This window comes from Limanda limanda, chromosome 9 (assembly GCF_963576545.1).
Source record: "Limanda limanda chromosome 9, fLimLim1.1, whole genome shotgun sequence".
NCBI classification, from domain to species: Eukaryota; Metazoa; Chordata; class Actinopteri; order Pleuronectiformes; family Pleuronectidae; genus Limanda; species Limanda limanda.
In genome coordinates this window covers 14,931,739-14,989,030 of record NC_083644.1, presented here as the reverse complement: position 1 = coordinate 14,989,030, position 57,292 = coordinate 14,931,739, and the positions used below count along the sequence as shown (strand labels likewise).

The 57,292-nt window shown below is 42.7% G+C and overlaps 1 protein-coding gene across 1 annotated transcript; it reads left to right on the top strand.

Annotated features, from left to right (window-relative positions):
- The first annotated feature begins 14,415 nt into the window (after positions 1-14,415).
- Positions 14,416-52,918, top strand: arhgef18b (rho/rac guanine nucleotide exchange factor (GEF) 18b). The gene is made up of 30 exons (XM_061077615.1): positions 14,416-14,554; positions 15,215-15,813; positions 16,121-16,295; positions 17,585-17,711; positions 17,823-17,877; positions 19,115-19,189; positions 19,573-19,681; positions 20,185-20,350; positions 29,125-29,192; positions 29,736-29,781; positions 30,889-31,099; positions 31,712-31,818; positions 32,641-32,781; positions 33,162-33,412; positions 33,611-33,736; positions 34,421-34,538; positions 34,640-34,894; positions 35,102-35,178; positions 35,428-35,606; positions 35,827-35,900; positions 36,172-36,357; positions 36,563-36,709; positions 37,061-37,176; positions 38,045-38,113; positions 38,302-38,349; positions 38,500-38,781; positions 38,880-39,029; positions 46,584-46,932; positions 47,784-47,903; positions 48,360-52,918. The coding sequence occupies exons 2-30, from the start codon at positions 15,698-15,700 to the stop codon at positions 48,683-48,685; spliced, it is 4,269 nt and encodes a 1,422-aa protein (XP_060933598.1). The 5' UTR covers positions 14,416-14,554; positions 15,215-15,697; the 3' UTR covers positions 48,686-52,918.
- Positions 52,919-57,292: the final 4,374 nt, after the last annotated feature.

Here is a 57,292-nt window from a genome sequence, read left to right as displayed (position 1 = left end):
ATTTGGAAGCAGCTTCATTACAACAACAGGCGGAAAAAAATTACACGAAACAAAGAAAAACCAAAAAAGCTTTATGTGAAAGGGGAAAGAGGTCTTTGCAGGTTGACCTGCACCTGATGTGTGTTTGGGTCTGTTCTTGCTCTGGTCAGATCACGCTGGTTATCACACGTTGATTCTGTTCATGTCATCGCGCTCGTTGTCAGTCTTAACTGTCGGTGAGGTCAGAGATTGGTGTCGAGAGCTTGTCCCGGCCTAGTGATAGTACTGGACTATGTCAGCGTGACGGTGGAGGCTTCTCAGTGGTGTCTGCTTGTGGTCAGAGCAGGGTGGGAGTGGACACCTGCTCTCAGCAAAATGCAGGAAAAGTGGATGATCAAGTCCTTTTTTATTTGTCATTTGTTTTCCGGCCCTTAACATCCTCAGACGTTTCCTTCCACTCAACATCATTAGTGTTGGATGGAAGGTTTTATTAAATTCACCCCTCTTATTGTCGCTCTGTTAGATTTGCTCTGCACCGCATACCTCCTGCTTCCTGAGGCCTCCCATTGGCTGTGAAAATCGCTGCTCGAAAACCAGGCTGGTGGAAATTTCCACGTTTTCCACGTGGAGGGCTGAGAGAGAAACGTGGAAAGTTCTGAGTGTATTCAGAGTCCACAGCAGGTAGTGGAGAGAGTAGGGCAGCGTCTCTCTCTCTGTCTTTCAGTACGTCTGAGAGAGAGAGAGAGAGACGGAGTGTGAGTGATTGTTAATCCTATTATTCTCTCTGCTATCACATGCAGCTCGGCAGTCAGGACACAGTGTGCAGCAGCTATTTCACTCAGGTCTGACATTCCAGGATTTAGTTGGAACTGGTTGTTCCCAAGCACCCCCCCTGCCCATGTTATGCCTGCCTGCTGGCAAATCTGATATCATCACCTCACCCCATCAGTGCACACATGAAAGACTGCTTTCTTTTATATTTCTTCTTAATAATCAATTGCTAGTGATGCAGCGGAAAACAGATTTAGTTAAAAAGAGAAATGTGTCCCTCCTGCTGGGAATCAAAACATTCCCTTCAAATGTTCCCTCACACAGAGCTACAGTGAAGTCAGTGGTGCTCGGTGCCGACCTCTCGTTTTGTCTCTTTAGGATCGTAAGTTTCGTCCGGAGCCCGAAGGCCTCTTTAAACTGTAAACGCTCCTTTCTCCCTCTCTAACACTTCAGTAGATGACAACAGTCAGCAGACGAGTAGAGATGATTTCCTTTTTTATTTATTTTTATTCTTGAGGACACAGACCAGTGTGGTTGCCAATCTAGCCGGACAGCATTCAGCACTAATAGTATAGCCAAAGTGTTGGCAGCTTGCTGTCAACAGCTCGAACCCACAGAGTCGGACTCGGAAGGCGGAGACGCTGCCTCCACATTTTACCAGTGCCTTCTCAAACCCACAGCCACGTCCAGGCTAGTTCTGTGATCTCCTGTCAATCTTTCTCCTGACGACATAAGGCATAGAAACCAGAGCCGACTCTTACATGTGTATCGGTCGGCCTTTGGAAGAGGAATCAGAGTCTTTGGGGGCAGTTTTTCCGGTTATGCGGTTGAACGCTGAAGTTCACCGGTGAGTCAGCGGTGACACTGTGGATCGGCCTGAGTCTCGAAGCGCTCAGAGGTGACTGAGGTTGTGATTATTAATTAATAATTGATGAATTATTCTGAGAAGTTACAATCTTGGGCTTTTTTACTTTGTAAATAATCTGTGACATAGTTTGGAAAATAAAAGCAAAATTTAAAAAATAGGTAACTAAAAAATCTGATGCCCGTTGGTTGTGTGTACATGAGAGAAAAATGGTGGCGGTCAGCTCTGTCACACTTCCACACTACATAGTAATACCTGCTCTGATCTGAACAGTGAACTCTCTGGTTTGACATTTTCCTTTATATACACACTACTTCGAAACCTATTTGGAATTGATATGTAGTGTGGAAGTATAATGTGGCTCCCGACCCCACCTCGACCTAGGTTGCTTATCTTGTGGTGGTGTTCACACACATATGCAATTTTTAATTAAGATGGTGCCCATATCTTTGAAATACCAGATATTTATTTTATTATGATCATTGTCGATGTATAAGAAGAAACACAGTTAGCTTTTTAGTCGAGCATTTTTAACGTGTTTGCGCGTGGAGCGATGTAAAGCCCTAGTTTGTTATTGTACAGGAGGAGCAGCTGGTGGTGAGCAGCAGGAGTACTGGTTAGTTAGTTAGTTATCTAGTTAGTTAGTTAGTTAGTCAGTAAGTAATTGTTGTTGTCTTTGTGTTTGGCCAGAGTCTACCTCAGTGCATATGGATGAATCAGTCTAAAAGGAGCAAATCATCCCCGTCAGTCGCTCAATATCCCGTCATTTCAAATAATATCATGTTTATCGTACATTACAGACACTGCTGATGAATTCGTTTCCACTGTGGTGTTTATATTTCCTCCGACTCTTTAGTTTTCCCAGTTTTCATCTTCCTCTTGTGTCTGGGGGAAAATTCTCCGTGACTGTGGATATTGTTGGAAACACTGCCAGCCCCATTTTGTTTTAAATATTAAGATTGATTGTCTTATTTTATATTATTGGAACAAGCCTTTAAGAATTTTCTCTCATATTTGTATCCTCAGCATGTTACATGCGTTAGATCAGACATTTAATTGGCTCTATGGGCAGTGTTGATTATTCCTACAGTTCATAAAGAGGTTTCCCCCGGGCGCTGGAAGAAGCTACGTATCTCACATCCATCCTCTCGTCTCTTGTAGTAGCGGCTCTACTTGTTTCTGGGTATGTGACATTAGCATGAGCAAAGAGAAAAGAAGAAAGTCTTGTGATTCTCAGAGCCCGCTGTATCTGTGATCACCTCCATGCAGCCGACACTTAACAGGCTCAGCTCATGCTTTTTTTTTTTTTTTTTAAATCTCATCTTGTCTAAACCTGTTGTTCGGCAGAATGCCCTTCTCTTCCTACTCCTCTTCTTCTTCAGTCTGTCAATCTGTCTCTTTGTGGTCACTACAGTTAGGGTTCCGATCCCACGTCTCCTCCGGTCATCCTCAATTCATTCATTTGTTGATCTGCTTTTGTTTTGTATGTATATTTTTTCTACTGTGAATATCAAGAGATGACCTTTATTTTCTGTCAATGCCATGGATTGGGTCTGTTGTGGCTGATCAGGACACAGACACCTGGGCTGGTTCAAAGTTTTAAGGAGGAGGAACCACGTGTACCCTCCTCTCTCTGCAAAGAAGAAAAGATGGACTGGGACAATCCTGTGTGCCATACGAACTATAAACAGACATGAAATCTAGATTGTAACTTTTCGTCTCAGGGAGGCGGCCTGATGCTTTGTGGTTGGAGGATAAAGAGGGTGAGGAGGAGGAGGAGGAAGAGCTACCTACCTACCTTTTATCGACCCTGACTGAAGGGCAAGTTCTCAGCATCCTTGCAAAAAAAAAAAAGAGTAAAAAAGGAGATGATGAGCCCAACGACAAGTTTTCAACAACAAAAACCCAAACATCCTTTTCATGAATACAAATTCTCCCACTTGTTCAAAGACGATCAGGAATCCCCTGCTCTCTCTCTGACGTGACGTGGTTTGGACTGCCCTCTAGCGATTGGACGGGAGCGTTGCAGGTCAGGGGTGGCAAAGCAAACGGGGCCCCCGACCGATAGTGCCTTGCTCGGACTAATAGCCTGCCTGACCCCCCCCCCCCCTCCTCCCACCCAGTCCACAGCCCTCCTCCCCCGCCTCGTGAGCAGAACTGCCACTGACTGGTGTGTCTCCACCAATCACTGCAGAGGATCTTTCCACCTCCAAAACATGAAATGAAAATACACGAATTATGTTTTTAAGCGTCCTGTGTTCTTTAACGGAAAAAAACAACATTCTAACTGTAATTTGGGATTATTATGTGACTTTTTTTTTTTTTTACCCGAAAAAGAAATGTTGAACTTGTGTCTCTACTCTGCTAAGCTCTGGCTTGCTCTGTGCATGGAAAATGAATTATCTATACCAGCGGATAGCTTATTAATTTGATGTTTACTGATTTTCTTTTCTTTTGCTTCTCATCAGTCTGTTTTCATAATGATGCGCCAAAGCACATGCAAAAACCCTCGATTGGCAGCAAGTGACTGCCTTACAACTGGGGGTAGTTTCCATTTGTGATGCATTCACTTGTTCCAGGACATTTAAAAATGAAATGAACTGATTAATAAGCTCTTAACTGTAAATAGCAGCAGATCACCTTGGCTCCTGAAAAAAACGAAAGCACTTGATCTTAGGGAAGTTTAGGTTTGTTTTGTTGAACTCTGGCGCCCTAAAGAGCGGTTGGACAGAGCATGCTCGTACAGCAGCGCAGGGTGAGAACAAAGCATTGTATGTATTGTTTTGTTTTAAAGAAAAGAAAAAAGTATTACATTTTAGAGATGTTGATTTCTATTTTTTTTAGCCAAAGTAGGGAGGGCAAAAATACAATTACTTTTTCTGACTGTAAGCTTTTACTATTGTACATTATGAATTTAACATTGTTATCAATGTGTATATAACTTTTTTTCTAAATTTAAAAAGATAGATTTTCGTTTTTTGTTGTCGTTTTCGTTTTGTGTTCATGACACAACCCACTACACAGAAACGAGCAGAGTCAAGTCTGTGGTCGTTTTTTACCAGGAGCAGCACAACTCCAGTCTGAGGGCTTAACCCTGTGTAACAAGACACAAACAAAACGTGGCCTGAGATGTTTTCACAGCGACCCCTGCTCTTAATCCGATGCATGTTCTGAGTGTTGGCCTCAGAAGAGGTCACACATTTGAACCGCCCCTGCCCAGCCACAGTGACACGTCACCCGTAAAGCCTTTTTCTTGTGTCATAAACGCATCGCCTACCGCTGATGTTGTCGTATGGTAATTGTTTCTGACAAGAGATGTGTGTTTAGTTTGCAAATGTGTTTTTATTTTTTTTATTTGTGAAAAACTGGAAAAGACCACTGCATGTCCTTTTTGAAGCATGAGTGATAAAATCCTGAATAAGCTAAAAACAAAAAAAAAAAGGAAAAGGGAGCTCATGGTTCAACGACGACAAATTATAAAGTCGACTGTAGAGGTAGAGCTGGTAAAGGAGTAGTTTGACATTGTGGGGAAATGTGCGCTCATTTGCTTTTGAATGCAGAGTTTGATGACACGATCCATATCTCATGTCTAATGTGCTACACTTTAAAGCAACAGATTGTAGCCATGTAGCTTAGCATAAAGGCAAGAACAAACTCACAAACAAAATCCACCTCCCAAAACATCCATCCATCCTTTATCTCGATCACTTCTACTTTGAGGGCCGCGGAGGGGGCGGGGCCGATCCCAGCTGATACCGGGCGAGAGGCTCAACAAAAAAAACAGTTGTGTGAAAACGTCAATTTGTCATTTTATGTCAGATCATAGTCCAGCATGTGGCCCTTTTTCATTCATTTTTCCTTCAGAATAAACAAACGTAACCCTTTTTTTAAATTTGTGAACTTTTATATTATGTTTATCAGTGGACAGACTTGCTGTTTCCCTGTTTCCAGTCTTTATGCCAGGGGCGGGGCCAGGGGGCATCTGGCCCCAGCGGTAATCTGATTGGCCCCTGAAGTGCCCCTTTTTTTTAACTAGTCTCTAAATAACAATAGATAAGATGTTAAGAAAAGTTCACAATTGACCTCAACAAGGAACAATTAAAAAGGAAAAATTCAATTTCGTTTGGCTTTGCTCACAGCTATAGATCTGATAGTAAACAAGGACTTCTATGTGCACCTTACTGATTCAATCTGAATTGTGCATGGATGTCGGATGAATAATTGGCCCCTCTGTGTATATATTGTGGCCCCATTATGGCCCCTGATATAGAAAAATCCTAGATCCGCCACTGATTCCTGCTAAGCTAAGCTAGCCATCTGCTGGCTGCATCTTCTATTTAGAGGACGGACATGAGAGTAGCATCACTCTCTGCTTCCTGACAGTAAACAACCATCTTTCCCTGAAAGTCAAACTGCTCCTTGGAGGTGGCTGAGTGTAAATCGGCTGTAAATGAATTTAGTACTGTCAGTCAGGAGTGTGCCGATGAGCTCGTTCTGTTTGTGTTATTGATGAGGCAGACGGTGGCGTGCTGACTCTGATGGTTAGAAAACAAATCTTGAGGAGACGCAGCCTCTTCTTGACTCTTCGTCCCCCGTCAGTCCAGTGGTCTGCTCCAGTTTACACACCAGTACCTTCTCCTTGTCTCTATCCTGTTCCCTGTGCTGTGCGTCGTTTAAATCGGTGGAGTTGTGTCTGTGTTGTCCTCAGTTGAAGTCTTTTTTTCCACGGCTTTCTTTGTTTTGCTGCTGCTCCTCCTCCTCTGTGTGTCCGTCAAGTCTCTTTCTCTCCTCGGTGCACATAGGTGGTCCTCCCCCAGAATGCTGTGTGTAGTCTTGCAGGATACCTCTTTTATTAGTGTCATTTTTATTGCAGATGAAAATGCTGATGTATTAATTTTTTGGGATATGTCGTGTATACATTATGTTGAGACATCGGTGCGTATGCAGACAGGTGTATATGTGTGTATGTACAGTCCAAACTCCCCCCGAACCTGCAACAACCCACAGAGATCGCTTCATCCCTCACACTGGATCCAAATGTGCCATTATCTTTATGTATCACATATATCAACATATTCAACACACACACACACAAACATACACACAGAGATACACAGAAATACATGCATATTGTACAGGATCAAAAATGTGCCATGACTAAATGAACGCTTGACAATTTATTTTTTCTATGTTTTCAAAGGAGAGTCAAGTAGTGACATGTACAGAAAATGTTGCAATGATATGAAAATAAAAATCTTGCTGTGTGTAAATTATTCAACAATTAACTGTTTATATTAAAATTATGAATAAAATTATTGGAGAAAATGTGTTGTCTAGCACTTTTTTCATTATTTACTGAGGCTGGTAACCAGAAGTGACTAAAATACAGTTTTACGAGAGCTCAGGAAAAAAGCTTTCAAGTGGAAAGTATGGTAGGTTTTGATGTATTTTTGTTTAGTATTTCCATTTTTTGTCACTCTGCTTTGTTATATTGCACCCAACCACATCTATTTGACAGCTGTAGTTGGTTCCTGTTTATTTTACATACTGTACATACAGATGCAGCACAAGCACTGTTTATCGCACTGTGTCAGAAACCTCTCGAGCTTGTTTCCACACTCTCAGCCACAGACTCCTGAGTGTTGGCTGCTCGCAGTCACCTTGAGAGTAGTTTGTGGTTCTCCCTCATTTCCTTCTCCCGGTGGTCAGCCTGCTTCTCTTACATTATATACAACTGGTGTAAGGGTACAACCCCAGGGAAAGTTCGAGATAAATAAATAAACCTCTTATCTGGTCAGTTTCATCAGAACATATGTTGTATTTAACTTAAAGTAAACTGCAAAACCCATAGACAGCAGCAATAATGTCCAGCATCACACTTTGTAAATGGACTGTTATTAAATAGCACTTTTCCATTCTGATCAGTTTATTAGGAGAAACCATTACATTTGGGATCTGGACAGGTTAGTAGTCAATTTAGTCAATTTGATCAAAATCCAGGGGTTTTAAAAGGGTGATAAATATTTAATGTGGGACAATATCTTGCATAAACCTCAAGTCCATATGGGTTTTTAACACTAATATAATATATACAGAATTGTAATAATAATAATAATAATAATTATAACCTTTATTTATATAGCACCTTTCAGACAAAAGGTTATAAGGTGATTTACAGGTTAAACTATAAGAAACAATTCAAAGCATTTAAAGGTCACACAACATTAGAGCAAAAATTCCAAATAAACCTGTTACAGATGAGAAAATAGTAAAAACAAGATCAAATAAAACTTTATAAAATTATTAAAATAGTTTAAAATAGGATAAGGAGAGTGAGTCACATTCACACACATTAATCTGGGGCCTCTATACGCAGCAGCACGGCTTAGAATGCAGACTGGAGGAGCCAGGAATCGAACACTGACATTCTGGTTACAGTGGACAACCCTCTCTACCTCCCTATCCACAGCTGCCCACAATATTTCTATCGTGTCAGAGAAGATGATGCAGCTGTCCAATTTGCATATGCTGGCACTGGGAGGTTCTTTCTTACAAACTAAAGGCCATTATGGGGTTTTGAACCCACAACTTGCGTCATTAGCACCACACTCAAACATCTGAGTAACCCTCTTGCAAATCTATTTGTTTTCTCTCTCACCGACTGTGAACTGTGTCTCAGGAGAGAAAAAAAGCCTCATCCTCCATGTGAGCCAATCAGGTGCGTTTCTGAAACATACTGAAAAACACTTGCCTTGTTCCGCTCTGACCATGTTTCTCAGACCCCAGCAGACGAGAGTGAAGCTGCAAACATGCAGACGATGCAGAGAACAACACAACCACGCGGCTCAGACTAACCAGAGCTATGAGATAAGGCTACACCTGTGAGTGGGTTGCTTTAAGGTTTAACTTCTGCTCGGAATATAATGAAGTCCCACTGAGCAGTCAAGACAACCTGAAAGAGACTGTGGGGTCAAAGGTCAATGACCCTGTTCTCTCACTGTCCACTGACGACCTTGCTTGGGAACTACAGTTGCGTTTCCAGCGTGCATTAGTGCTGAGCCCGTGAGCGCCGGGGTTTCAGAGCGGCACTGATGTGTGAAAGTCACTCAGCGTCGCTTGGTTCCTTCAGCTGCGCAGTCGGAGAAAAAGAGGAAGCGGGGTTGAGATCCTGTGGCTGCTGCTGCTGCTGCTGCTGCTGCTGCTGCTGCTGCTGCTGCTGCTCGGCTCTCAGTGTGAGGACGAAGTCGACGTTCTCGCACAGCACTGTCAGACCGGAAGAGCTTCAACCAGCTCTTCTCCTCTGTGCGGTTTGATTCTGATGCTCAGATATAAAGGGAATCGAATGCAGCCACCTGTGACCTACCATCACAAGTAAGTAGAGTCAGAACTTTTCAACAAGCCCCTGCACACCGGGGACCTGTTTCTCTCTCTGCGTTTGCTCAGACACCGTGTGAAATGTGAGTCGCTCTCTCTGCCTTCTGAGATGTTTCCACTCTTCCTCTCCGTGCCAGTGTTTTTTCTTCCCCCTGTCTGTGGGAAAGTTCGGAGACTTTTCCACTTGATGTGCAGCGAGCTGAGCTTGACAGTCATCCGTGATCACACTGGTGCAAATTAAGGAGCACAATGGTTGCAGCAGCTCTCGGCCTCTGTGTGTAGTAGCTGGAGCAGTGAGAGACACGTCCTCTCCTGTGCACGGATCAACCAAATACTTAAAAAGACTTCATTTTGCTTTTTGGAGCGTTAACAGAAGAAGCGCTGGTGACTCAGAATAGGAAGAACAGCAGCATGTATCATTGCCCCTGCACTTGCACTGCTTGTACTTCTCTTTTTGGGTTTCCTTAAAGCAATGTCATCTTTAAAGTAAAGACTCTATCTGCAATCCAAATGCACAGAACTACTACTGTGAAGAGCATTTCTGCCTTAGGTTCAAGGTTCAATGTGTGAATAAGGAACCTCATCACAATGAGTCATGTAAGAGGCCGACTGCCGCAGGGATTAGTGACTTTTAGTCTACGAGCTCTGCATCCTGGTAGATTGTATCTACGGAAAATACAACAAACTGAATATACAGTGGGTGGCCTGGATCATCTGAGGCCTTCTTATTTATGAAAGTAGAGTTGGTTCAAAAACATTTGCGTGTGTTTTTAGTTGTTGTTCTTGAGGCTGAGGCGTAAAACTACGAATGAACCGCCTCATGTTGACTTGGAGAAACTTTACCAGCATGTCCAGAGAAAACCCCTTCATCTTTAATTCCTCCGTCTCATTCTACCTCTCCTCCCACTCTCACCGTTTTTTCCCCCCTTTCCTACTCTCTCTCTCTCTTTCTCTTTCTTTCTCTCCACTGGCGTCTTCAGGGAGGTAATCCCCAACCAGCAGCAGCTCCCTGACCCCAGCCTTGTACTCTCTCTCTATCTCGCTCTCTCTCTCTCTCCTTCTCCACTCTCCACTCTCCACTCTCCACTCTCCTCCCTCCCTCCCTCCATCCCACCCCCCCACCCTCGTCACCCAGCCTTCCTCTCCCTCGGTGTCGGAGCTCCAGTGTTGAGCCAGCTCCAGTTCCAGCTGGCCTCCCCACTGCGCTGCTCCTATGGCGGACTCCCCTCTCAACAACTCCTGGCCCTCCTTCTCCAAACTCTGGATGAAGCGATGGTCCTTTAAGAGAGGTACGAGAGAAAATCGGCTTTTATTTGGTTGAGGTTGGTTCCAGAGGCTGAGAGGAAAGAGCTGGATAGAGAGAGAAGCCGACGTCCAGAGGTTGTGGACAGGATGTGACCTGAGGATGTTGCAGCTGTGTCATATGTGTCTTTTGTCTCTGTTCATTTCATTTCACTCCGTCCTTTATGTGACATTTTGTTTACCATTCTGACATGGCTGGGGTTTGTGGTGAATGATGGCTGCAGTGTATCGAATGACAGTTTGCTGTAAAAGTTTAGTGAGTCATTTCTAGCCTGTGTGCGTTTTTTCAAGGTGTAAGAAAGGACAAATGTCACAATTTGAATATTCTCATTCTGTGTCTGTAGTGCTGCTGCTGTCACATATAAGGCATGAGTGGGGAGTTGCTTTAAGGTTTTTTGCAGCATTGGTTTGATTTTACAGTTAAGTAAACTCTTTGAAAAAAGCAGAGTGGAGCTTTCAACAGACCATTGATGCAACAGCTCCGTTTTTCTGTTCATCTTCCTCTCTCATCTCGCTCTATAACTCAGACTGTGAGTGACTGGCTCTCTGTTCCCGTGCTGTTAACATGGAGGAGGCGTCAGCTGTGTCTGTTGAGCCCGGCGCTTCACACGAGTGTGTGATCAAAGATGATATATGAGATGACAGCGGTTCTGATCTGTGCTTCATCCTCAGATCTAACGGCCTCTGTGTTCTGTTTTCACCTACACACAACATCTGTCAGACACACACACACACACACACACACACACACACACACACACACACGCGAATACAAACAATACAGGTTCTATATGGTCCCCATGACCTTCTGCCAAAGCACATCTGTGCACATGTGTCTAAATCTATGTGCATGATAATAACCCATCAGAAATCAACTGACTGTATCATATGATGTCAGGTTCCTCTTGTGATTGTCACACAGCTTGGGGAACGTACAGAGACTTTGTGGCAAACACGTGTCCTCGTTTCCTCCTTGTCACTTCACATGACCCGTCAAAATACTGAACACAAAAGGTATCACACATTGTCAGGCACAATCTTATGACTTACAATCTGCATAATTCATGCTACTGTCATTGTTAACCGTTCTATTTAAAAGTACTTTTTTCATAGGACTATTTCAAGTTGTGCTGACCAAATTGGAATTGCTTTTTTTCTTTCAGTTTTGACAAAAACACAACCTGTTCAATGATTTAGCGGACACAAATAAGAAAATCTTGATAAACTATAGCAATTATTAAAAAATGTTAACAGGAAAACTAACTACAGCAACTTGGTTTTACATTTTCCAGTCAAATAAACAACCTTAGTTAACATGACATATTTAAAACAATAATATCTATAAGAAAAAATAAACAAAAACATTTAATGGGATACAAGTGAGACAAAACTTTGGTGCAACAGAAGAGAGATTTCTTCTTTTACTATCATGATGTTACAGTTATGGAAATAGAAATGAAACGTTAATGAAATGAAATGTAAAATGAAATATAGTGAAATGTAGACTAAAACAAGAGTTACACTAAAAGGTATAATACTGGAAACTGACTAATTAATTAATTGTAAGAGTCATTGATGATTAATCAGGAGTTTAAGCTGCAGACCACCCTTTGTTATGAGAAGCCAAACTGTGGGAAAACAGCTGACTGTGACTCTGACAGTGCCAGAACAGTTATGGACACACACACACACACACACACACACACACACACACACACACACACACATATACAGACACACAGGCAGCCTAACTAATGTTTCATCCTTGTGTGATGTATTAGCAGATATGAGAGTCCAACCATAAAAGGCGACAGCAGCTCGACAGCATCAAGCAGCCGCTGCAGTGTCTGTACCGAGTGTCTCAGTTTACTCCTAACACAAGAGGGATTTGGATGCAAAGCACTCCCCCTCCAGTGGGGACACTGCCACGCAGCCAGTGATTTAGTGATATAGAAAATAGATCTACAGTGTGTCTGTCACTGTGTTTATCTGTGGCGGCTGAGCTGCACAGGGGAGTGGAAGCTGTCGGTTCATAGCAGGACATGGTGCAGGACTCAGAGTGTGGCCTGTCTGCATTTTATCTCTCTGAACAACTCCACCTGAGTTTGATGGTAAGATCACCGACACACTGAGAGGAATTAAGTGAAGTGTGAGAGAAATCTCTGAGTCTCACAATATGGATCAAGCTCAACTGCTTTTTTTCCCCAACTTACTTGTTGATGGTTTTAGTTTGTGGAAAAAGGAGGAGTGAGGTTCTCCAGCAAGTTGGGTTGTCGTCATCAGTTGAGTAATTCTGTGCTACAGACATAAGCTTTGAACTCAACTATGTTAAGTATCTTGACAACACACTGTAGATAAAATCTCTTGAATGAAAGTTGGGGCCTTCTGTCGAAGTCAGTGATGAATATCTGAGCTTTTTGTATGAGTCACCGTGATATATGGTGGAATAACGTCTCATGGTTTAAAGATAGTGGCAGCCACTTGGTCATACAAGGTTTGTCCGTAATCCAATATAATGTTTAAGTTGCTCAAGTTACAGCAGATAGTTAAGAGAAAGACATCGAGCAGAGTAAGTTAGTTCAGAGTTTAACAACAAACATCCATATAAACCACTAGAGCTTCGGAACAAACTGGAGCATTTCTTCCCTGAAGAGGTGGTGGAGACCAAAGTGGAGGGAAAAGATCTGTGAATATTTGACTAAGATTTGTCCGGTGGACAGACAGATGACTCTGTCAGAGAGGGAAAGATTGAAACAGCGAAAAATGTTGAAGTTTCGGTTTCATTTTTGGCCCCAGAATAATTTACTTATACGCCAGATCATAGAATTTATATAAATGGCACCCTAGTGGCTGGCTGAAATTCAAGTCATATACCCTGCCTCCTCCTTGTTATTAGGTGGGACATTGACCTACATAAAAGGTCAAAATACAGGTCAAATGCATATTTCTCATAGCTATTTCCTGTCATCTAGGTAGTTCTCTTATCACACTGAGTGTTTATTTTCCTGATAAGTTTGGTTTAAATTAGTTATTTGTTGCTATAGGGGGAAATATCATGATTGACAGCTGATACTGACTGGTGATTGGTCCAGAGCGTGTATCGGCAGGACCTTGATACCCCGGCTCCATCCCCTCAAAGCTACATTGCAGACTCTGGTTCCAAATGATGTCATAGGTGAAAGATGTTTGTGTTCATATCTGGGATATTTGAGCTTCATTTCTGGATAGTGGGAGTGTCTTCTTTATACACAGTCTGTGGGAGAGGTCGACCATGCAGTGCCTCCTCGTGTCCAGCCCCCATTCAATCCTCGGTTCCTCTCTGAAATCACAGCATATCCTGTAGGAGAATACTCGTTTAAACTGATCTTGTAAAGAAAAGGAACCTTCGCTGTGGGAACGAACCTGAACCAGTGTGTTGAAGGAGAGTGGAGTCCGGCCCAGTGGAGCCAGGCAGGCTTAGGCTGAGGGATCACAGGAGGCGTCCCTTATGAAAGGAGGGTTATGTAACCTGTCGTCTGAGGATCTCCTCTCCTCACATGCAGCTGAATCCCAAACACTGAACATGACATAGACTCAGACGTCCTAGCAGCTTTCAGACACCGCGAGATACTGACAGGTTTATTTTCCTTATGTAAGAAATGTAAAATTGATTTGCTTTTTAACCTCAAATATGTATCACTAAACTCAGTTAACCTTTGTTAACCATACATCTCCTTCATATGGCAGATACACATTATTACACATTAGGTTATTTACTGCAAGCACGCAGCTTCTCAGGCCACAGCAGGCTCAGTGGGTGAATAATCTCAGGCTCTCCAACACTGACATGGAGACTAATGCTGGCTCACTGAGCAGTTGCCAGTGGTAACTGTGGTTTGTGGCATCATGTGAATCAAGAAATCTGTTTATGCAATGGAAATGTAAAGGAGCTTTCAGTTTGAGGCTGGAGCAGGGGCTGCTTCTCAGCTTTTTCTTCCATCATACACACAAGAGCACTTCGATTGAATACACAGGTGCTGAGACCAGCTAGGTCTGATCTTCTTTCATTTAGTTTTTCTCCTTGTGTTGCTTTTTATCACTCACAAACGACACATCCGTTATCTTTCAGCATCAGAGTGCAAGCCATGTAGTCCGCCCTGTGGGCCTCCCAGTGCCCAGCTCAGTGTCCAGCCTGCTGATCCCAGCGGGACCGGGTCCTCCTCCTCACTCTCACCCGCCTCTATCGCTGAGAACGTCTTCTTTGGTAACACCAGTGACGACCAGGTAAAGCTCTATATTCTTCCTTTGGGTCGTGTTCATTTTCTAACTCCCCCCCTGCCTTGGTTTGACCCATACTTACAGCACGGCTCAGCGTCAGCCTGTCAGCTGTTCTGCCACTTTAGTCGGACTGGAAGATCTCAACACTGGTTGGATGGTTTGGCATGAAGCTCAGCACAGACATTCCTTGTTCCCAGATGTTTCCTAAGGCTTCTTGGTGATTCCCTCACAGGGCCCCTGCTGGATTAATATTTGCAGTTTTAAGTGGAAAATCTTCTCAACTGTGAAATAGATTACTATGAAAGTGAATATTCATAGTGTATCAATTGTAATGACATTGATGATCACTGGACTGGTTCTTCATTTTTATTTTATTTTATTAATAAATCTAGACTCTTATATGGATTGTTACAAATTCAAGTCACTGACTGCAGTATAAAGTTGGATTTCATGACCCTCAGGTTAAAATTGAACTTTGTCAAATAATTTAACTGATTATTATACACCTGCAAAACCATGGACATTACAAGTCTAGCAAAGTAACACACATTTTTGTTGTCTTGAATTGTCAATTGTGGCTGATGATCATAACATCTTGTTTATCTTTTCTCTTTTTGTCTCCGTGGCTGCATTCTGCCTCCTGACCTCTCTGGCTGACCTCCACAGGATGCATGTTCAGTAGTCAGTGACTACGACTGCCCTGGCGTGGAGGTGGCCGGCAGCGTTGAGGAGCTGCTGGACTTCAGCTCCTCTTTCAAAGACTCTGAGTACTTTAAAGACTTGGAGGGAGACATAAATGCGACACAGTTCACTATAACCACCAGAGAAACCTCAACTTTTGGCCAACAAGTGTTTTTAAACTCAGGTCCTCCTGCCATCAACATACCTGTAGAGACCTCTCTGAGCGCTCCCTCCCCTCAGGCCAAAGCCCCATCACTGCCCCACTATACACAGCCTGCAGAGGAACCAAATCACTTTGTGGTCACTCAGCTTAGTCCCAAGATACTGGCAGGCTGTATCATTGACAGCGGAGACTCCTCAGGCCCGGCAGTCGGGCTTAGTGTGACAATAAATCTAAACGGACTGTTGGGATCAGTGGAAACAGCAGACGGAATAACAGGATCAGAGGGAGTCAAGACGGAAAGCGTGATGGATTTCGAAGGGGAGACAGATGAGGACAGTTTTCCTATCCTGGTCAGATCCATGTCAACGTCTCGAAGGCACAGCTGGGGTGTCCCTGTATCCCCCATTAACCTGGGGAGGAGGTAAGATGGATGGAGGGATAGAGAGATGAAAAGCTGTTTCTTCAAAATCCACATCTTAAATCCTTCATGTGTTTCTTGATCATGTAAATGTAACTTTTCAATTAAGTCTCACACAGCGTGTCACCAAGTGTCACCTTGTAGTGAATCTCATTACCTCTTCTCCCACTGAGCTATTTAACAGTCACTGGTGGTTAATTGTTATTTCACAGTTTCTAGAATAATGCTTTCAAGACAACTTTGGGCTGTGAACATAAACAAATAGGTTAAGAGAAACAAGCTCAAAGTGTGTTTGTTGCTGTGTTGTCAGACTGAGTCTGGACACCATGGCCACGGACAGCGATGGAGACAGAGACGATGACGAGGAGAGACAGAATAGTCTCTTCCAGTCCACCGGGGACCAGAGCTGCACCAACTGTCCTGAGGAGGAGACCGACGAGACAGGGCCAAGGTTCCCCTGTCCCAGAGCCAGGCTCACCAGAATGGTAATAAAGAACAGTGACACACTTTACTGAAGTTAGTTGCTGCCTACAAATCTCAAGACCACAAACAAACAGTGCACTTCTGAATACCTTCCAATTTCTTTACCCTGTCTGTGGGTAAGGAAACCTAATTAAGAACAGGTCACAAATATATACTTTCATTTAAAAAAGCCTACTTCATTTTTTCAAATAGATGAGAACTTGAGTTCTAATGGTTGGTAATAGTTTGTTGTTGGGACCATTTTTAGCTGCGGACGAAAACCCATTTGGTGCACCACTGTAGTGAAAGCAGGAAGTGAAACTGACTTATATATTGACTAAAGTGCACATGTTCATCACATAGTAGGAATTTGTTTAGCGGTCCTACAGTGTGGCTCATATTTGTGTTTTCAATAGTCTTTGGACCACAACTGGGAAAACACCAGATCTATCAGGCTTTGACTGCACAGACATATATCAATGCACTGTTGTTGTTGCTCTTTTCATTACTGCTTTATTTCTGACAACATGAACACTGTAGAATATCATAAGACTGATATTTTAAGGCTGATAGGAGGAAAGAACTAACATCAGACAGAGACTAAAATTGGATGGTTTCAGGATCACTTTCCTAAAAATTGCAAGAAGTAAAAATCAGATCATGTCATGTATGGTGAGTTTACAGCTTCAAATCATAATGTGGATCGTGTGGGAGGTGTCCACTGTAATGAGTGACATTCTTATATTTATACCTCTACTATATATCATATCATATAAAATCATACTCTCTGTATATTCTTTGTATATATAAGTCTATATACACATATTTATACATGTGTTTCATGTTATTATTATTATATTTACTATTATTATATATACTGTTGCTGCTGCCATTATTACTATATACTGCTATTATATTGGTATAATTACTATCATATATAAATATATTATGTTATATTACATACTATAAATACTGTACTATTTTTATATACTGTGTAACAATAACATTACCATCATATCATCAGTACTATTACCATCATCTTGCCACTGCACCTTATCTACCTATCTTGTGTTTCTGTTTTTATTCTTTCTACCTCCTTCTACCTTCAAATATACCGGCTGCTATGACGACTTAATTTCCCTTCGGGGATGAATAAAGTAATCTATCTATCTATCGATCTATCTATCTATCTAAAGTGACCAAAAAATGTGAATGTGAACTAAATGCTGTTCTCACTAAAGGTTAGAATCACAGGGAGGGGAGCTGTATGTTCATCTACTGTAAATCTATGTTTATTCCTCAATGTTTTCAGGCTAGAGGTGCATCTGGCAGGCATCTGTATTCCCGCTCAGAGATCCTCGCCACGGACGAATGTTCCCGTGCTGCACACATTTCTCGTGTTGTACAGACGTCCAAACAGGCCGCAAGGGCAGCGGGAGGTGAGGCGGAGTGTTTTCCATGTAGAGGTCATGTTAGTGTGTGTGTTTTTCACCCCACAGGGGGTTGTTTTCGTCCCATTTAACCTTTTTTTTCTTCTGTCTTCGGTGCAGCAGAGGAGTTTGACCCTGAAGAAAACCTGCACTCTACTGAAGGCCAGAGCCACATGTAAGTCTACACCTTCATCAGTAACTTACTGAGCCCCTCCTGATCTGGAATATGTGGCGGATTATCGGTTTCCTCTAAAGAAGATTCAGACTAACTGGCAGATCAGGTTTAATGATGCTTGGAAGAGAAAAAAAAAAGGACTTATTCCAGTTTGAGTCAAAGGAGGCAAATGTTGGTGTCGTACCTGCAGCATTTGAATGGTGCGGTACATTAAGACACATACTGTTCTGTTCTTTAGTTGTAAATTGTTATAGTCTGGTACAGGGATCCGACTCCCATGTTACAGAGGGGCTTTCCCCATTTCTTCCTGACATTTCTGCTCCATGTCATATGTCTGCAACCTTCTCCTCCCACAGTCCTCTCTCCCAGCTCCTTAGATGGCCCCTCCGTGTGTGTGTGTGTGTGTGTGTGTGTGTGTGTGTGTGTGTGTGTGTGTGTGTGTGTGTGTGTGTGTGTGCGTGTGTTTGTGTGCGTGTGTGTGTGTCTGTGGCGATTGTGTGGACGCAGCAGACAAGGGAGCATTATTCTCTAAATCACAGTTTGACACCCAGCTCCCAGCAGTCGCACTCTCCTCTCCTCTCCTCTCCTCTCCTCTCCTCTCCTCTCCTCTCCTCTCCTCTCCTCTCCTCTCCTCTCCTCTCCTCTCCTCTCCTCTCCTCTCCTCTCCTCCTCTCCTCCTCTTCCCTCCTCTCCTCTCCTCTCCTCTCCCCCTCTCAGTCTCACTGTCTTGTTTGTCTTAGGCTGATGGTACAAAAAGTTCTGCAGGAGCTAAAGCTGTACCATGGGTAAGTGTAAACAGGAGAGGGAGGTCTGTCTGCTCCTGCTGCTGCTCAAACGTCATCTCAGTCCTCACAGCAGCAGCGGTGCAGGCCACAGGGGGAGCACTGCACTGTGTGGGTGTGTGTCTATATAGTGTGTTGTTTTCACACGCATGGATTCGGTGTGTGCATCTGCCTGTTTGTGCACTGACACAGTGTGGTATTGAACCTAGACAAGGTCTGTGCAGGACCAGGCATTTGGTTTATTTGACAGAATCACCAGCCGATAATGTGCTCAAGAGATTTTGAAACATCGCCGACATTTTCTTTACACTGTTCACTTGTGCTTTAATGATTGTCACTTATTATAAGGTCACAGCATGTTATTTACAGAGTATAAAAAACGGTGTATATATGGTTCATAGGACAATTTTCCATTCAGGCTGTTTGCATTAAAATCATTCACATGTCTGTCACAGGGTGAAGCAGAGGAACAACAGATCAGAGGTCAAAGAGACAGGAAACCTCACCTGGTATGAGTTCCTCTCTCATGGGTAAGTACTGTCCTCCTCCCTGTTGCATCACTGAATCTTCAGGATTACATTTTAAATTTGATCTTTAATTAGCCGCGAGGGTTATTTGTTCAGCTATCTATGACAGATTGTGGTCAAAACCTATCGAGGGGTAACATCATGTGGCAGTACAGTGACAGGTGTTGTTGATTTTGCAATAATGTGGTTTCCTGTCATGGAAACAGTCCAGTCAGTTCTCACGTCAACAATGAAACAAATCTAAGATAACTTAGATTAAAGACAGAAGAAAAACACTCTTCTGTCTTTAATAAACCTAAAATATGTTTAAAAGATGATCAAATTTTGGTAACTGTTAGTGTTTCCTTTTCATTTTGGTGCATTGAATTCACTGCCTCTTCTCCCAGGCCCGAGGAAGAGGAGGATCGTACAGAGAAGGTGGAGAAAGGCACCAAGGTGAAGAGGACTCTCAGCTCTCTGAGGAACAGGATGACCGGCTCCTTCAACAAAGAGAAGGTAGACAAATGGTGCATGTTGTTGCTTTATGTGTCCCGTGCTGCTTATAACTGCTGTGATGTGTTTTCTCATTGTGTGTGTGTGAGTCTGGTTAACTTATATTTTCATTGAAGAGGTGTTGCAAATTAGCCTCCACACATGAAACCTGCAACAATACGTCTCTGTGCTGTCAAATAAACAAATTAAATATGAAACTCAGCAATAAACTAAGGAAGAACTAACATTTGAGATACAAAACTCTGTGATGCACACCAACGCATTTTAAAGCAGAGTGTGAAAAACTACTAGGCAAAAATTATTTTAGGTGTGACAACTTTGTGCATTTTGCTGCACACACAATGCAATGTAATCTACTTACACAAGCCCTGTTACATATCCTGCCGCCAACGTGGTTACGATGTGATGTCAAACCCGGCCGTGCAGTGTGTGGTGCAATGAAAGAGAACGCACCCATTTGAATGTAAAAACCTCCCCCCGTGTTTGCTCTTCTCGTTCCTCTGCAGGGTAAGAACAGAGAAAAAGACAAAGAGAAGGAAGCCAAAGAGAAAGTGTGCGGCAGCAGCAGCAGCAGCAGTGCGCATTATCTGGTGCCAGGCGCTTTTTCAAGCTGTGCCACCTGCTCACTGTGCAGCAAGACCCTGCAGAAAAAGCATGGCCTGCAGTGCATGAGTGAGTAACACCACAGCCACAGGTGTACACACACCCATGCATGTTCCCAGGATGTCACGCACATGCACAGGTGTTACGCTCACACACACAAAAAGAGTCGTATCTACTTACAGCCAGTGATGCTGCACGCATGCTCACTCACTCAGTCACTGGAGCACACGAGCAAGCAAACACAGCCGCACACAGACACACACAAGCACAAAGTTTAAACGCAAAACCTGACACAAACATGACACACAAAGAGCGCATACCTTTGTCCCATAAATCTTATTATTATAACACATTTAAATTCAATAGAACTCGATTTTCATTAGGATCTGCACCTAATTGCCCACACTCACAAATGTGTAATTTTTTCATCAAGACCCATGAATTACTTATAAATTTATTATAATAAAAAATAAATGAAAATGTTGCAAAACTCGAAAAGTTAGAGAAATACCCCCAAAAAAGCCCTGGATTCATCCCCTGACTCGGATCCTCACCAAAATATAATGGGGAACTTTCTTGGCTCATGCAACCCTCTTCAAAAAAAAGTTTTTGCTTAATCCGACTAATAAACAAACGTAGAAGAAAACTTAACCTCCTTGGAGGATATAATTACCCGGGAGACACTTAGGTTATATTTTTGGACTGAACAAGTGACTAATTCTGACTTAATGTTATTTTAATAGACACATTGTCGTCTTTGTTAACAGAAGATAATTTAGGAACTTTTCTCTTTCACAACTACGAAATAACCCCGACAGTGATATTTACATTCACCACACTGACACTGACTTTTTCTCTTGTGCTGTTCCCTATCAGTTCCTCTTTAAACCTTATTTGACACTATGAGAAATGCCATACAAACACAGATGCAGCTCCTCCCTGTTTTGTTTTCCCGTCACATCATTACTGTGTGTGTGTCCTGCATTGCACAACTACGCTCACTTGTTTACATGTGTTATCTGATGTATTACCACCATCCTCGGACAGATGTTTACGTGAGTCGACAGCATGTCTCAACTTTGTTCCTCCAGATATTCCTCCCATTGCTATTGTGTGTTGGATGAACTCTTCATTGAGATAGAAGGAGGGATTCACAGATTTATGTGTCCATTCATACAGTCGCACAGGACGTTTCCCCGTGACTCGTCTGTCTTGTCACCGTTGTGCCGCTCACATGCAGCCTGCAGGGTCAGCTGATAGACCCAGTGAGAGACGTGAAGCTGTTAGAGTAGTGGAGGAGAGATAATCCAAGAGGTCAGACTACATGACAAACTGGTGATAGGAATTTTCCCATGAGTATGTGTAGTGGGATCTGTTCAAACTGCACATATTACATGAAGGAAGACTACTGGTCTACTGCAGATTATAGTGCATGAACGTAATTTCAAAACCGAGGCCTTTAAATTCCTGTAAACAGGATGTTTCCTCTTCATCAGCATGAACGTGGACGAATTTGTCTGCATTGCTGTTATTCTGCTGGTGGGTAACTTTGGCATAACCAAATAAAGTTTCCAAAAGGGAAGCAGAGCTACTCTCTATATCAGTAACGTTTCATTTTCTCTGAAGTGGACCATTTAGTCATTCTGTGCTCCCACTTCATTATTTCATGGCAGTAACCTCTTTTTTTCCCGTTTCTCCTCATGCTCTGTGAGGAACAAAGGTCACAGTCACGGACAGAACATTTACAAATCTTACAGTCTGCCAGGAAGGGGGTGGGGCTGTGGGGGATGTATAATGTATGATTGTTTTTAATGGTGTGCTTATTAAACAAAGTTTGTTCTGGTGTATTTCACAAGACCCAGGGCACCACACCGGCCGTCCAGAGTGATTCAGACCGCTCTGCTTCTGTTAGACACGAACCAGAGACCAGTGACACATCCATCTCACTAGGACTCTCTGTGGCAATGAAAACATCTGTCTGTCTTTCTGTCCGTCCACAATGTAGAACCCATATTTAAAGAGATCGTGGCCACTTTGCTAAACAGACTCCTGAAATAGTCGGAAGAATAACAGCAAGTAAAGCAAATCATTCAGATATATATATAAAAGCCACACATGTGAACAGCAATAAAGCAAATTCATTTAATGGGAAACACTCACTGCAAAATGTTAATCGCAGATAAACCAGGTGGGATGAACACAAAGTTGTCTGACTTCACTCTGCAACTACAAAGCTCTGCTCACAATGTTCAGCACACAAACTACACAAAGTGTCAGTATATATTGTGTGTAATTATAAAGTAGCTCTAGAGCATTAAACAGGCAACTTGAGATTGGACATTGCACTGGTTGTCCTAAATGTGGACACTTGTTGTGGGGTTTAGTTACACACACACACACACACACACACACACACACACACACACACACACACACACACACACACACACACACACACACACACACACACACACACACACACACACACACACACACACACACACACACACGCGTGGAGATAAGCAGTGAGTGTCCCTTTAATTCGAACCCAGCCCCTGTGGGGATCCAGCAGCCTGTGGAATGCGTCGTTCCAGTGCCAGAGATTGTTCCCAGTGCAGAGCAGGACACTAAACTGGACCAAACCAACACAAAAAAATGTGGCAGACTTTGGAGCTTGTGGTCGCCGGTGGCCGAGCTGATTAGTGGAGGTAGCCCCCCGGGCCGGACGCCTCTTCCCTGCGGGTGCAGCGGCCCTGTTCTCCTGGAGGAACGGTAAGAGGAGCGGGGGTCAGGTGGATGCTTCTCGTTGTTTCCCAGACTCTGCTCAGGCATCCTGACCGCTAGCCGCTACATGCTAACAGTAGCAGAGCCCACCGACCGCTGCTTGTGTCGTGTTCTTCCTCTGTATGTGGTGGTGGGGGGGCTTCTGGTGAGTTTGTTTACACGTGGAATCCAATTTGTTAAACTTATTTACGTGTTACATAGGTCGCCAACGAGCCCGAGTTAGCTCCAGTGCGCTAAAGTGAAGATGTAGCTGATTAGCTTGTAGCCACTTGACGCTAGCGCTGTTAGCCTGCTGCCCACAACCGCTACTTTTTGAAAAACAAGGCTAGCCGGGTACGCGTTTAGCTCTCATTAGCTTAAAGTGGTCGTTTGCGTCCACACGCCACGTTACTGCCGTGGTTTCACTCTGCTCAGCTCTCATCCAGTTTCACTTTATCTTTTTACGAGTTCATCTCTGCTGCTTGGTTACACACTGGGCTTAGAGCTCAACAGGTGATTGCTACTCCGGCTAGCATTAGCTTCGTGGAGAACTTGTTATCTATTCGAATTGAGCTGTTACAACATGGCTGGCCCCGCTCACACCATGCTTGTAATATGGTGTGATCATTAAAGGTGAGTATATGGTTTATGATATTCACTTTCCCAGTTAAAGTGTGAGATGCTTCTGTCCGTGTTTAACGGTCTCCCTGGTTCCCAGTGCTCCCAGTTCCCGTTATATCACAGCAGCTGACTGGCTCAGTGTTATGAAACTCCATGATCCTCCCGTGTTAAATGGTGTTATCATTGTGTGTCAGATTCTTGTAATTCCTCAGCCAGGCAGGTGATGCCCTCCACCAGCGCGTTATTAGCCTGGAGCACTGGGAATGGCCCAGGCTGAGGAGGAGGGAGGAGGGGGGTGGTCCACCGTCCAGCCTGTCCCCTCGCTCCTCTCACTCCTCTCACCTCCCTGTCCTGACTGGGGTTTCTCTTTGACTGGGTCACATGCTTCTAATTGTGCCTGGCAGGTCTGCTAGTGCCTATCAGCCCACTCCACTGACTCTGGGTCTCACCCATCTCCCCCTGTTAGCACACCACTCCTCCATGCATCGCTGCTTTGCCTTCCAGCGTGCTCCACTCTGGGCGTTTGCCCCTGACTGGATTTAAGACTTAGATTGCCTAAGTCAGTAGATTTCCACCTCTCAACTGTGGTAGTCCTCCACTTTTCATGTCATCTATTGGTCGATGAGTCAGCAGACTGATCAGAAAAAGAGCAATGGACTATTCAGTAGGGGTGGGAATTGGCAAAAATGTGACGATTCAATAGTATTGCGATATTTGGGCCATGATTCAATAGTATTGCGATTCTGCGATATATTGCGATACTGTAAGTATTGCGATTGGATTCTGCGATTTATTGCGATTCATGTCCCCCATATTATTCAAAGGCATTACAAAAAATGAGGAAAATAAGACTGCTCAACTCACTTCAAATGTCACATTTAATTCTGTGAACAACATTGTCTTCTACACATTAACTGAAGTGCAAAAACTAAGAAAGGCTAGTGTAAAAACTTTGTCTTTGAACATTCAGGACACAGGACCTTTGTAATTATTTTCTGAATAGGAGACCTCTCACATGAACACTGAGCTCAATCATATAAATAAGAGTAACCTAGAGCTTCAGTCAAATTGAGGCCTGCAAGGTCATGACCCAAAATGTTAAATTAATTTGGGAATATTGGCATTTTTGTTCAGAAAAAGGAGTTGGTCAACATGCTCATATGTTAAAGTGCTCCTCTGGGCCGTTACTATATCTCCTGCATTGGAGAACATCCTTTCTGCATACACACTAGGTATCTTTTAAAGTCTGAAACTCTCCTCGTCATGCTTTACCAGCCAGGGGCTTTTACATATATAATTGTAAATAAATATTAAAAAAAAAATAGCAATACTTTGTGCTACAGTATCGATATAATCGCGGGCGCAAAATATCGCGATACTGAAAAGAATCGATTTTTCCCCCCACCACTACTATTCAGTAATTAATATAATACATGTTGTGATTGCTTACATGGATATAGGGCTGCAACTCTACCCACTATCCATTAAATGCTAGTTATTTCCTGAGTTAAATGATTGAATAATCATCTTGTCATAGTGAAAGCATCAAGTGCCAAACTGGTCGCTTCAGATCGATTATTTCATTCAACCAACTTGCATCCTGTTTATAACAAGGAAAGACAACAGGTCCTCACATTTAAAGAGCCTGAAACTAAATTATATTTGGAATCTGCGCTTTGAAATGTAAACCAAGCACTACTTGGAAGTGTATGGCATTTACATAGATCTACATCTGCCCCACCTTCTCCATTAAGTTTTGCCTATACTGCTGGTCTTAAAGGGTGACCAGGACCCTTGGTTTTGGGTGAGACATGTGACCGGCGGAGGTGTTTCGCTTCATTGAGTCAACGGCTCCCTGAGCCCCAGTTCCTCCTCTTTCAGGGGATGATGTCATGGTTTGGCTGGCTGCTTCAGAGTTTGCCCCAAGTGTTGTGATGTTTTTTTGTCCCTTTTGTCTAATGGAGTTAAGTAACCTCTTCTACGGAGAATGCATGAACACACAGGAAGCAGGTGATGTCAGGTCTTTGGTTGCTCTATAAACCAAGGGGTGCATGAGTCGCGCTGCAATTACACTGCCAAAACACTTGTGGCTGTTTCTATTCTGGTGCTGAGTGTCTTCCGGTCTCTGCTCTGCCTTTTTACAACTTCTTTGCTGACTCTTAAATCAGAACTATGGCGAGTGTTACTAAGCAGATCGTGTTGGAGCCGATAGATGTTGAAGAGCAATTGTTTTTTTCTTAAAGAATGGACACCGTAGAAAAGAAAGACGTCGTCTGTGCTCGTTCCTTCAACTCAATTCAAAAATAGCTGCGAGTCTGCCACAGAAATTGATGCTACCAAGCAGACCAATCAGGGCTCTTGTTGTCCATGTACCCTAGTGTAATAGTTACATTTTTGGGGAGGTGCATGTCAGGATACAGCATAGAGCTCTGAGTAGGGTACACTGTTTCTAGTAGTCTACGGCGAGAGAGAGATACCTTTTTTTAAGTTTCTGTAGTTTTCGTCTTAACAACAGGGTTTTTCTATGAATTGCAGACGGTGATGGGAACACATGGTTATTTTCTGTACCAAGAATATTGAAAGGAAACCCCAGGACATATAATTATAGCTACGTAGTGAACTCACCTCAAAATGTCAAAAACATCATCTGAAGCAATACTGTGTCAGGGCCTAGTTCATCATCCAGAGAGACATGTTGTTAAACATGTAAACTGAAGACACTGGTTAAGTTCATTGGTTCATTTAAATACATATTAAGTGTGATTTATGTGAAGACACTTGCAAAACTACTATTCTCACGCACAGTTTCACACACACTGTCTTGACAGCGTTTGCAAGCTGTATGATAAACATAGCTTTTAAGTGTCCTGTTATGAGTTAATGTTTCTTAGGGAGATACCAGCCATTGCTATCTGAAGCTCTGTTGATTCCAGCCTCATCCCATAAGATAACACGGTGCAACACATTTTTTCTATAGATCCTGACGAGTACCACACATGAAAACTTAACTTTTTGTTGTCATATTCATATTTCATATTCATATTTTAATGCTGCCCAGGACAAACATCAGGAATTATCACTCTGGTGACCTCGTCTGTATTTCTAGTTCACTGAGTGACTCAGTGTGCTTCACGTGTGATAGGTTAATAACTAGTGTTGATAGTGGTGGTTGTGTTTTTGATGGTGCTAACCACAGTGCAGCTGACATGAGCGAGTGACCATCACACTGCTGCAGAGCGGTGGAGCTGGTGTACACTCACCCACGGGATCCACTCGATTCATATCACAGTGACTTTGTTTAAGGCTGATGACAAAGCTTTGAGTAGTTTTATCCGTGGTTTTGACTCATTTCCTCGTGCAGTGTTGGTTTAATTATTTTCGTCTGCATCAAAAACTATGCTACCATCATCGAGTCGGCTGGGATATCAGTAGACGGACAACACAGTGTTATTTCTTATCTCTGCACTATTTTAAAAGTCTTAATAAGCAAAGTTTGTTTTTGATTGCATTTTAAAATACAACAACCTCAACTACACATTCCTGAGCAGAAGTGTTTTACGCTCAGGTTCTTCAGTGATGACTTGAGCGGATGTTTTACTGACACAGCTTTTTCATTCCATCCAGATCGGCTCAACTGCTAGTTTCCTCTTATCTTTTCCTGTTCTTTTTATTGACATTATAAATATTTCTTTGGCTTCAAACCTGAGAGTAATATAAAGACAACTATTTGATGTGATGCAATAAGATCTTGAAAGGTGTTGGTCGTTTGAAATGTGTTATTTGGACAAATGTTGCACTGCTCTGTTCAGTACTGCCGGGCACGACTCAAGAGACACAACTCTGCTGTCGAGGATTATTGAGACACCCGTTTCTCTTTTCTATTTCTGCTGCACAGTCAGAAATAGATATATAATTACCAAGGAGAAGGCGAAGGAAGGGGGTCGGTTTAGAGATTGTGAATGAAGATGAAATAGAAGATTGGTTAGGACTAGATCTTAAATGTTAAAGGACAAAAGATGATGTCCTTTTATTAAACAGGACTCTCCTCTGTTCTTTGTGGCCTCCTGAATTCACCTGCACACACGCATCATTTCTCCCTCAGTGTCATGATTGTAATGGACAGGAATGAGTTTTTGTTTGTGTAAGTGCATTGTACCAGCACAAAAGGCAAATGGGCAATAGAAGCCTTTACAGTAGGCTGTACAGAAGTTAGTGGAAGTTGCTAGTATGGGTCATGTTGACACTGTGTCATTAACAAAAGCAGAGCCTTTGTCAACAAGATTCAAACAATCATAATAATGCCTCTTGGCCCATGCTATATAGTAAATGTGTGTGTGTGGTGGGGGGGGGGGCGGGGTAGTTTTGTGGGGAATGTTCAATTGCTTAAGGGATTTGCTCCGGGTCAATTTATAGATTTTCTTTTTTAACTTGGATCAGTAGTCAGTCCACACAAAAATAGCAAAATGTAAGTTTGAAAGGATATTAAAATCAATGAACGTAGATCATTATTTTCATAACAATTATATGTAAATTGTGAATAATTCATGGATCTTAATGAAAATAATCAGGCACATTTACGGACCTGATATTGATGAGTGTGAGAAATTTGGTCCATCTTTGGTTTTAGTTTCTGCTAATAGATCCAGCTATGTGATTTTAAACTTGAATTTTATTTTCACCTGTCTATTGAAAAGTTGCTAAGCTTCTGTCTTTCAATGTCTTGCAGAAAGAATCAGGAAGTATTATCATGGCTCTCTTTTAAATACATATAAACATTTCTGCATGTATGCACATCTCTATGTATTTTGCATCTAAGGCCACATGTGTTTGTCCACGTCAGCCTGGTTTCACCGGTTTGGTTTGGGATCAGGCTTTGCATAGTGATGGCTGGTTTTGTTTGGCCTTTTCATTGATTGAGTAGAATATGGAAATGAGAACCTCCTGCTTGCACTATGTGTTTCCAAAACATCTCCAATAATCAGTAGAGAGATAATCAGTCCCCCCGTCTGGACCTATGGTCTGTACCTGACAACAGTAGCTTTGTTTTCCAAACATGCAGAAAAGTGGAGAAAAAAAACTTCAGCTCTTGACCTGGTAGTGAGACTTTGTGCCATGTGCTTGTAAACCGAAAGCCAGAATTACTGCTGCACCAATTTCATGAAGCCAGAAGTAATTCTTCCACTTTGTGATAAGAATACTCTTCTGTGATTTTTATTTTTATATATTTTTTGTGTGTAAACATTGTCAGCTGAAAAATCAATGCCTCCAGGCTTTTGTTTGAATCACAGCCTTCTAGCTGTTGGATTGATTGTGAATTCTCAAACTTCACTCTTTTATTGGTCTGACTCAGATCCATATTCAGCCCAAGAGCCACCACTGTTGCTTCTGTGTACTGTACAGTTGTTTTATCAAGACTAATACAACACTGATCCTGTTGTTCCTGTTCTGCTCTTTTTCAGATTGTGCTGTGAACGTTCACAAGAGCTGCAAGTCTCTGCTGGGTGAGTGCACCAGCACCAAGACTAAGGTAAACACTTTAATTGAGCATAGATAAACAGCTACAAGAGAAGGCACCCTCATTTCCCAAACCTCCTCTGTGTTCTATTTTGTGTTTAGTAGCAAAAAAGGAATTTCAGAGAGAAAACTGAACTAAAGATGAATAAAGAACAAAGGCAGTATTGTTGTGACACTTTATTGTATCATACATCAAACTCACACAACGTTTACTACTACTAACTTTGATATTATTTATTAACATCGCTTTACTAGCACAAAAACACCTTGACCCTAAGTCCATAGACCTCAACACATAAAGCCACATTTGTACGGGAGTTCCAAGTGGTCTTTGGAGCCTACGCTTTTAAGACACTGTACTGAAGATAACATGCCTCTGTCACTCTTGAATATGAATCCGTGTGAGATGTACTTTGCTTGTTAACCATGTGAGCAGTCTCGATCTGTAGAGGAAGAGCAAACAGTTTTTAGGCATTTTTAAAATCTAGTCACTCAGCTGATATAAACACTTGAAAGAATGGCTTGAAGAAAATGCTCCCTTTCTTTATTTACTCAGAGAGATTCTCTCCGGAAGAACGGCTCAGCTGGATTTTCTAACCTTGGTAAGTGGAACATATATGTGAGGACATGGATTGGATTGATGAATAAGAAGGCAGCTTAAGTCCTATGTGTCATGGAAAGCTGGTTGCGTCTCTGGTGGTTTGCAGTGGATTAAAAAGAAAAACTGTTTCTTCAGTTTGCAAATCCATTTTAACTTATTGTGCATAAAGTTGCGTGGGTCTTACTGGCATGTGTGTGCCTTCCTACATTCTGACCGCAGAGGAAGAGATCGGTCTCCAACTGGTTATAGGCAAGGTAATGATTAGCTATTGTGTAACAGTTCCGTGAGTTACTTCTGGTTCAGTTCATATAGATTCAGTTATGTTGTATGTAAAATAGAAGTCAAATTAATATCTACATACAATGAACAAAAGGAAATGTAACTAAGTTAGATCCTTTCAAATTGTTAATCTCAAAAACATTTTGGTGGATTGTTACTGACAATTTAGTTTTCTGCTTTTGAGAGATTAAATGTCTTTATTTATCAGACGTGATCAGCCTCAGAATGAATGTGCAGTGTGCATTCATTCTTCATCAGGACATGGTGCATCCCAGGTAATTTCAATCAGTGCTTTCTTATTGTAACATTCAGCAGGTCCTTTTGCATGTGATCAAATCCGCAGGAGACGTGAGCAGCTACAGCAGCAGCAGTTTAGGTTAATCTCCTGTAGCAGTTGTTGTTCTCTTTTGAACAGCTGGATCCCTGTCCAATGCACCTGATCTCTCCTCATGCGCTGCTCTGGCCAATCAGTAGCTCGTGCAAGGGATTGTGAAGGCGAGGAGCGGAGACGGGAATTGAGGAAAAGTGAACAATCAGGAAATGGGAGAAATATAAAAGTGTGTGCATTTTTCCAGAAGTTGCTACAAGAGATTAGATATGATGATTAAACCTCACCTCGGAGAACAATCCTTCGGCCACACCTAGTTTGAGACTTTCTCAATTGAGCTTGCAGTCACCCAATATGGTAGTCAAACTACGAGAGGCCCCGAAGAGGGCTCCAAAATGACCCTCTTCTGCCTCATTGTTTTGTCTGTCCCTGTGTCTCCTCATGTACTTACCATGTCCCCTCTCAATCTCTGTAATTGTCTCTCTTGTCTTTCCTCTCCAGTGCTAAAAGACCGGGACAGAGAGCGGGATCAGGCAGGCCCAGCCCCATCACAGACCCTGGATGGCCACTCAGGCTTGCTCTTCTACCCAGGCATGACCATAAGTCACTGGGGACCTTACGCTCACCTGTCTGTCGCCCCTACCACCAGCTCCTTTGCAGCCCCTGCCTCCAGCTTTGGCCACAGCCTCTGTCACCACAGTGACAGCTCAGGGTGAGTGTCTCTCCCTGCATAGAGGAGTTTTTTTTTTTTTTATCTCTGTTGCTTTTAAAGATAATAAATATTTCCCAAATTACTTCTCGAGTTCAAATAAAAAAAAAACAAATTAGCTATCTTTAGTGCTGTAGATGTTTGCAGGATCCGCTGTATGGTTATGCTGAATATTTTAAGATTCTTATTATTTCTGCTCAAATACTATTTTCATTGTGAGATGTGTATTTATAGTTAATGAATCAAGGCAAGTTGTCTTTTCTTATTATACAGCCTTTTGAAACTGAAGCGAGTCGGTTCATAGACCGTAGGACTACTTTTTATGCTGCATTGCTAAGAAGAGTGGGAGAAAGAGAGGGAGGCAGAGAATCAGGGGAGAGCAGAGAAGAAGGAGCGACAACCGGGCTACAGTACGAAGGACAGAAAGAAGGAAGGAACGAAAAATGTAGCTGCCTGGGTTTTACTTTCGTGTCTAATCTTATGTCAGTGCCATTGTGGAGCTGCACATGCACATGTTGTGTCTTAGATGTATGTAGACTGCTACTAGCTCGAAGGGTTGAGGTGCTTCAGTATCAGCATGTAAGCCACCTTGGACCTGTTGTTGTCATCCCTCAGATCCCTCCCTGGGGAGATGGATGAGACCGATGCTCTCCGCTCGAAACGATGCAACGAAGACGCCATTTCCCTCGCTCCCTCCACCACGGAGTCCATCATCGTAGAAGGTTAGTTGATTGACTGAGGTGAACATGACTTTTGAAAATTCCTCTCGTGGCTGAAATTGTTAACTCTGAAGGAAACCGTTCTGGATTCAGTGTTCTTTTTGATTTAACTTCCTTTTCCACACCTGTTTTCTGGAATCTATGTGCTTTCCTGAGTGAAGAGAGATAGTTTGTCTTCAGGGAGTTTTCTTAGATCCAGGGAGTAGAGAGTGTGGAGTGTGTTTTGTGGAGTCAGGGGTGACCTCACCCTGTCTCATTAAGCTGAGTGTGTGGGAGATGCAGACAGGCTAACTGTGTAATAGCGTGCCTTCTTCAAAAGCCTGATAAAGTTTGGTGGTTTTTATATTTCAGATTAAAAAATATATATAAATATACATTTTGGTTAGTTGCGATTGCATGGTTCATATTGCTCTATCACTATCCCCATACATCCTTTTCAGCCCTGTGAAAACACAAAAAGATGAGACATGAAGTCATCAGTGAACTATTCTCAAAGCTGGAGGCTTCACAAAAAATGATCTGGAAAAACTTTTCTAAGTGAATTATCTTTTGGATTCATTGTTTGTAAATTCTGAATAATAAAAAATGAAGAGGATTCTGTTATCCTTTTTATAGAGGAAAATAGAGGAAAATAGAGGGGATCTTTTTAAGAGAGAGTTTTAACACAGACTGGATTCTCTCAGGAGGTATTTCTGCTCAAATTGACCGCTGACTTCCCTGTGAAAAGTTAAACATGTGACCCCAACATTACACAAAGTCCCACCTCATTGGGATTATGACACTGTAATGGATGGTAGTTTTAGATGCCTCTGCTCCTCTCTTCAGATACTCACTATGCAGCAGTGCGAGCTGAACTGGAGTCTGATGCCCAGGACCTGGAGGCTGAGTCGTGGAGCTTGGCAGTTGACCAGCCGTATGCTAAGAAGCACTTGAAAGAAATGGTGAAGAGACAGGATGTGATATATGGTGAGTGCGATTTGTTTAGATGTTCTCTTCGATATAATCTGTTGAAAGACTTACTTGTTTGACAGGTAGATAATTGGTTTAATAGTTTTGGGAACTGGTTACTGTCACTGACAGAAATTTGACTTATGAAAGTTTCCTAAACTCATGTAGCATTACACCTCTATAACATTGTTACCGAAAAAAGTTGAAATCAAAGCAGTAAAACCAGAGACGTTTTTTTAATTCTATCAAAATGTTGGTTCTTGCAGAAATCCGGATGTTATGCTAGTTGTGGCTAATAGAGCGTCTCACTTCTTTCAAACTCCATACCACCAGATGCAAAATAATTATATATGCTTAAATTGCAGGTCATAAAAATGTATTTTCCTGTCATTGTACAGAGCTGATGCAGACGGAGATGCACCACGTGCGGACACTGAAGATAATGCTGTGTGTCTATGTCCGAGAGTTGAAGGAGAACCTCCAGATGGACTCGGGCAGGCTGGACTGTCTGTTCCCCCGCCTGGAAAACCTCCTCGAACTTCACACACATTTCCTGTCTTGTCTTAAAGAGCGGCGTAGAGAAAACCTTGTTTTGTCCAGCAACAGAAACTACACTATCAACAGATTGGCCGACATTCTGATCACACAGGTAGGAAGAAGATATATAGCATCTCTAACATGAACATGCATGCATACCAAAGCCCAGCATCAATTTCTTCAAGATATGCTCGCATAGCATGATGCACAAGTTAAATAGCCTTAAACACGGTGCATTATGGGCCAGACCATAAACAGTGAAAACAGAACTGACAAGATGACACGTATAACAGTTTGCTTTGTTCTCTAGTTCTCAGGTGAGATTGGAGAGAGGATGAAGGAAAACTATGGAGATTTCTGCAGTCACCACACTGAAGCTGTAAGCTACTACAAAGAACAGATGCAAAACAACAAGAAGTTCCAAAACCTCATACGGGTAAGACACATTAGCATATTCAATCTGATTCAATTTACAGTACTTCTTCAGGATAGTATAGTAAATTAATTTGCAGTCTGTGGCTTATTCCACACATACATGGATCTTTTTAAAAACGTATTTCTCCTTTCTAGTTTTATTATGCTGTTTGTCCATATGCAAAGTCAACAAGTCATCCCGCCCAAACAGATACTACAAAATAGATTAAACACCTCTGTGGTGGACTGTCATGAATAGGCTTTTAATGTTTACATATAAATGTACAGTTTCTATTCCAAGATAATAAAAAAACAGTGGTATCGCTGTTCGTTACAGAGGCCTGTTTTGATTGTCAGCATACTTGGACTCCATATTACCCTGAGATTGACCAACTTTATATTCAAGTGTGATTTTGAGGAATAATTTCACTTAACTATTTGTTAATTCTTCCTTTCCTCGATATCCCACTGTGTTTTACCCTATGAAACTTTTTCAGGCCTCTGATTGGTCAACATCGTTTTAGTTCTAAGGTCCTACTGGTTTAAAATGCTCTTTCACACCATTTTTGTTTTCACACTGCCTGTGTGTAGAGAATTTGTATTTTAAGAACAGAGGAAAACCCTGTTTTAATAAATATACGTGTGTGAGAATTGGGTCTGATACATGATGACTTAAATCATGCTCTTTCTTCTTTATTTCACTCAGAAAATCAACCACCTGTCCATTGTGCGGAGGTTAGGAGTGACTGAGTGTATTCTGTTGGTGACACAGCGCATTACCAAGTATCCTGTACTAGTGGAGCGTATTCTGCACAACACTGAAGGTCCAGCATCTATCTTTGTTTTTCTGAGAAGGATACACCAATATATTTAATTTAATACATTTTACTCAAATTTTAACACATCAAATTGTTTCTGTCTGTAGCGGGAACAGAAGAACACGAGGAACTGACTCGGGCGCTGGGTCTGATTAAAGAGACCATCACTCAGGTGGACACGCTGGTTAATCTTTATGAGAAGACGTCTCGACTCAGAGACATTCACAACAAGATGGAGCCAAAGGCAATGGGAAAAATCAAAGATAGCCGAGTGTTTCGCAGGGAGGACCTGGCACTGGCCAGAAGACGACTGCTTCACGAGGGCACCGTCAACTGGAAGGCTGCTTCTGGCAGGCTCAAAGGTTCGATCAAACTAAATACGGATCTACTATCTAGGAGCATGAATATATGCTGTATATGCTGCTCTACTAAGAAGATAAATGTGTTATGATGGTTAACATTAAAATAGATGCTCACACATTTGAAATATTTTGACTATTTTAATTTACCTCCCATCCACCTGGCAGGTTGAAGCCTCAAATTGTCACATTTGATTTTTGTGTTTCCAGATATTCTTGCAGTGCTTCTGTCGGATGTGTTGCTCTTGATACAAGAGAAGGACCAGAGATATGTATTTGCTACAGTGGTAAGTGATTTATATCTATCTGTCAGTATAATAAACAGCATCTGTCTTTAAGGAATGATTTACTGTACGATTAGTGGAAACTGATTTTAATTTTTTGTCCGTGATGCATGATGTATAATCCTCAACTAAGAATGTAATTTAACACAATTTTTTAAGCAATCAAGTTATATTAAGTAAAAGTTATTTATGAAGTCATCATTAATCTCTGATCTCTTCTTGTTCCTCTACTTGCAATTGTGATCCTCTCAGGATAACAAGCCGTCAGTGATCTCTCTTCAGAAACTGATAGTCAGGGAAGTGGCCCATGAGGAGAAAGCCATGTTTCTTATCTGTGCTTCCTCCAATGAGCCCGAGATGTACGAGATCCACACCAACTCCAAGGAGGAGCGCAACACTTGGATGAGGCACATACGGCAAGCGGTCGAGAGGTAGCAAAGAGAATGTTTTGTATTTGGGGAGACGTGCTGTTATGTTAACGTCATGAATCTATTTATTATTCTGTCTCAGCCTGTGATTTACCCTGTACATAATATTAACAAAATATTATCGTAACACATAAATGCACAATGACTCAGATAAAACAGAGAATGCATTGTTTCTTCCTTTGTCTGTCCCCCTCTCTGCCGCTGCTGGCTTCTGTCCTCTCAGCTGTCCTCACACAGAAGAGAGGCTGTTCAGTGAGGAGGAAGAGGCACGAGTTTCCAGGTTCAAAGAGTTTCAAGGTATACAATGCCATTGAAAATGTGCCATACCAAACCACTAGGGGCTGCTCATGTATCATGTTAGATTTTTGATCCTCAGAAACTTTTCAAACTGTTGAGGGTTACAAATTATTTTATCTGCTCAGCTTCTTCTTTACGTGTGACATTATGTGTTTTTAGAGGACAGTGGTTGCAGTAAAGATGCTACAGAAATTGGCTTGTGACAAACTGAATCACCATATGTTGTATAAGCTCAGTCTTTTTATATTCAACTCCATTTGTCCCGCTGTAGATCGGCTGAGTCAGAAGGACACAGTCATCTTGCAGGCTCTCACTGAGAAGCTCCAGCTGTTTGCGGACATGGCCGAGTCTGTGGCAGGTCTGGAGGATACAGCTTCACGTTCCAGACTTTTGCTTCGAGGAGATGCCTCAGACCTCCAGCAGGGGGAGGCCCTGCTCAAAGGGGCCATCACTGAGGGTATGTGTATGCCACAGACAATAAGTATCTACTGTGGACACAAAGTATGTCAGGATGGCACACAGGGAATTTTACAAATTTGTATGTTGTTGTGATGCAGCTGTATAATGGGTGAATAGTAGTGTTGTTGAATTTACTACTGCTCCCAAAACCATCTCTTATTGTCCATCTTTTCAACTTTCACTTGGTATCGCTTTCATTTCAGTGGAAAACCTCCAGAACCTGCTGCAGTCCGGAGTGAAGGAGGAGGCTCCGACCTCTCGACTGGAGGAAGGAGGGGGCTCCGGGGTTCTGCCCAGACGAGCGGATACCTTCGGGGGCTATGACAGCAGCCCCAGCATTCTCAACAAGAGTGAGTGCCCACTCCATTCCCCAAGGAAGTCCAACATCTAATGGATTTTGCAGTTGTATTTCAGTGGCATTTGCGCATTAATAAATTTGAGAAATCTTTCAATGGCTGTTGATTCCTTGAATTAGTTGAATTTACTATATGTGAACTGTTTTCTAATCACTACCAGGCAACAAAGCCAGCATGTGTAACAAACAAACAAATACTTTAATGGTTACAGTTTTGTTTGTGTGAGGTTTGTGTGCAGTGTTTGTCATTGTGAATATTTCTGTGTTCCAGTTTGGTTTAATTATTTGTGTTTGTTTGTCATTGTGTCTGTCCGTGCACGCGTTGGTGTTGATGTGTCTGTGCCAGACGGCAGCGTGAAGAAGAGCTCTTCTGGCGAGTCCAGAAACAGAGACAGGAGCCAGAGAGCCAGCTCTGACCCTCAGCTCAAAGACCTCTGTGGCAGCCACACCCTGGAGCAGACGGTAGGGGCTCAACATTGTGTCACACTGTTCTTTCTCTCAAATAGTAAACAGACCAAGTCATCTGGAAAGTTTCCACGTCTGCATGTTTACTGTAACCCTGTTCTCGCTGCTCACATAATTTGTTTATAAATAGATTAAACCTTGAGAAAACATTGTACTCTGAACATTGATTAACCTTCCAGTAAATGCTGGGGCTTGAGAATGATCAGGCAGCAAACAATGTAATAACATGTTGCCGACAAGACCAGTCACACTCATAATAATATACTTTCAACATAATAAATAAGAACAGAATTGGCCAAAACAAAATAGGAATAGAATGTAGAATGGCACTCAGTAGAGTTCGCACCTCTGCCAATGCCAAACAGTTCGTTAAGAAACCACATTTAAACTCACTAGATCTGGATTTTTATTTAGATCTGCATTTATTTGCACACACTTGTAAATACCAGTCCCCTGAAAATGCCCGATGCTTTTCATCAAGATCCATGAACTATTATCTGAGAAATCTGGGAAAATGTGCAAGACTCCCTTTCAATGTTGCTACTCGCCAGAGTAGAGTGTTGTGAACCACAGCTCTTTTAAATGTCTTTTGATAATTAAAGAAAACATGTGCATAGTATTGGCTAATAGGAAAATGATTGTCAGCCAATATTCTCACAAATTCAAGTACCAAAGTAAAGCCTTTTAAAAAACCAAGTACCAGTTTTTTCTATTTCATATATTGCGATCACAAATTTTAGATATTCCAAATGTTTTCAGCCTCTACTTTCATACTGTAGCAGCACAACATTGCAGTGTACAGTGCATACAGTGTGGTCGTGATGCTACTTCATTAGTATGACTTACTGTGTGTCTGACTGCTCAGGTTGATGAGAGCACCTGCTCTCCTGCCAGATGGAACTGCATCTGGTCCAACTCCTTCCCCGAGGCAGAGGTAATCTTTTCTTCTCTGATCTGTCACCTTGTGCTACAGCACACTGCAGGATGTGATATTCATAGCTGTGCCTGCTGAACTGAATAATATTACCCGCAGAAGTTTGCTAAGCCCATAAAATCTTGTATTGTTTTGGAGATGCTTGTGGTTATTTGATTATGCTAACCTAATCCATGTCTCTGATCTAGTTCTTTGACAGAGTGCTGATGCTTTCCCAGAGGCTCTATAGTCTGCAGGTAATGCTGTCCCCCCGACTGTTTATGCTCCCTCTGACGATTTCAACAAATTGATTGTTTGGTGTTTGGCCTCGGTCAAAAAATGTAAATATGTTTTAACATTCACTGTTTACGTCTATTTTCCTCCTGTGTCCATTGTCACGTCATCAGGCCATCATATCGCAGCAGGACAGTCACATTGAGCTGCAGCGGGTGTCCTTGACGGAGCGGGCCGCCCTGCCCGGCCGCCACCGAGGGAACGTGCTCCTGGAGCAGGAGAAGCAGCGGACTCTGGCCTTGCAGAGAGAAGAGCTGGCCAGTTTTCACAAGCTCCAGTCTCAGCACCGGCAGGAGCAACAGCGCTGGGGGAAGGAGAGGGAAAGGCACCGGCAGCAAGTCGAAGCCACTGAGGACAGGCTGCGACAAAGAGAGGAGGAGTGCCGGCGGCTGGAGGTGAAGCCCACTTGCCACTCTGTCTATTCCCTGAATTTCTGGCTCCATTTCTCCGTCTGATTTTCACAATTTCTCAACATTGCCTGTTTTTGGTGCAGGAACGTCTAGCAAAAGAGAGGGAGGAGCTGGACAGGCTAAGGGGGACGTATCAGGAGGACCTGGAGAGACTGAGGGTGTCCACCAGGACTGTGGAGAGGGATAAGGAGCGCCTAGAAAACCAGAGGACGAACAAGAGGAAGACCATTGAGGTGGGGAACCTATGGTGGAGATGATAGTGGTCATACATAGATATTAGAATATGTCTTTGGAGAGAGTGGCTTGCTATTAAGTCGAAGACGAACAAGGCAGCTGATGCCAGTGGGGACAACATTTATTATTCTTTATAATTATTAATCTGGAAGAAACATAAAGCAGCGGATGTAGTACAGAGATGGCAGCAGACATGCACTCTGTTCTTAGGATATTATATTGGACACTGAACCAAATAAGCAGTATTTTAATACTTCATCTGCAAGATTGTTACATTGAAGTTCATAGGCCGGGATATGTGTAATTCTTAAATCAGACAGGTTTCTATTTACCATCTTTCTGTTTTATTTACTTGTGTTTGCAAAACATCACATTTGCCTGCAACATTGCACAAGTGACATCTCTAGCTGCTTTGTATTTCCTCATTAGTCTATGACAGTATCATCACAGTGCTGTGGAAACATGCAGGAATTTTGTAAGGAACATGTACTTCCTGCGTTCACGTCCTCTTACTGGTGGAAAAGAAGCATTGTGGAGTTTCAGCCCCCACAGCCTGTATAATATCAAACACACATACAACTCAATACAATCTCTCCCTCATTCACCTCTCTTTATCTTTTTCTTTTCTTTTCTCTCCCTCCTGTGTTTCCTTGCTGGTATCTCTCTTCCCTCTCCCAGCTGTACAATGTGGGCCATTGTTTGTGAGTTTCATGGGAGAGGAACTTTGAGAAACACTCACTGACTGTAATTTCATGCCTGGTGCTAACAGATCTGTCAGGGAGCGTCAAAAAGTTTTTTTCAACTGCCTGTATCACTGTCGCACTTTGGTTGATTGGCTTTCTCTGTGACAAGCCCCGACGGGACCCGAGACTAATTTCATTCTAGCTGAACGTGAGTGTCTCTACTGCGGATCAGTCACGTTTGTGTCCTCTGCTTTCTGTTTCACTTGTGTGTGTCTGAGCCTCTCCTCATACACACAGAGCTGAGCCGACCAGAGGAGAAACCTGTTCATAACTTGTCAATTTGACCCAAAACAAAATATCAGTGTTTTTTCAATGCACACTGAGTGATGACAGTATGTTAGCAGCTCTGCTACTGATCTCAGGGGAGTTGGTCCTGATTAGAAAACTAGCAGCTATCCTGCTGTTAAAGCTACCCATTGCAACAAGCAAAGTAGGACAGGCTTTGAACCATGAGTAGAAATATTAATTTCTCTAAGGTTAGACGTGAAGCCAGATTTGATCATATTGTCATAAATATTATCACCTGCTAACGTTTGACATACTTCAGGACAATCACTAACCTCAGTCTACACCACCCACATAAACCTCAGTGATCTTCTTTAGGAAGATCAGTCATCATGTGTTGTCTGTTGTCAACTCACTATTGTTGAGAGTTAAGGGCAGATGATGCTGCACCTTGTTAAGCCCTATGAGACAAATTGTGATTTGTAAATATGGGCTATACAAATAATATTTGATTTGATATTGGTATTCTCCCTCCACTGCAAATATTCCTGAGTTCCCATAATACTCCTGTATGATGTAAAGTAGTATTGTTATTTTGTAATTTTTTAAAGGGTCCCTTTCCATCTAGTATTCTGGATTTGATAATAGTGGGCAGAGGATCAAGAGTTTTAACTATGGCTGTTGTAACTGAGTCACACATGATCCTGTCACGAATAGGCCATTTATAACACGCATAGTCATGGTGTTGCTCACTCTGAATCATGCTCTCATGTATAACATAGGCATGAGTCAGTGTTCTTCTTTCTGCTGTTAAGATAGAAAAGGTTTGTCAGAAACTGGATTTGAAGTTGGACCGAGTCACCGATGAGCTTTTGACCAGAGCAGCAAATTCCCGTACAGGCAGCCTCTCTAGTATCTGTCTTTTCTTCCTGGTTGACAACAGGTATCTCTGACTGCTCAGTGCCTCTCACTCCTACATACCAGGCTGAGTAACTGATGGATGACACAACACTGCATCAAGTTCTGACATGTCCCCTGAAAAACTACTGCTCTTATTTGCAACTGTGCTTATTTTTGTACCCTTTATTTGCCTCTGCAGTGGCAGACGCCAGTGGCCTAAGGCATCCTTTTTTTGGGTTGTCCATCCTTTCCATTGTGAACGCAACATTTTAGGAACACTTTGAGGGAATATCCTCGAATTTGGAGCATGCAGTCACTTTGACTTGCAGATTAACTGATTAGTAGATGTAAAGGTCAAGAACAATTCATGTTTTGTCTTGTGAATGCCACATCTCAGGAACACCCTGAGAAAATTGCTTCTCGTTTTGTACATTCACTTGAACTCATTGATGAACCTCACAAAACCATGTTTAGCCTCATGCATCCATTATCCGAAGTCCGCCTCTAGGGACTCACTGCAGATTTTTACCAGTTTTGGACTCAAAGATGAATTAATTTGAATTCCGTGGTAAAATGTAAAGGTCACTGTAACCTTTCATGAATCTTGAAAAAACAGTTTGACGACTGCTTGACGGAGGCACACAGCCACAGCGCTGTAATTTTTTAAAACTGTATCTTTACTCACAACATATTTAGAAATGGCTGACGATCACAAACATAATCAGCTGACATGAGTTATTGCACCTATCATCTCATTAGTGGCTGCAGGAGGCAGGTCTCTGACTATGAGCTGGACCTCGAGCATTTCACAGTGACTCTTAAAAACACCACAGCCTCTGGTCTTGTGAAGTGAAAGAGCCCCAGGCTGAATTGACCTAATCTGCTGTGATGAGTAATGCAGGGACTCTGGTAATAACAGGGGCTGTAACTAACACCGCATCAGTGAGTAACACTGCTTTGTGATTTAAAAACATGTATTGCAAGATTAATACCTGATGCAGGTCACATCTTAGACCTCAGCCCCTCATTTGTGTATGCCAATAATATTTGTTGCAGACCAGATAAGTAAGGTGTGTACGTGTTTTGTACAAATGAGCAAGTTTGTCTTGCTCTTCTATCTTGGCTCTGCAGAGGGACTTACTCGCTGCGCTTTCAGGGATATTTGGAAGTGGTTTGTTCCTCCTTTGCTGCAAACACATCAAACAATCTTATCAGGATCCGTTCCAGGCTGCAAGCCAGCCCGATATCAACAGACGTTTAATCACCACCGCCCAACATTAAGACTCATCAGCGGTCTCATAGAGCTTTGATTAGACCTCATAACAACCGACAAGTCTCCATGTGTGTTTTCTTTTCTTAACATGCGAGTTTGTGCAAGAACAGTTCTAGTTGCGGCACGTCCTGACTTCAGAGGCACGTCTCTTTCAAGTGTTTATCTTTCTTGATCCCAATTGGCCTGTTGATAAGGAAATCATAGATCATTTATTTTTCCTGTGAAAATGTCATCTTACAGTGACTGCAGCTGAGTGGCCCGGGCCCAGTGGAGGCTTGAGCTGGGATCTTTCAGATTTGAATGACAGTTAACCGTCAAGAAGAAAAGTCAGTGGAAAAACATGGGAAGAAAACCTACTTCAAACTTTGATTGACTGAGAACTACAGGGTAGAAACTTGGTCCACAACTACCATGTCAGAAAATGAAGTCTCTGACCTGCTGGGAGTCGTCATGCTTCAAAGAATAACCATTTATTTTCCCTCAGTAACTTTTTTTGAATTACTAGCAGAAAAGTGTCAAACTAAATTGCTACCTTTTGTACGTACAAGAACATGACAGAACATTTCTAAAACATGAGAAGGTTGTCAAAAGTCAGGAGAGATGTTAGGGGTCAGTCGTAAACAGTGAAGCTGTTACCTCTTCCCCTCCTCAGTCTCCAGATTTATAATGCTGCCGACTTTAGTGTGTTCCAACCCCACTGAGCTTCTCTTTACGCACACACACACACACACATACACACACACACACACACATACACACACAACCAGCATGTCTTTGACTCGCTTCTTCCATAATCAGCCGGTAGCTGTTGCTTTTTTAGAGCTAAGACAGAACAGCACATTTGAGGCGTGATATTTTCTCTGTACCATCTGTCACTGTAGCGGTTTCCCACCTGTTCACTGTAGACTCTGTGCAGTACTGCTCTGTCCTGAACTTAAATATTATGAAACCAGAAACCGCTCATAGATGAAGTTAATAAATTGCTCTGTGAGAGGAGGAAAAAACGTTCTATATAACCACGTGACTGTTCTTAAGTTTGGAAAAAGAAAATGTATGAGTATTTGAGCAATAATGTTAAGTAGCTAAAAAATGTAAGTGGTTCCTGTCAGTTGACTGATCAATCAACACTATGGTTGATAATCCTGGAAAAACTAGCAAGAGCAGGCTACAGCACTGCAGATGATTCATCCCAATCTCCCATCAGCCCAGATCAAAACTATACCACCTGCCTGACAACTGCTAGAAGCCAACTTGTCCATCACTCTCCCTAACTTCTGGACATCATCTTTAGATTGGTGTATTACAGTCCTGAGGGCCACAGACACTGGCCTTACCTAAAGTGAACCAATCCTGACTATGAATAACTTATAACATCCCATAGTTTGACTTCAGATTAGACAGGTTCAGGCCCACACTGTTGCTAATCTCATTTATTCACCCTGGATCAGTGAAGCTCAATAGAAACTCTTTCTCAAGTCAACATTTCCCTCATGCAACAGTTGCACTGATCATCTGGTCCAGGTACGATTCAGCAACCAGTATCTCCTTCCCAGTGGTGTCCACTCTGTAGAAGGCAAACCATTGTGCAATGTAAGTGGAGATGTGTATAATTTGCGAGCAGCCAGGCAGTTTTCGGGATGAGAGGAACTTGTGTGTGTAATTAGCTAGCTCAAACCTGTCGTTAGGAGAAGCCTCTGGAAAGCAGCCAGCGCTAATTGTTTATGTGCTGTCAGTCAAGTCCCTGTGTGCTCTGAAGCTTCCGAACAGTTTACTGCCCTGGAAACTTGCTGTTTATGCTACTTAAAGCCGTTCACCTTGTTCAGGGAACAATGGAACATCTGTGTGTCGAGATGAGTTAGTGCTGAAAGAGAGAGAATGATGGAAGGGAAGAAGGCGACAGGGGTGATATAGTGTTGGGAAGGTCGAAGGGAGACTTTCCCCACTGCAGGCAGAGGGGGGGCCCTCTCTGCCTCGGGTCATCTCGTCATGCTCTGCTATTACAACTGGGGGAAGTTACAGTCTCCACAAACTCTCTCACACACACACACACACACACACACTGTCACAGTCGGATGGGTCTGCCCTTCATGCCTTGTAACACACAGTCATCTTGAATCCCCCCATCGCCACAGGAAGTATTCCGCATCATCATCAATCTTGCAGCATGTGGACTGAATACCAAGCAGAGGAGTTACAGACCTGGCAAAGTTAAAGTGAAAGATGCTTCAGTCAACTCTTTTTGAGGTCGTTAATTAAAGATCAGATGGGAGACACTGTAGCCTCATGTTATTAGTCTAATTGTTGTCATGTTTTTCTAACTCTTTATTACAAAATGTCAAGATGTCACCTAAATCTTGGCCGACTGTATCTCGTGTTTAAAAAACTAGCATGGCCCAACAGTCCCATTAAATCCAATCAAGCTGCACCAAATTATACACCCATACATTTTAGCTCCCTGAATATGCCTGATTTTGATCAAGATCCATGAATTATTCCCTGGGAAATTAGTCAAAATGTCCTAACATTTCACAATGTTGAAGTAAGTGACAAAATCCAGGATTTGCCTTTTTGGATCTGAGCCTTTCTTGCCTTACAGTATGTCTTAAACTTTCAAAAAGTTCTACAGTAAGTAGTTTTTGGGTAATCCGACAGACGGACAAACAAACTGACAGGTCCGAAAACATAATCTCCGAGGTGGAGGTACTCATTTTACATAATAATGCTTAACAGGCCAGCAGAATTGCAGCTATGTGAGTATTTCTGTTATTGTATAATAACTAGTTTTAGCTAGTTATTACAATCTGAAAGTTGTCTTATGTTCTCCATGTGGGAAACCACACAAATTCAAGCATTTCTTCTGGAGACTCGCTTCTCAGTAAACCCATTTTTCATTTCACCAAACTATTATTTCCAACATTTTTTTGAATAAAAGGAATTTACAGTCCATTCAAATTTGGGTTTCTTGGCTATCAAGTGGAGATTCTAATATTTCTGGGCTTTACAGAGATTCAAACCAACTAATTCCCTCTTCTTGACTGGTAATTAGTTTTGACAAATACCAGTTAGCTTTACATTGTGTTGTTAAGCTCATGGCTGCTACACACTTGAGGATAATCAGGACAATTTTAGACCCAATTTGCCTCTTCCGACATCTCGGGGGCGTTGAATTGAAGAGTGGGAGGTGAACAAAGTAATCTTAATCCTACGGCTGGATTCGGATGCTCCCCAGTCTCGATTGTCGTAAATATCAAACATGTTCCGTCCTCCTCCATGTTTGTTTATCTTCTGAAATCTCATCCAATCATGCGAGTGTTCCATACTCCAGTTCAGAAGGTGGCGATAATGCGCCTAGAATCTGTTTGCCAACCGCTATGAAACAACTGTGGGATTACGATCCACATTATGAAATCATTTCCTACAAGTGTGTGGTCCTGCATTCTGGCCAAATCATCCAGTGTGTGTGTTCTGACCATTATAAGATAGACAATCGGTTCAAATGTAAATTTTAGTTTAGAGTTGAAAATCCTCGAGTGTGCAGCAGCCCTTAGTGAATAGATGCTTTTTTATAGACTGTATAACGTAGCAGGTGGGATAACTAAACACATACAAACACTACACCACTGCATTGTTGCAGTAATCCTCCTGGTCAGTGTCTTTCAGTGCAGACTGGATGATGATGTTGCCTCAATCTCTCGATGATCTTTCCCTCAGTCTGGTGATTAGAGTGACAAAGCAGTCCGTGTCTGTCGTGCAGTGATGTCATGAGAGCAGTTTTCTTATTCCCCTGTTTGTCTAACAGCCCTGCCTGTTCACTCAGACATGCCTTTATGTGCACAGGGACTATTAAGGGTTTTATGTTTCTCTCTCTCTCTCTCTCTCTGTCTCTGTCTCTGTCTCTCTGTCTCTGTCTCTCTCTCTCTGTGTGTTGTCCTTCAGCCTCTTGGAAGCCGTCAAGTGGCTGTTTCCAAACTTACCAAAGTGTACGCTCAGCAGAAAGACGCATGTGTTTCTGATTCCCTCCTTTGCCCATAAATACCAGGCTCCTCAACAGATTGTCTTTCTGTAATGACACAGCATCACTTAGGAGAGTTATAGTGTGTGTATCTGTGTGTGTGTGTGTGTATCTGTGTGTGTGTGTGTGTGTGTCTTGTACTCGTAAGAAGCAGTTTAAAATGTTTTCCCTTTTCAAAAAAGTGAACATGACCCACAGCAAACATGACCTAACACAACTCGCATTTCAAACCGAACCCAGCCACAAATATGTGTAATTGCAGTGTGAGACGAGGAGCTGTCCTTCGTGAACTCGAACGCTGAATTTGAAATCTTTTACGATGATGTTTGCGACACTTGAATAAGACTTCACTCACGTCTCAGCAAAGTCTCATCGCCACTTCTTCTTCTCCTTCCTCCAGGTGGCTCCTCTATCTGGCAGTCTTAATGGGGAGCTCCTCATGTCCTCCGGCCTCACCAGCACCACCAGCGTGTGCGAGCTGCCCCTGCCTCCGAAGCCCCTGGTGCGCTCCAGCATGTCCGTGGCACCGGCCGACTACGCCGAGCGTCCTGAGGTGATGCTGCGGCGGGAGACGAGCTCTTCCACTCTGCCGCTGAAGACGGAGGTACCGCTCCACCTCTGCAGCACCACCAACCAGCAGCACAAACTGCTCGGCGTGCAGCAGCAGATCCCCACCAAGCTCGCCGCCTTCAGTGGCAAAATGAAAGGAGCCAAGAGTGGCAAGGCTTCGCATCGCACTGACAGCACAGGTCAGTACTTAGACTTCAGATAGAGTTTCACGTGATCTCGGCCATGAGAAGGTTGAAGGTGAGGCGAAATCCACACAGCTCGCTCAACTGTGACACCTGATTCATTTCTACCAGCTGCTGCCTACAGTGCAAAATACGCAAAATGATGCCAACCTTAAAAGTATAGTAGCAGTCAACTCTTTCAAAAACTGTGTCTGTTGCATGTAGGATTGTTAAAACACAAATAATGGAGGATTGAATCCTTTCCCCCTGGTTTGTCAGGAAAAAGACAAACTGACTGGTTTGTCAGTTTGTCTTTTTCTTTTTTCCCCTGGAGAATCATGTTCAATGTCACAAATATGCCGAAAACTGAGAAGCTCTCTCACCGCACTGTCTTGCCAAATTAGTATGTTCACCTGGGGGTCATGTTCCCATCAATGCCTTTAGGTAAAAAAAAACAACAATCTACTGCAGAGTCATTTGACCCCGGGAGTGGATTCTTTCCCATTGCAGACAAAAGGCAGATGTCAGTGGGTGTTGGTTGGTATTTTGACCAGTGGAAAAGAGGGTTAACTTTCACATGTGATATTTATCTGAGCAGAATCCTGATTACGTTTTTTTATTTGTGTTTTCTTTATTTTTTTTTTCCTTCACTATAAAGTATGTCCAAGCCGTGACTGCCTGACATGACCGTGACCTATTCAGCATCATTTGTGGCTCATTAGAGTCACATTAGCGGTTTAGTGTGGGGCCGGGCTGAGCTGCTCCCGTTTACCAACGTAATCTAATTTCACAATTAAATCACCTTCTCTCTTTGTCCGTCTCTTGTTGTGTTGCTGCCTCCCCCCCCCCCCCCCCCCTCCTCCTCTCAGCCTCGGTGGATATGAAGCAGATGCTGAAGCTGTCCACCCGAGATGAAAGCGCCCTGAAGGCCAAGCGCTCCATCAGCCCCCACCAGCCGCTCTCGCTGTCAGCCCTGCATCACCACACAGGTACCGGTTTAATTCCCTGTTAGAAGCGCACGCGCCCCCCCCCCTCACTGCGTTTGGACAAACCCAAACACAGCCCTGTCTGTCTTTGCCTGCTGCATTATTAAACCGTGTGTTCTCACAGACACAGACATTCTCCACCTGGGCGAACCCGACCCCACCCGATCACGTTCCTCCGTGGCTGGCTTCATCCCCGGCCTCTCCCTGTGTAAACACCTATCCATTCCACTGTGATTAATGAGCGGCTGTGTTGCTGACTGCAGACGGTTTAACGCCGTAATCCTGTGTCCTCACAATTACAGCGGACAATAGACGCTGGCAGGAGCTCATGTGATAGATGTTCAGCTCAGATGATTAAGTGCAGCTATTTTAAACGGGTGCAAATGTCTAATCTGTTTTTAAACTATATTCAGTGCAATCGCTTCTCCTGTAATTTCTTTGACTTTGTGTCTCTGACAGATCAACTCAGTCCCCCAGATACGGCCCGACCGGACAGCCCCAACACCTCCATCACCTCCTCCGTCACCACCACCAGCCACCCTGCAAGTGCTCAGAAGCCCCCGATGCCTTCTGCACAGTCCCACCCTCCGGCTCCCACCATACCCCCCCACCCACAGAGCACCGGACTCCTCCAGTTTCCGCCCCAGGTGCAGCCGCAGGGCCTCAGTCCCAACACCCACACCCACGTCCAGGTGAACCACGGGCTCAGCCACAGCCACAGTCTGCCACAGCCGTACAAGAGCCCCCCTGAGGACGTCAATAAGGAGGACGTCATCTTTTTCTAAATTCTGCAAAAAAAAATTCTAAAAACTGCACTCAGATCAAGCACCGATTTTAGAAAAACAAAATAAAAATTGATGGGATGCGTAACTGATCCCCAACAATCCTCCATGTGCATTTCAAGAAGCTTCATATGTGAGGTATTGTGATGCTGAGTGTATGTGCAGTACGGACAGGTTGTGTTGTCATTGATGGGTGAAACGACTGAGTGGAGGAGCAGCCGTCTACTGCAGAGGACAGAGCTTCATGTGCTTACAGGAAAAAGAAATCGCATTTTATGGAAAAAAAAAAAGAGGACGTTCTTTGTAACAGTTTTTATTTTTAGCTGTTTTTTAACTGCAAGTATGAATAGGGAACCTTCGGCTCACCGACGGCTTCTTGCGATGAAAAGGTGTAAATGAAGTTGTAACAATCCAAAGACACGAGCTGTAAGAGCTGAAGGAATTTGACTGAAAGGAACAAAGCAAAAGAAAAACTGTCAGGTGCATTTTAGGAGACCTCTGTCAGTTCCTGAAGCGTAGAACGGGTGGAGGTGCAGTGATGGAGCTCGGGCCTCGACCACCTGCTTCTACTAGACCTGGAACCACAGGAAAGGATTCCACAGGAACTCAGATGAACTCATTGCGTTTGCACAGTGTGAACACTCCATTCCAGACAGATGAATGAACTCTGTTGTCATGTTCTCTGTTCATTTAGAAACGTTGTTCTTCTTAATCGTGTTTATTGTAGAAGGTTCACATTGAGGATTACATCTTTAGTGTTTCCAGTGGTTGGGAAACCTGACTTGGATCTGGTCAGAGGACAGTTTCCCCAGGCTGTTGTATAATAATGCTTCATTTCAATTAAGGGAGAGTTTGGATTTGATCATGTTCACGGGCTGGAGGGGCAGAACTGAGACCAACTCAGTGACGTCTTTCTGATGTCTCTATAGTTTGAAGTACTGTCAGTTATAACCTACTCCATGTCTGTACCTGCCTTTTGTATTTTACCTTCCTGATACAGACTCACAATGCCTGGACTTTTGTATCGGCAGATTTAGTTTATTCAGAAAAAATAACCACAAAGCAAAATGTTTTATTTGTGGGACTTTTCAGCATAAAATATTCCCAAATTTTACCAATTTTTTGTCTAACTCTTCTTTGCAGCTCTAAAACGAGTTCTTGCAAGTTGCATTACAGCACAATTGCTGTTTTGGAGCGGCTAAGAATGGAGAATTCATTCTTGATTCTAGTATAATAGTCAATTATTTCCGTGAAAATAAAAGTTTAGGTTTATCTGGGTGAAAGTATAATACTTTAATACTGTGGTGTCAGATCAGTACTTGTGTGTCAGCGGTTTCATGAAGGATCACTTTTTATTACAGACATTTACAACAGATATTAAGGTAAATGTATTTATCATGTAGTTTATTTAAATATGCCATCCACTTCCAGACTTGTACCTGAGTTGCTGTTGATTCTGACACCCAGGTTATTAGCTGAACTTTGCTGAACTCAAGAGTGTTCATCATAACCTGTGGAAACCAAAAAGGCCTCAGTGCCTTTGTCTCACCCTGGGTTTCATTTCACCAAAACTGACGCTCTCAGCAAGAATCTTAAAGAAATATCTCATGTACTGTACTGTTCACGACAGTTTTATATGGGAAATTGACATTTAACTGGATCATGAGAAATAAATGGAGAAAATGTTGGGTGAAAAGAGCAGATAAGTACTAATTGCAACAATTTGAATGAGTTATAATGCACTGAAAATATTGAAATTCATTGTACTAATAGTAAATCCAACTTCAATGTTTTTGCACTAGTTGATCCAGTAGAATAAAAGCATCTGTGTTATTTCCAAAGGTTAACAGCTGAGTTTGTACAGGGACGGTCTGACAGTGACAACATGGTGGAGCACAGTGTTAACACTGGTTTTCACTTCTCAGTGGAGTCCATTATGAAACTGCTTCTGTGAACACGTTCAGAGTCACAGGTCGAGCATGAGCCGGGAATGTGCAGTTCATTGAAGAGTTGTAAAGTTGATCAATTTACCCATTCACCCGGGTTAGGAAATGAAAAGTTAATGGTTTCGAGTCATTATTTTGTCTGATTTTAACAACTTAACAGTTTGAAAAATTTGTCAGAGTGGGTTCATTTTTAGCTGAGCCCGTTTATATATCTTTGAGTTAAATATGAAGATGTCAGTTGTTATCGAGGCCCTCGGGTCTCACACACTGTGGGGGGGGGGTGTTGATCGTCAATGACATTTCATTATCTGGGTCTTAAATGTCTGTGCCTGACAGAGAAGCTCCTGCAGCAAAAATAGGACGATGAACTTTTGTCTGACATTTCAGTCTTTATCTTTCTCACCATATCAAAATATATGGAGGTGGATGCCATTTAGGTTTTTCCCTGCATGTACGTGGGATTCCTTTCAATCCTGAAGCAGTTGACACGTAAACGTTTTCTGTCTCTGGAGGGGAAAATGTCATTTGAACTTTATTTTTTCTATGAGCTGGTGTCTGAAGGTGTGATCACGAGCAAGACTTCTGAGTGATGATGTATATTATATGTATATTTCTGTACATATTGTACCTGGTCTCTTCTGCACTGCCTCTCCTGACACATTCTTATATTAGATTGATTATTTCACATGAATCAAGAAGCAACAGTTGTCGGTGTATATTAATTTCAAGTACACACATGGGTGTGTACGTACAGTCTGGTACGCTGCCTTGCTCGGACACACTTGTGGCAGTTTAGGAAAAACCACAATCAGTGGTTCTGTCGATTCAAGGGTTGTATATTTAACCTACTGGTGCTTGTAGATGTCTTAGCTTTGACGCTGAGGTGCACTGTCTCTTTTTGTCCTGCGACTCCTGATCGAGTCGATGTAGCAGTCGTAAAAAACAAAACAAGAAGTCAAAAAACTGCTCGTTTCCGTCAGTTAAACCAAAGAGACATTCGGCTGACTGGGCTTCTGTCTGTGCTCCCGTGAGAGGAGAAATGACACAGTGCTGGTTGTGTGGTCATCCACAAAGTGTTATTACTTATAAAAACATCCTCTTGGGAGTGTCCATAACAGTTTTTACAGCACATGGCTGTCCACTTCATATCCGGCTTCACAGCTCGGCATTGGATTTCCTGTTTGTTTTGTGGCCCCACATCCACATCACTGGGGTCTGTTTGTACACAGGTGGACAGAATGATTTCAGAGTAACGTTGAAAACACATAAACCATCAACTCAGCAATAAATCAAATTGGTATGTCTGTATACTGGCTTGTAGTGGCATATGTAACTGTATGAGCTCAATATTTTATTTATTTTCATCAACACTTGATCATTTTAAAGAATAAGGGGCTGTGAATGTGCATGTAAACATCCTTTATGTAGTTTCCAGTGGGTGGAACCCTTTGATAAAAACAATCCCCTTTTTTCCACCCAGAGCTTTCAGCCATCTCACACAACCTTCCAGTGTTTTTGAAGTAAAACCCTTAATGAACAATTAGTCTTAAAAGTGTGACATCTTAAAGCTGTAATGTCATGACAACTGAGCACACTCCATCCCCAGATGAAGACCATGTGATTCCATGGACAGCTCGACAAAAAGCAAGAACCTTGATTTTTGTGATTTTTATGCATCACCAAGTTTGATCCGGAACTTTTGTTCCAGTGTTTGTATGTTTTCCTGTATTTTCAAGTGTCTCTTTTCTAAAGCTGAAGGAGAAAAAGTTCTAAATCTGGTGTTAGAGCCCTTAAGTTCTTCGGATCAACTCAAGTCTTAAATGTTGTTTTGCTGAACTGAACTTGCTCTGTTTTAAAACTTTTTGAAGCCAGTCAGTCACATCACTGTGTGTGTGTGTGTGTGTGTGTGTGTGTGAGTGAGTCTGTTTGTGTGTGTTTGTGTATTCTTAAAAAAACACATTTCCGACGCTCTTCTTCGGTTGTGTTTTTATACACACACACACCTTGGACCTGTAATGTGTAAATAATCCTGAACATATTTTATTTCCTCGGCCAATTTTACACTAGTCACTTTGGATAGTAGCATACTTGAAGGGGAAAAAATAATGTTGATCATGCTTATTATTGTTTGTAAACTTTTATTTACCGTGAGCTGTCTAATGACGTTTGTAGCAAACAGAATTGATTATTTTGTTTTGTACTGTTTTATTCACTGCGAGACGTTAGAACGAGCTGTGGACACAAACTGCTGCCTTAGAGAGAGTTTAGTAATAAAAGAGTCCTGAAATGATTTTGTCTTCTTTTGTCTTTTGTTTTTTTTCAAAATCCCAGTCAACAAAGTTGGATGTTTGTTTTGTTGTGTAAACAATGAATTATTCTCTTTCATGTAAATGTGTATTTACACAGATTCATTGTCTTTTCTCTTTTTGTTCTCCCCCTCTACGACCAACATATAATTCGGCCTCTCATTATTTAGATTTCTCCTCCGCAAAATAATCCTGCCCACCCAATTAGCTGGCAGCGCGGCCATGCCTCCGTGTCTGGGAGGTGCAGTGAGGGTGTGATTGACCCTGTGTTTAGACGACCTAATAACAGTCTATTCCCAGACAAAGCTCTATTTTCAGGTGCTGCGGTTGTGGCTGTTCAATCGCTCGCTAACAGCCGCACCGCCGGTTCCTTGGTTATTGTCCTTCTGGCCGGGAAGACGCTACAGTAGTGGCCAGTTTTTATTGTCTGCTGTCATTAGTGGCTTTTCCTCTGTCTCCTCTCAACAATTATTTTTCCAGGCTGCTTCCCCTGTGGAGGGACGCTGCATTTGTCTCCCGTCTTTGTTTTCGTCTCGTTGCTTCCACTCCTTCTGCCCATTGCATGTCTCCCTGTCTCGTCCCCTCACATCTAATGTCTCCCATGCATCTCAGCTCCACCGCCTCACAAGCTCGGAGGCCTTTCTTCTTTTTCTTTTTTTCTGTTTTTCTGTGATGCAGTCAGGAGTCTTGGCTGTTGTGATTCTGTGACAGAGGTTCTTCTAACCACAGAGTTAAACAAATGGATGCCCCTCAGAGACAGACGTGCAGACGAGCCTCCCTGCAGCCTCATAAAACGCTCAGACAAATCTGAGTTTGATGGACTCCGTCTCTGCTGGTTGCTGTTTGTCTTTGTTCTTCCACTCCGATCTAACAGCTTCCTTGTGCTTTGGCACCAAGGAGGATGGAAAGAGACACTAAGCTGTTAAACGAGCATAGTTTGGCTACTGAGAGAGACCAGCATTCACATTCAGGGTTTTCTAGCTTGTGACCCTTGTCAGATTTTACATGCATCAAATCGGTTGTGGCCAGTTCAACCAAACAAGGATGTTTTTGTCTTGTTTGAGAATTGTTAAGAGGTGTGAGGAAGTGGGCCGAGTCGTACATGTACGCAAAGGTATCAGTCGCCTCCCGCTCACTTCCTGTCTGTGCGAGCAAGGAGTCGAATAAAACATTCACTTCCTGTGGCCAAATAAATCCTAGCATGGCTTTGTGTGGAATTGAACTTTGGTGAACTTTGACCTGGGAAACTTTGGTGAACTTTGACCTGGCCCTTAAGTCTGCAACCATGCTAGAGTCTGTCCCACTAATACCACCAATACACCTACACTAACAAGGATTCCCATATCCAGTTGTTCTCTCAAATCATTCTCTCGTCATTGTTGTGAAAACTATTAGTTTTTCAATCCTATAATCTCCAACCTGCTGCAGTAAATACTCCAAATACGACAAAAAGTGTTTAAATTTACCCAAAGGTGCACTTCATGTTTCTGTTTGTGTAAAATGAACAGTGTCCATCTGTTTAAGGAAAAAACTGAAGCTTTAAAAATGAGACTAAGGGGCCATTTGTTAAGCTTTATGTCTCAAGTAGGAAATGGGCGTCAGACAGACTGGGGAACTGTTAAAAAGTTGACATTTTAAGAACAGTGGTGCCTTGTGCTGAATGACAGCATGATGTCAAGACATTGCTGAATGTGTGTAGCAGATACAATGTTTACAGTGTGTATCACTTTAGTTCATGTGTTGGTGTGTTTACATTTGCCAATTACCACTAAATATATTGTATAGCTGAGGTTGGCTGATGGGAATGTTGGCGCTAGACAAAATTCTGTGGGTCACCACGATCTTACGATTCATCCTGTGGGGGGGCAAGAGGGTCTTTACCAAACATATAAATCATCCAATAGTAATGAAGACACTTTGCTCCAAGCTATGAATTATGATGCCAGTGAAAGTTAGGAATTAACCAAAGTAAGTGAAACAAAAAAGGGAAAAAAAGTGGCAACAATATGTTTTTTGTCTTGTTAATCATCTTGTGAACCTACAGATTTATCTTGCAGGTCCTCGTGGACTTCCTGACCCCAGCAGTTTGTGAACCGCTGCTTGGAACCTTCGTCTCTAAACCAGACCACCTCCGACTGGTTGTTATTGTGGGTGATGTGAGGAAGGAATGTGCTTGATGGCTGCTTATCTGACACACAAAGATCCTCTTGTTGAAAATACATAAAGCAGGACTCTATCTGTCCTCCTTGCTAACACCCAAGGTGATTACAGGAAGATAGTCGGCAGTAAAACAAGTCTCTCCGCCAAGGCTGCTTCCAGCTCGTCTTACGTAACCCCCTTGGCAGGCGGTGGTGTTTAAACCAGGAAGAGAAGTCTGTCAAAGATAAGGCATTCCGATTTTTGAAGCTTTTATCGGAGACAGATAAGGAACTCGAAGGTTTGTGGCCTGTAACAACAACTGTTTATTTACACGTCTCCTTGGACACAAGATGTTTCTCACTGGTTATCTCAGATGTAAGCTCAGAGTGATTTCATGCCGGTCTGGCTCAAGGTTCTGCTTTGGATGAATGAGAATCATTGTTCCTCCACCTGCTCAACGGATCCTCCATCTTGAATCGACAAAGGACGTCCCTGTGAGGGGGGGGGGGGGGGCAGCAGCGAACAGGCCTCCACATAGTGAGGTTACGGCAGGTAAAAGTCCGATCGGGTGGAGGGCCATTGTTCTGCCAGAGGAGACACCTTACGTGAACTGAAAGGGGAGATGGACTATAAAGGAAGTGTGCTGCACGCTGAGTCACCCTTTGTGCTCAGAGCATTTGCTCTCTGCAGTCAGCTGTAGCCTGGTGACTGACCGGTCAGGCCGGTTCTATTCCCATGGGCTCCAGTGCATCAGGAAGGCATGAATGGTGCCATTGTCCAGAGAAGAGTAAAAACACATTAGATTCTCATTAAGTTTCACTGAGATATATCTATGCTTCATTTACAAAACTATATTTAGATCAAAGGAATAGTTTCACATTTCAGGATATAATGTTCATTCACTTTCTTGCCGTGTGTCGGATTATGATGTAACTCCTGTAAAGCTAGAACCTGCAGGCATTTAGCTTAGCTTAGCATAGAAACTGGTTTATCACATAGACTGTGTATAAAGATGAACGACGCAGCATTATTTTCCTCATGTCCCATCTAATAACAAGGAGCAGATGGGATTTATGACCTATACTGCAGCCAGCCACCAGGGGGAAATCCAGATGAATTGGCTTCACTTCTGGTGAGCTGCCATGTTGTCCATCTTTGTATAAAATCTTTGGTTTATCACAATCAGCTCACGTTAGCATTTGCACCATTTTGCAATGGTCATTTAACTTTTGTGAACTCTTAAACCAGTTGGCTGTGGTTAAAGCAAAACAGTATCATTATAGTATTTTATTCTGAGCTTCTTTTCCTACATTAGGAGCCTTCTTTGTGAACGGTGTTTTTCTTCATCGCTGTTGTCAGAACTACAGAGTTAGTTAAGTATGAGCCAAGTTAATCAGGTTATAGTCTAAAGACAACCAGTGAGCTCCCAACTTGAAAAGTATGAATTAGCTCTTTATACCTGACTGATTGGAAAATGACAATCCGATCACAAAGCAGTGTCCAATCAGAGGCCCGACTGTTGTGTTACTTTCATCTCTGCAGAAGGCATGGAAGATGTCGTTGGACCAGTCCGCAGATTTAAGCACTTTCCATCTGTTCCAGGATGCTGTATTGTTCACGGCTGATGCAGTGTGGGAGGTCTCTGTGGCATTTTCAGAGAAGTAGAAAGAACTTCCTTAAAACACACACACACACACACATTTCTGGTACCTAAAGTCGAACGCTAGTGGTGCCAAGACAAATAGCCTCCTGGCAGCCATCATGGAAAACTCTCCTCCAAACCCAACGTGAAGATGTGGGCAATTTAATTTGCAAGGTTTCGCCCTGGAAAGACCCGACAGCAGCTTTATGTGAAGTTTCTTTGCTTTTATCAAAGATGTTTCTAAAAGTCTGCGCAGATCGCTGGGTAATATGTGCAATGCCTTCAAGAATAAGGTGATACAATGTGGAAAAATGTTCAAATACACATATAACTAAAGTGAAAAAGGACCAAAGCCCTGCGGGAAGCCCTTTAAATCCACATAGTGCTGTGAAATGCATCTAAAGTGAGTAAGAGGAAGCTGTAGGCTCTCACCATCAGGTACAGGAGAAGCACTTTTGATAATGGTGCACTTAAACCTCCCTTTATTATCTTCAAGGAGTTCTCCGTGAGGATTTGTTGTCCCTTTCGAAGAATGTGGCCTGAGGTGGTGCACTTCAGTCCACCGCCACCCTTTCAA

Coding starts and splice junctions, on each gene's coding strand:
- arhgef18b (XM_061077615.1), top strand. CDS start 15,698: ATGGATTTCGAAGGGGAGACAGATGAGGACAGTTTTCCTATCCTGGTC. Junction 35,901..36,171: donor CAGGTTCAAAGAGTTTCAAG/GTATACAATGCC, acceptor GTCCCGCTGTAG/ATCGGCTGAGTCAGAAGGAC. Junction 37,177..38,044: donor GCCACACCCTGGAGCAGACG/GTAGGGGCTCAA, acceptor CTGACTGCTCAG/GTTGATGAGAGCACCTGCTC.